The sequence below is a fragment of the Helicoverpa zea genome, chromosome 19, assembly GCF_022581195.2.
Source record: "Helicoverpa zea isolate HzStark_Cry1AcR chromosome 19, ilHelZeax1.1, whole genome shotgun sequence".
NCBI lineage: Eukaryota > Metazoa > Arthropoda > Insecta > Lepidoptera > Noctuidae > Helicoverpa > Helicoverpa zea.
The window spans coordinates 9,893,682-9,957,234 of NC_061470.1; the positions used below are offsets into that span (position 1 = coordinate 9,893,682).

General features: G+C 37.8%; 5 protein-coding genes across 5 annotated transcripts in view; 4 read left to right on the top strand and 1 right to left on the bottom strand.

The window, feature by feature from the left end:
* Positions 1-6,330: 6,330 nt before the first annotated feature.
* Positions 6,331-9,438, bottom strand: LOC124639772 (cytochrome P450 6B5-like). Its single transcript, XM_047177239.1, has 2 exons — positions 7,989-9,438; positions 6,331-6,936 (listed from the first exon to the last, which is right to left on the bottom strand). The coding sequence occupies exons 1-2, from the start codon at positions 9,436-9,438 to the stop codon at positions 6,737-6,739; spliced, it is 1,650 nt and encodes a 549-aa protein (XP_047033195.1). The 3' UTR covers positions 6,331-6,736.
* A 28,562-nt stretch (positions 9,439-38,000) lies between these two features.
* LOC124639851 (cytochrome P450 6B5-like) lies at positions 38,001-40,529 on the top strand. The gene is made up of 2 exons (XM_047177356.1): positions 38,001-39,378; positions 39,789-40,529. The coding sequence occupies exons 1-2, from the start codon at positions 38,004-38,006 to the stop codon at positions 39,983-39,985; spliced, it is 1,572 nt and encodes a 523-aa protein (XP_047033312.1). The 5' UTR covers positions 38,001-38,003; the 3' UTR covers positions 39,986-40,529.
* Positions 40,530-45,462: 4,933 nt separating this feature from the next.
* On the top strand, positions 45,463-47,649 carry LOC124639664 (cytochrome P450 6B5-like). Its single transcript, XM_047177106.1, has 2 exons — positions 45,463-46,870; positions 47,270-47,649. Exons 1-2 carry the CDS (start codon positions 45,496-45,498, stop codon positions 47,464-47,466), a joined length of 1,572 nt encoding a protein of 523 aa, XP_047033062.1. The 5' UTR covers positions 45,463-45,495; the 3' UTR covers positions 47,467-47,649.
* Positions 47,650-57,498: 9,849 nt separating this feature from the next.
* Positions 57,499-59,623, top strand: LOC124639277 (cytochrome P450 6B5-like). Its single transcript, XM_047176543.1, has 2 exons — positions 57,499-58,900; positions 59,107-59,623. The coding sequence occupies exon 1, from the start codon at positions 57,529-57,531 to the stop codon at positions 58,840-58,842; it is 1,314 nt and encodes a 437-aa protein (XP_047032499.1). The 5' UTR covers positions 57,499-57,528; the 3' UTR covers positions 58,843-58,900; positions 59,107-59,623.
* Positions 59,624-62,207: 2,584 nt separating this feature from the next.
* LOC124639275 (cytochrome P450 6B5-like) overlaps positions 62,208-63,553 on the top strand; it is a 2,880-nt gene continuing 1,534 nt past the window's right edge. Inside the window, exon 1 of the mRNA XM_047176540.1 lies at positions 62,208-63,553. This exon is cut by the window's right edge and continues 49 nt beyond it. Coding sequence (XP_047032496.1) covers positions 62,231-63,553 — 1,323 coding nt within the window. The 5' untranslated portion in view covers positions 62,208-62,230.

Below are 63,553 nucleotides of genomic sequence, written 5' to 3' on the forward strand. Positions count from 1 at the left end.
TAATGTTTTTTTACGTAATATTTTTGCCACACACAACTTAAATGCGGACTAATTAGAATCACTACTTTTATCCCTATGGTCACGTCTATTGCGACTATTCAGATCTTTGATTTTGCTGACCCCGTAGTCGCTGGCATAAGGGACAGGATCCGCGTACGAAGTCGCGGGCAGAAGCTAGTTTATAATATAAGTAGGATAATTGAAATTCTTGTTATAAATAGACCTAATAAAATCACAAAAACCTAATTAAAACAAATAAATAATATATAAAATATAATAAAATAGTTCCTAAACTTAGATAAAAAATCTAGGTATGTGATAATCAATTCCATTTCATGCAATTTTTTTTTATTATTCAAATTTTGTAATGCCGTGTTTTGTTGTGTCTTAACGGGGTCAATAATTGTACCTAGTTACCTACCTCTTCAACATCTATTGTAACCGAATAGAGGTATATCGCTGATTGTAACATTATGGAATGCAAATCACTACATAGTATAAAAGTGGTAAAATTTGTAAGTTGTCATTTGTAATTTGTAAGAAGTCTGAACACTACCTATCAGTGAAAGAATTTTGGAAATGCGAAAATTGCCCCCTATAAGTATATAGTAAGTATATATGTATAAGTATATAGGGGGCAATCTTCGCATTTCCAAAATTCTTTCACTGATAGGTAGTGTTCAGACTTCTTGGTCATCTCCTCATTTCTATCTTTTTTATTTTTCCTGCCATGACGGGCTTCGCTTTTGTTTTTTTTCCACTTCGGTCTGTCAAAATATTGGTATCGCCCGCGGTTCGTCGCGTGATCAAAACCGATCAAAAAACTAATGAAAACCCCTTGCTAGAAGTGCTGACCGTTAGTGCCTGTATCACCCGGACTCGTGGAAAGACATTACTAAAGCAAGGGCGGAGGAGGTTTCCCGCTCGCCGGCTGGCATCGAGTGCCCCGTAGGCTATATTTTATCCCAGTTCGGGCAGTAGATTCCATGGGACGCGAGTGACACCGCCAGAAAACGGATAGTTATTTATATTTTAGCTCTTGTACCGTCGGAACTATATGATACTAAGTAGCTGTCCCTCAATGAATGGGCTTCATGACAATAAAATAACTTTTCAAATCAGACCAACAGTTCTCGAGAATCTTTAAATAGACAAATACGAACCCTATTTAACAGGTTATTTTAAATTAGTATATTATCTACACTAATAAGCCTTCCATAACTAATTCTTTGGTTAAAATATCTCATGAAACAAACCTCTCCAGGTAGACTGTATTGAGAGTTCCAGATCTCCTGTTAACAACCTCTCGGGAATCTTTTGATCATTTTAAAGAGTCATCGGTTCACACTTCGAACTGACAGGTTTCAGAAAGTTCTGGTGTTTGGTGTTCCCACTAACATGTAATATTGTGAGAATATTTTTGTGTCCTGCCAATAGGTATGATGACAAATTTTTAAATTCCTTTGTATGATGTAGGTATACGTCTATTTTATATGAAAAATTATTAATTTTAAGAAAATGCGAAGTTTTTTTTATCAAATAATTGCATTTTTCTCTGTCCACTTTGAATCCGGCGCGAAAACGCTTGTCAGTGTCATGTCGTCACTTGTTGTCACGACTGAAATTACAAGACGCAAGTAAACAACGCTCGTGCAATAATTAAGTTTTTTGTGTTATTAAATATGAATTCGAAAGGGCATAGGTGTTGTGGGGCCCCCAGTGTATGAACACATCCAAAACAACTCCTGATAAGTTATTTGTGTACGTTCCTCACAATAAAAAAATACGAAACAAGTGGCTTAAACTTGCAAGGCGAGATTCAAAAGCAATATTGCCCAGGGTATAACTTTATTTTTGTGAAGATCACTTTGATGTAAGTTATTACATAGTTCTCTTGATTCTAGCATAGTTAATAATGTAAATAACTATTTCGAGGTTAGGTTTCATCTCTCATTGTTTTTTAATTAAACTAGTATACTTACATGGAAGTTTTAACATTTCTAAATTCAGCTGAACAAAAATCTTTATTTGATGCCAAAAACTTTCCCAGCATTATGATATCAATTCTAGGCAAATTAGCGCTGTTTGCCTTGATAAATCCGGGCTCCATAACTCGTGTTATAAACAATTAATTGATTAAAAACAAAGATCGCAGTGGAAGTTCACAATAACGAAATGTGACGTTCGCGCGCTTTCGCGCGAGTTGTTTTGAGAGATGACGTCACGAGCTCTGATTGGTGTTCAAGATATCATAGCGGATTGCCTTATTTCGTAATTTTATTTTATAAAAATACATATTAATCACATTATTGATAAAGAAAACAATGCGCGTTTTATATTCCAAGCTTCAAGTTTAATTTAATAAATATATTATTTTAATGATTTTTGATTACTGTCATCATGCCTATTATTTTTCTTGTAACTTTACCGTAACAATATTATAAAGATAACCCTCTTTAAATGAGTGAGTGAAGTTGTAAGGCGGTGGCTGTTCTGAACTAATTTTGTGTGTTGAAGTTGTGTGTGTATGTGTGCAATTTTGTTTGTTTCTTTGACACGCGCGAACGGCTGACCGTTTGCTTAAACTTGGCCATCTGACAGAAAAAAAAAAGAAATATTAATAATAATAATAATAACCCCCCTAAGGGGCCACCTTGACGTGGTGGGGGGGGGGGGCATGCGGGAAGGCATGAACACAATAAGATAGTCACTAAGATCACGACGACCCTGTACCCGTGGGTAACCAGGAGATACTAAAAATGATTTCATTTGTCTTTACACCTTGACATAACCCTTCTCAACTAACGGTCCTAAATTCCTAAATTTCCTTACTTCCTTCTTTACCCCTTTCCCTTACCCTAGATTTACCCTTCACCTGCACTTCGGTGTTTTCTTCCGTCTTTTAGAAACCTTCCTAGGTTCTTCATATTACATGAAATGCGACTACGTAATAGAGTTTTACCCCAGGCGGGTACCGAAGCGAATCGCGACGGAGAATCCCGCCCCATGGCTTCCAGCCTGGGCTGCCCTTCGTATTCTGGGGGGGGCACCGTACCGCAACCAACTGCTCAGTCCCAGACTGCTGCAGAACCACATGACGATGAGTCGTCATGTTCTTCATCACTTTTTCCATCAATCGCGTCATCATCACAATCTTTCTGCATCTCACCATCACCATCTTTATCATCAGCTAGCATACAGTCGGTGGATGTTGTACAGGAGACAAATTCTGTCAGAGACCCTGTACCCAACACTAGCACTGCCGTAATTCGCAGGAAATGGAGCGCTGAAATGAACGAATTCATCCTGCGTAATTATCTCCAACTCACTAACCTAGAAACAGACACTAAAGCATACCTTCCCACTCTCCATACAAAATTCTTAGATAAATACCCCGACATGCAAGTAAGCAGGCAAAGGATAGGAGACCAACGTAGAGCGATAGTACAAAAGAAACTACTACCCGACATAACACTACACGACAAAACTAATAATACGGTTTATTTAATAGATATAGCCATACCTAACTCACACAACATACAAACAACAATATCTGAAAAGCTTAGCAAATATAGAGACCTTGCAATAGAAATTAAAACACAATGGAAAGCGCAAACTGTCCACATTGTCCCTATTGTTCTTTCAACAACTGGTATCATTCCAAAATCCCTTCAACAAAGCCTCAACACTCTCCACATGCCTGCTTACACACTCCACATGCTCCAAAAAGCAACCATCTTAAACACCTGTCGGATCACCCGAAAGTTTTTAACATCCACAACTCTCTCATCCACATTTTCAGTTTCTTCGTAATTTTTGGTAGTAATAAATTCATGAATTAATTTTCTACATTTATTATAAGTATTCATATGTATCGGAAGAAATTTATTAATTTTATTGTATAAGAAAGGACCTAGGTAATAAAAGAAGCGTTTAGTGAAAGTAAAATGAGGAGCGGGGCCGTTACAAATTTTATTCTGCCTTCTGTGTGTGGGTTGAATTGGTGGTGTTATTTTATGTTGGTGGAGAATAATATTTAAAATGAAAAGTTGTCTCACTGTAAGCACATTGCACTCTTTATATAATTCTGATGTGGGGAAAAGTATTGGCTTAAAAGTGGATACCTTAAGAACGGCTCTTTGGGCTATTTCTAATTGTTTGAGGTGAGTTTTTGCAGCACCACCCCAGGTGGTGATGCAGTAAGATATAATAGACTGACACAAGGCAAAATATACAGTGCGTATTATAGTGGCATTAGCGACGTGTCTTAAGGTCTTGAACACATAAATAAGCTTGCGAATTCTTCCAGTAAGATGTTGGATGTGTGGATTGAAGGTTAGATGCTTATCTACAGTAATGCCTAGGTATTTAATGGTGTCAGTAGAAGATATGTGGGGACATTGACAATATTGAGTACTGTTCGGACAGGTGTGAGCTTTTAATTCAATCTGGTCATTTTGATGGGATAGGGATCGCATCGAGAAGGTCATAAATTTTGTTTTGGAGGTGTTAAGAGTGAGTCCATTGCAAATGAGCCAATCGTAAATCCGGTTAAATCCAGCTTGAGCTGTGGTTTGAAGGTTGAGCCGATTGGTGTCTGTAAAAGTGATTGCCGTGTCATCGGCAAAAGAGGTAATGTTACCATTAGGTAAAGCAAGATCACAGAGCTCATTTATAAACACCAGAAAAAGTGTGGGCCCCAACACGCTGCCTTGAGGCACACCGTATGAGATTGGGAGCTCATCACTCAACACGTTAAGTATTTTTACTTGTTGGGAACGGCCAGTGAGGTAAGAACGAAACAATTGCAGCTGTGTATCTCTAACGCCCAGTAATTCAAGTTTTGAGGACAGGTGATGGGGAGGGACGGTATCGAATGCCTTAGCCAGATCTAAAAAGATTGTAAGGACTTTTTTGCGGTTATTGAGATGTTCAGCTATTTTATTGACGAGAGTTAAAGTTGCTTGAGAGGTAGATTTATTCTTTCTGAAGCCAAATTGATTGGTAGATAAGAGATTGTTGGTTTCTAAGTAGTTAATTAGTCTTTTATTAATCAATCGTTCGAGGATTTTGGATAAAGATGTAAGCACAGCAATTGGACGATAATTATTAACAGACGTTGCATCACCCCCCTTGAAAATGGGGTGGATAATAGCCTTTTTAAAAGAAGTTGGAAAAATGCCAGTACGGAAACAAAGATTAAAAATGTGGCATAAAGCGGGCGTCAGAGTGTTACAGTACCTTTTTAAAAATGTGGTAGAAATGCCATCGTGTCCTACTGCAGCATTTGGTTTGAGGGAGCGAATAGCACAAGCAATTTCGTCTGTGTCTGTGTCAAGAAGGACGAAAGATTTTGAATATGTATTGTGATTTTGTGTATGTTGGGTAATAGGGAAACGTGTATTTTGTATTTCAATATTTCTTTCTGCCAGCGTATTACCAATACTTACAAAAAAGTCATTTACTTCATTCACCGTTTGGGTCAAAGGTACTTTAGAAGAAACTAAACCACAGGGAGAGTTTAATGTTTTGGATGTATTAGTTACTCTTTTGACTGTACTCCATATCAATTTAGAATTACTGCCAGCTTTCCTTAACTCTTCGGAATCAAACTGTCTCTTAACTTTCTTGAGAATTTTAGTGCAAAAATTTCTGTACCTTGAGTACGTTACTCGTAAGACTAAATTATCAGGGGTCTGTTTTATTTTTTTGTGCATGCGGTCTCTGTTTCTCATACACTTAAGTAGTCCTGGAGTAATCCAGGGCTTCAAAATGCTTTTCCGTTTAGGAATTTTTTTAACCACAGTGTTATTTTTAATTGCATGAGATAGTGAATTTACAAGGTAATCAGTAGCGATATTGGGGTCAGTGAATGTAAAAATTGGTGATAAGTCGATGTCTCGCATGTGCTGGTCTAAGGAATCAAAGTCCGTTTTGGTTATTGTAGTTACGACATGCTTGACTTGGGGAGGCTTTAAAGTTAGGCATAGGAGGATCGCCGAATGATCCGTAATAGTCGTATCAAAAATAAAGGAGAGGGAAGTAAGTTTAGTTTTTAATATAAGATGATCTAAACAATTGTTACCTCTTGTTGGACTGGTGTGAGCGGGAAGGTAACCGTGGAATGCAAGAACATTAAGATATTCTTGGGAACGAGGATCAAGGAAAGAGTTTTCGTTTTCTATGTTAATATTAATATCACCTGTGATGATAACTGTTTTATAAGAAGACAGGGAGAGCAAAGTGTTATTTAGACTGCTTAAGAATATATCAGGGTTACTGGAGGGGGACCTGTAGACGCAAAGAATAGCTAAATCTCAAAATAAAATATTTGCTAGTAAATCAATCATTTATTAAAAATTAAGTAAGGAATCAGACAATTTTCATTGGGCTTGTCGATAACCGTCAATTCATGAACTTAGCACTAACCTTGCAATATAGAATGTGTAATCTTGGCAGGAAGAAATGAGCCATTATAAAATCGGTAACTCACAGAAAGCTGTTTACATCAAAAGGTTCGTGCTAAGTCCCTTAAAAGCAACAGATTTCTATAATGTATCGATCCGTTGTTTTGCGAGAGATAGACATAATTTATATGATGGAGCCATGTGGAGCTTACGTTAAAATTCAATCTCTAATCGCAAATTAAGGGATGGATAAATTATAGAAACCACCGTAAATCACACTCGAGTCTTTTAACAAAATAATTTAGCTATTCATCGGCTGTCTTCTTAGTTCACGCTCGTACATATTTTCTACTTTCCCATCCTTCTCTTTCAATGAACCTAAGATCAATACCCTGGTCTTTGGGCTGCGTGAGTAAGGTCCTGGCATCGAAGATCAAGTTTCTGGGCATGGTGTCTGATAGCTCCATCCTGTATTTCTTCAGGACGGTGACGAGACCCGCGATCACTTGCATTTTCGCGAACCTCAGTCCTGGAGACAAAAGATTTTATGGTGTTATAAAATATGTAAATTAATAGGTCAAGATAAAAGTAATGGGTAGTGATACTTTATAACAATTGGCATAAACATCTGGTGACAAATGAAAATAATTACACTTTATGTTCAATATGTGTTTATCTGGGTACGCACAAGTTTCCACGGCTAGTTTTGCTTTTGATTTTAGGGTGCGTCCACATCTGGCGAATGTGCCGCGAATGCGCAGCACGCGAGCCGATTGCGAGCTGTCTGCGAGCTGCGCGCGTGCAGTCACTGCAATAGTTTGGTGTGCCTCTTTAGCGCAACTCATGCAAGGCTCGTATAGAGCGCGCGAGCGGCGCGCGATCTGCGCGCACTCAGCTCTCGCCCTTACAGTTCCGTATACTGGCTCAGTACTATCGAAGATGTCAGACGTCGCGCGCCGCCTGCGCGCTGATCGCGTACGGCGCTTAGGTGGCGCGCGAACTGCGCGCGGGCGGCGCAGAAGCGGCGCACGAACAAAAATGCAAGCGCGCAGCTCGCGGGCAGGTCGCAAACGGCTCGCGAGCTGCACATTTGCGGCCTATTCGCCAGATGTGGACGCACCCTTTCAATGTATGTAGCAATTAATTACATTGGAGGATACCTTTTATCAACAGTAACATTATGTTAGATTAGCCATTATTGACTCCTAAATAACATCGGTTGAGTTCATTTGCTCGTGGTTACAAACAAAAATAACGTGATCTAACAGAAAATACTCCGATTAGACTAAAAAAAAACTATTTTGACTCTAAACTAATCAAATATCATTTGGACAAAAACCTTCAGTGAAGTTAACATGATTATAGTGAAGATTAGGGCGGCTTCTTTCACAATTATGTAGACGCTGATACAAAATATTATGTAAACTTGAAGGTAATTACAGTTTTTTTTTATATGCTAAAAGAAAATTATCATTTTTTAAGAAAATGCTTGTAAAACGACTGACAAGGCAAGTCAAAGTTGAGACCGATTCTAATGAAACAAACTGGGAAGATAAGTTTCTTGATTTAAATAAAACTTACCTAGACATAACCTAGGGCCCGCACCGAAGGGGAAGAATGTGTTTGGCTTGATTTTATCCTTATTCTCTGGTAAGAACCTCTCAGGTTGGAACGAGAATGGGTCTGGGAAGTACTCCGGATTGTGATGAAGGTGGTATACTGGCACGTGGATCCTCACTCCTTTGTCCAGCTGTACCCCTGAAGGTAACACGTAATTGTCCATCACTTCACGTGTCAAGTTGCCTAGGACCGGGTACATGCGAAGAACTTCGTAAACACAAGCTTCAAGGAAAGGCAATTCGTGCACAATATCGTAGTTAATTTTGTTGTTATGACGACGAAGGAAAGCGTCAACTTCATCAGCAGCTCGCTTCTGAGCTTCAGGATTTTTTGCCAGTTCATATAAAGTGTAGCTCGTTGTACCCGCGGATGTTTCGTAACCCGCAGCAAAGAACATAATGCACTGAGACAATAATAATTCATCGTCAACCTTCATTGTGATTTTCTTGCTCTCACCAGTCTTCATGCTGGTTATACTATCACCAGTTATGACATCCTGTTTCTTAAAACCCAGAATCAAGTCAATAAAATCGTTCCTACTCGATGGCTCGTAGTTGCGACTTTCTAACACTCCTTTCAATAGTTTGCCAAAGAATTGGTCTACTGCTGGCGGGAAAAGTTGGTATCCCAGACCGTAGAAAATAGATGGCCAGATAGCTTTGAAGACAATTTTGAATCCCCTTGCGTAGGAAATCTCAAATATTTGATTGCCCATGAATCTGAAGGGGTTGGTGTCGTCTCCGTGGATCGGTGCCATGGTGTTTGCTTCCACTCCGAAGGCACAAGAACATATGCAGTCCATGGTAAATCTAGCACTGAATCGCCTTGCTTCAATTGTTTTGGACATACCAGTTTCGTAGTCAATCATGTCTTCGAACACGTGAGTGCACTTTTCTATCAAGTGGAACATGTTCCTCATCTTTGCAGACGTGAAGAGTGGAGTCAGGTTCTGTCGCACAATCTTCCATTTGTCTCCTGCATTGAAGAACACGTTGTGTGTCGTAACTTCTCTTCCGCAGTAGTCTGACGACTCCCTTCCGTTCACGTAGTAAAAGTCCTTCGTCAGAACTTGTTTGAGAACATCAGGACTTGTGATCACAAGTGCAGGTTCTGTGCCATAGTAAGTTCCGAAATATGGTTGATCCTTGAATTTATGACAAAGTTTCTGTATCGTATGTCCCGGGTATTCTAATTGCAGAATATACTTTGCATAGTTACCCAAAAGTGGCCAAGGTTTGTGGTACGGCACATTTCTCTTTTTCCAATAGTCAAACTTTCGGGTTGTAAGTACGTACAATAAATAAATAATAACGGTCACTAGAACCGCGAGAACGAGTAGGGCGTTCATTTTGGTAACCGCGTTGGATACAACTGGCGTTTGTGGGCCAAAGCAGTATCTTTTGTAGATCATTGGTACCACGCACACATGGTTACAACATTGTGCGTACACACGCATACAGAGACACAGATTACTTAAGAAGGTGTTAGTATCGAAAAGTCTAGCCCCTTTATCTGCGCGACTGATAGGCGGAAATATGATTCTTATGTGTTACTGTCATAAGTCGAGTTTACCAGCGTACTTTGTAACTTAAATACAAGTCATCATTAGGTATATAAAAATATGTTTTTTTGATGGTCATTACGGTTAATTAATTGCGATTAAGTAAGTATTTAAAGTTGCAGGAAAAATAGAAATTTTATCCTGAAGTAAATCAAGGAAAACTAAGTAGGTACTTTTAATTCTGCAATATTGATATAATTTCCTGCCTACCTGTAGTGTTCGCCCTACCTGTGTCTCTGTAATTACCATCCGATAATTAGGATATCGGCTCGCTTGCCCACATAACGTCTTACTCCCGTGCCACACACTCTCCCGGTTTCCCGCCAACTGGCCATAGAGTATAGTGTGCACTCTCCGCGTCTATGCGACAACGAGACGACAGATATCGGTGATAATACAGTACACTACATCCCTTCCTTTGTTTAGTAAAAACAAATTAAACTCCGTCACTTTGCCGACATCAATAACCAGTCTGGTGATCAGTCGATGGACACCGATATCCCGCCTGTTAGTCCATGTGGAATCAAACAGTCTCAAATATTGCTGCACGTTCAGCCAACGAGCACTCATCTTGCACTAGCGGCAAAATCAAAATGAATATAAAAATAGATAAAACCAAACTGTACCTGCCTATTAATGGAATATAATAAATCTTCATACTCCCAGTGGTTTCCTCACATTTTACTCTAGCTACCTACTCCTTTCCCTTTTCCTTCAAATGACCAAGTATTGCCTTTGCCCTTGTCGGGCTTTGACTGAATAATTTTACTTCACTTACTTGTAAAACAGTTTCAGAATGCATTGTCCCAATGTAAGAATTTTATTTCTAGCTTCAGAGTTGAAACAATAATGATGAAATGAAGTTTTTCCTGACGCTTCGTACTTGCGATTAAAGCCCCGTAATGACTTTTACGTGCATTTTACTAGCGTAGCGTTTGCTAGTGTTTTATAAACAACCGGACAACTTTGAAATGTCACTACAGTCGAATCGTTTTACACTGACGATTTATGGAAATTATTACCTTTACCTTTTACTCACACATTACCTTACCATTACCACTTTCAATAACCTTACCAACAAGTTACCGCCGCGTCGTTTAAAGCAACCTTTGAGTGTTACTCAAGGACTCCACGACAGTGGAACGTGACTTTCAAGTCCATGCCAGGCCCTGCCATTTTATACTTGCACACAACATATACGAATCCTCGCGAACCTTGCTGTTCGCACCTCGTAAAGCTGTACAAGACTTGCACACAACATATACGAATCCTCGCGAACCTTGCTGTTCACACCTCGTAAAGCTGTACAAGACTTGCACACAACATATACGAATCCTCGTGAACCTTGCTGTTCGCACCTCGTAAAGCTGTACAAGACTTGCACACAACATATACGAATCCTCGCGAACCTTGCTGTTCGCACCTCGTAAAGCTGTACAAGACTTGCACACAACATATACGAATCCTCGCGAACCTTGCTGTTCACACCTCGTAAAGCTGTACAAGACTTGCACACAACATATACGAATCCTCGCGAACCTTGCTGGTCGCACCTCGTAAAGCTGTACAAGTTCTCGCCTCTCAGGCATATAGGTACATATGATAGTTTTACTATCTAATACTTTCGCGCAACCTTACGATTTCTCACGGACCTTACTGTTAGCAACAGTGGAACGTGCCTCGCAAAGCTTTACGAATATAAATATAATAGTTCTACTATTTAATACTTTCGCGCAACTTTACGATTTCTCACGGACCTTACTGTTAGCAACAGTGGAACGTGCCTCGCAAAGCTTTACGAATACAAATATAATAGTTCTACTATTTAGTACTGCCGTACGATCTCTAGTTTTTCAAACATGTACATAAATACATAGTAATTATGATCACACAAACGTACGTACCCGGTTGACTTCCGCAGTGGGCCCGTGAACTAGCAGATTTCTGCCAGTACCTACACATACATAATGACTAAAAGTAGAATTATAGTTCAGAAGTTTTTTTTATTGATAACAACATAACACAATAATTTATACGGTTGTACCTAAGTGGTAAATTGTGTCTACAAATGAAATACCTTTGTATTTCCAATCTGCTTTTCAACGTGTCTAGGTGCCAGTATACCTATTATACCTAGATTGCCTTACTACAAAAACTTTAACCCCTGTTTTACACTTGTCTAATAAAATTTTGGCTGCAAAATGAACCATATGTCAACGTCATAATTTGACATTTTTTTAGACAAGGCATAAACTGACGTTTAAAACTTTTTGTGGTAAGACCATAAGACGGACAATGTTTAAAACTTAAACGGTCGAAACGCAGCTCTCCTGACGGAAAAGATATCTCGTTTACTCATGTTGTATCGTTAACTATTCTAAAAATTGTACTACTAGGGGAATTACATTTAATCTCGATGACAACAGAGCACTAACAGTTTAGTGCACTACTAATGTGTTAAGGTAGGTATTCCTATCAGTAGTTACAGATCGCTTAGACCAGCCACCGTTCACATCTAATTTGACACCCCATTGCAAAATTATTTAAATTATTACAAATGAAATTAATAGCAAATGCTTAAAGCATAATATGAATCAAACTCAACTAATTTTGGTAACAGTTTCCTTTTATTAATTGAGAGTGGAATATTTCAAAGCTTTATTCCTTATCTCAGCATTGCAACAAGTAATCTGGTTTTCAACCGTATGGATCAGCGCTGGCACTTGCATGCTTCTGCAGATACACTCTCTAAAAGAATTCTGATATACCTAAGCTTCGAGCGTTCATGAGTGTCCAGGGGCGCAATTCTACAAATTTAACTTTAGTGCTATGTGTACGTTACGATTATAACGTAGGCACCTATAAAGCCGTTGCTTTATAGTTACGTTCAACTTATCAGATTTTAGGATTTTAGTTAACAACTACGTCGTGCAACGAAACGCGCTTTGACAGGTGTCATCAGCTTTGTAATCTGTAGCTGTGACATTCAGTGAAACGACAAAACACAAACAAACACCTTAATAGACATGGGCAAAATGTGTCATTGAAAAGAAAAGATAGATATGCATCTTTCAATCACTGGGATATGAATCACTCTTTCATATCTTTATATCAGTAGTTCAGTATAACTCAGTAGCTCGTTTAAACTCGCAACTCGTGTGCGGCTCACTCATTCAAATAGATCATTCAGATATAGTGATAGGTTGGTTGTTGTTTGCATCTTTCTGATATATTGAGCGGTTGCGATTGAACAACTTTTTTCTAATTAAAAAAAATACTATTCTTATGACTGTAGGTACAACCTACTTCTTTTATGTTAATTAGTTCAATGAATAGTCAATCGCAATCTAGTATTGAGTATAAGCATTAGTTTAGTAAGTATTAGAAAATAAAAATAGAAATAGCCTTCTGATTTCCTTTCATACTTTACACAGGCTTAGGACTGTCTACCTACGAAATTATTTACGTGAAAATTAAATTTTAGTTCAAAATGTGTATTTCGAGTCAAAACATGTTTGTTCGGTAGGCGGTAAGTTTTCAATACATTTGACAAGATTATAATACCGAAATATTCACTAAGGACAAACAATTATAAGCCTTATGCGTGAGCAATAGAGTTAACAACTTATTATTGGGTGTCAACTTATTGTGGTCAAAGTAACGACATTCGTAATCGTATGGGTGCGAGCGAGACGGCTCGCTTGACGTTCAACCAATGGCGCGCGACGAAGCTATCCGACGCCACAGATTAGTTAGTACCCGACGCGATGACCGACGAGTGAGTGAGGTGTAAAGAAAGATATACTGAGCTACTGACACATTCGGATATTATATGTAAAGATATGAAGAGTGATTGATTCAAATGGAATGATTCATATCATTTGTATCTATCACTCCTGAGTTACCCATCTCTACACCTTAACATAGAATAGAATCCATCAATAGAGACTCTCAACTACTGTTCCTCCTCCTTTCATCAAAGTGAACAGCAACTCACAAACAGCGCTCCCGTCGATGCACAATTCCCCCTGTAGAAACGATCGCCGACCCCTCTACAACGTCCGTCCACCTATAGATTGGCCGCAGGATTCCCAATTCATGCGCCCACCAACGCCGAATAGAAACCTAGAACCTATGAAGTAGGTACCTACTTAGTGAACAACCAAGCGCCGCAGATAAAATGCAGGTGCCACAGGACCCAGGCAGCTCGGTGCCGCTGCTTTGAAAATTTCAAGAAACTGTTCGGTCAGCAGGCATCTCCAGGTTTCACAAGTGGGTGGCAAAGCAACAACAACAATCAGTATGCCAAGAACATTTGTAGCCAACAACTGAGAAGGCTACACATTGTACCTACTTCAAAAGATAGATGTATTAATCTCAAATCAATAAATGGATTCTATTTCATGTCTTGGTTATGTTATTCTCCCAACAACTTTCTATGTAAGTTTATTTAGTTTACACTTATAATTCTTGTTGGGCACTGCAATACTGTAAAGTATAATTTACAAATAAATAGCAATATTACAATGAGGGCTACTCTGTTAAACTGCACCAATGTCAGTCAATTGTGATACCAATTAAAATCCACTCGAGCCTGAATCTTGAAGGTTATATTTTAGAAGCACAAGCAATCACCAAATTATGAAATCTAAATCATTAGACAGTACCCAGAGTAAGTATCTATATTGAAACTCCTTCCATGTTTCATTCTTATAAGATTTTGTCACAGATGTGAAACCCCAGTTAGGTAAATAAAGCAGCATTGTCCCAACAAATCTTAATGGGAATTAATTAAAGTACAAAAATGCTCCATTGCTTAGTTCCTTAAACTTTTGGTCTAAGAGTTTCATATTCACCTAAAATACTCAAATTAGGATTATGAGTTAGGATGTTTACCAAAGATTCTATCTATTGAATACTAATGGCCTTACTACAAAAACTTAAACCCCTGTTTTACACTTGTCTAAAAAAATTTTGGCTGCAAAATGAACCGTATGTCAACGTCATAATTTGACATTTTTTTAGACAAGGCATAAACTGACGTTTAAAAGTTTTTGTGGTAAGACGGTATAAGTTTTGATCCACATTTTCCATCTAATATTGCTGTTTGGTACTGTTTTCCTGTTCTGCATCTTCTGAGATATCTCTGTTGTAACATAACAACCTCTTTAATACTGCAAAACAAACTAAATTAAAAGGATTAGAATTATATTCAGGGTGACTGAGCAACCGTTATAATTAACATTAACTAGATAGGCAACCCACTGGAAGCGTTGACGGGTTGGAATGTTGTACATATGTGCATACATACCAGTACAACTGGGTAAGTACTTCAACATGCATAGTCCAACTTACAATGGTCCTTCAATGTGCTATTTGTTTAACTAAATACCTAGCACATGTTTGTCATTTATAGAACAGTTGACTAAAGGTACAAAACCACCAGTTTGTTCTTGTAATATCCACTATATTTTTTTTTTTTTTTTTTTTTTTTTTTTTTTTTTTTTTTTTTCTGCTTTTCCCCGCTCATAAGAACAGCAGGATCTTATTATTCTAGAGTCTCATGCATACCAGTTCTCGCATATATTCCTCTCGCACTTTCAAGCCGCATACGTTACTCATTCATTCGTCATCTTTTATTCCTTGCCGGGTGGGATTCCCGCTAATCTCTACTATTTATTTTATTCGGGGATTAATATTTGGGTTCTGGCTTTTATTTCAAATAAAGATATTGACACTATATTATTATGTTCTTACAGTTTTCTAATTTTACATTTTTTATCCTTATTCTATTTACTTTCAACAGTATTTTATGAAACTTTTTTACAATTGCATCTTAACATCTATTTTTTCTTACATAAACTTTTACTCTAATTTTTATCTCTTGACAACAGTTTGTCATTTCACATCCTTATGTTCTTAGTTTTACTAGTTATCTTAATTATACGACATTTGCAACTTATTTTGTATTTTTATATTGCTTACAGATGGTTTTACACTGTACTTTTAGCTTATGATAACATAACAATAGTTTGGATACTTACTTTCTATTTTTCTTAATTTAACATTTTTGTTCTTACAATCTAGGTACTACTTGGTTACATTAAGCTATTTGACACTTTACTTGTTATCTTATTTACACATTTGAAATATAATTTCTAGCGTGTGATGATATGACAACTTTTACATTGCTGTTACAAAAATTAGGTATTCCTGGGCGCGCTTCCTGTCGCAGTGACAAGGAGGTGGTTTTGGGCGCTTTATGTTTTAGTAGGTGGGTGGGTACTTAATTTTTTATTCATTAGTATACTCTAGTTATATGATGGTATTCTTATTTCTTTCTTATTCTACTTACAATTTTAATTTTAAATTTTTCGTAGAAAAAGTTTTAATTTTGCATTTCTTTTAAGTTTCGTTACCTAATATTTCATATTTTTGTAGTGTTTTTGTGTTTATACCTTACATAGTTTTAATTTTTCATACGTAGCTATAATTGGATGCAACCCTAAGTTATGGACTTGTATTCTTTTGTAGTTTGCTCACATAATATGTATTTACTTATATGTTTACTTGCTCTGTTTATTTGTATTAATAATATATATATAAACTCATTTTATATATATTTATTCACTTTTCTTTAGCTGTTATTATTTTTTGAAGCTTTTTTATCTTTGTTGGGGTATGTGTTAGGTGTTTCTGTGTGTTTTGATATGTGTGTATATATTCACTATATATTTTTCATATCGTGTTTTAATTGTTTTTTGTTTGTCCGGTTTCCATGTCTCTGTTTTAACCACTATTTTGTTCCAGTGTTTTTTGTACTCCCGGTTTGTGTAATTGTATGTGGTTTGTGTGTTTATGTGTGTAATTGTGTGGGTGATGTGTGGTGAGTCAAACGTACATTGTTGTTGCACGAGCCAGGTAGTCCCATTTTTTGCGAACGGGGCAATCAGCACTGAAGGCATTGTGCTCAGTGTTCTGCAGCCTAGAGTGCGAGCAGTTGCAGCACCGCGGTTCGTTGCCTGCCATAAAATCTGCGCATTTCTCGCGCAGATGCGGGCCGCCGCAGTGACTGCACCTGTCCGCACCTTCCGTGCAAAATTTCCGGCCGTGCCCGAATGCCAAGCATTTCGTGCATTGGATGAGCGGAGACTGGTCCTCCACTCTGACCCTTTGCAGGTCCAGGTAGAGGGCTCCAGCCTCCGTCATCCTCCGCCATACCACGGGACCAACCTGGATAATGACGTGCGCGGTTTTAGGGTTTCTTGTCCGTTTTTTAAATTTAATCGTTGTTTCCCTGTCTTCTTGAGAGAGATCTCTGAATATCTCCTCATTCTGAATATGAAGCGCCCTGATTATGTCCTCGTCGTCGCTGGGCAGGAAGACGTCCTTTAGAATGACGAGCGGATTTTTATTTTTCATATTAGATACAATCAAACCTTCACCCTGACTTTCAATTCTTTGTTTCACCTTGTTTAATTCTTCTCTTGTGTCGCACCCTAAGATGACGGTTTGATTTTTTGCTTTTCTCACCTTATTAATTTTTAGGCCAGTACCCCGGGCATCGACCGCCTTCTTCACTCGCTCGAGCACCTCGTCGGCAGTCTCCTGATTGCCTTCGAGAGTGACCGCCATCGAGTGAAGTGCCGGCCGGTACCCGGGTTTGGCTGCTGCGACGCTCGCGTACGACCTAGGCTCGGATGGCTGCTTTTCTTGCTTCGCGACTTCAGACAGCGTTGCTTTGGCAGCCGCGACATCACCGGCAATACCGTCGAGCTTCTCGTCGAGGGTTATCTGAGTGCGGCTCACCACCATGACGCCTTGCGTCGTCTGGTTGATGGCCGCCTTAGCCTCGTCGATTTTATCGACGATCTTGTCGATGATGTCGGATCCGCCGTCGTCTCGAAGGGCTGTCTGTTGGTCGAAGCACAGCACCATCTTCTCTTCGAGCTTATTCAGCCGCGTTTGCAGCTCAGTCTCGACATCCTCCAGCCTTTCAATGATGCGAACGTCTTTATCTTGCAGTCCGGCTGTACTAGGCGCCCGCGTCCTGGTTGCCGCTGTTTCCAAGCTTGTTACCCGCTTGCTCAGCTCAAACAGGACGCGGAGGCCCCTGTCAGACTGTACCTCCAGGAAGGTCTTGATATCTTTCCTCATTTGAGGATATTCTTTCACCTTTGAGGGAATGTCCTCAAAGGTTTTCATGACTTCCTGAAGGAGTGTGTTCGTGCTTTTTGTTGCGTAATCCTCTGTTTGCGTCTGGTATACCGCCATATTATCCAGTGATCTCCGTTTCCGGTCTGGTCTCCGGATGAAGGTTCTGGCGGCATCCTGTGCTGGTACTGACGCAGTGGTAGTTGCAGAGGGGCTGGGGGTAGCTGGTTTTGTGGCGGCGCCGGAGGTCGTCGGTGTGCGGTACATAGTGTTGCGTGTGTAATGTGTATTTGTTGTTATGCGGATTGTGTGTGTATGTATAGTGTATGTGTGCGGTAGGCCTAGCGAGTGAGACGGGGAACGTTGTCAATATGTTTGGTCTGACCCTGTATAGAGGGGTCAGAGTCAATATGTGTATATATGTAAAAATAAGAAGTCAGTGTAATGTTAATAAATGTAGATTTCTACTTTATCAACATTTTTTAGGACTTTTCTTAGGCCTTAGCTCGGTTCTAGGGTTTAACAACAAGATAATCACAAAAGTAAAATAAAATAATAAGTAAATTTTTACGGGGGGGGGGGGGGTCAAATATATGGGGGGGGGGGGTTCCTCTTATAGGACTTCTGCCGTGGTGTCTTCGACACCACAAAGGCAGGATTTGAGGTCGAAATCGAGCTATCTCCCTTAGTTTCCGAGATATCGGATTTTGTAAGATGTTATTTCAGGGTGTGCGGGGGAGGGGGTCCAAACAAGGGGGGATGGACGTTTTATACCCAACTTTAACCGTGGTGTCTTCGACACCACAAAGGCCGGATTTGAAGTCAAAAATCGTCTATCTCCCCTGGTTTATGAGATATGCTATTATAAAAAGCATAACCTCCCTTTTAGTCACCACCTGATATGTCGGGTAAATTTAAAAATGTGTAAACAAAAACAGCTCGATTTCTCCTGGACCGATTTTGACGTGGGTGGGCTTGTTTTAAAGCTCTCGTCGAGACGCTTATGGTACACCTTGAATGCGCCCAAAATTATTCACCCCTTAATAACTACCCTTAGATTAGTTATAAGAATTTGGGTTTTTTGGGTGTGGATTAGGCTGGCGTGTGGTGAGGTCGGTTCAAGGGTACTAAAATAACCTATAAAGGTGCCCCATTCAATATTAACTAGTTAGTTTTTAAATTTCTACCCCTAGGGCGAAGTTAATTTTTTGTTATTTACAAAAGTTTTTGTTAATTTTATTCCCTGTTCCAGGGGATTTTTTGAGTGTTTGAAAACGTAGGGGGTGGTTTTTAACCACGTCCTATCGTATCCCGGTGTCAAAATTGCAAATTTTTTGATATTAACAAAGTCGATTTTCGGATCGCGATCTCGTTCTTAACGTTGTTATGCGGTTTAGACCGTTTGTTTACAAACACGTTAACAAGCACCACGACCCGAATTTCGCTTGGAAAATTATGATTCAAACACTAACTTATTTGCTAAGGCCTAAGCTAACTATTTGTCTAAGTTTCGTCTGCGCGCAGGGATGTTTTCACCCTCTTCTGAGGGGTTTTCTTGGTGACACTTTCCCAGTCTGACCGCAAAGGTCCTTGTTTTAATATTAAATTTAAATTAAGGTGGGTTTTGACGATCGTGAACGATAAGGTCACTATCAGGCTGTGATAAATGTACAAGAAATTATAAGATTTTTAATAATTTTGGGGGTTAATTGAACAATTGATAAGTTTTGATTCTACACTGTATTTTAAAAAGAAAATTTTGAAAAAACTACTTCGCGAAAAAATCTAAAAATGTGGAATAATAAAGTGAAGGTGTTGTTTTATCTAGGCAAATTTAAAAAATGGGGGGTTGTCGATTTACTTTTTTGGAAAAATGTCACCAAAGAAAACCACAATTTTGCCGACCTTTGAAGGGCTGCAGCTCCGTCCAGGGTTGTCCGATCTTCCTGGTCGAGGAATATCCACTATATTGTAAGCAAGTCTCTTGAAGTAAGTTGGTACCAGAACAATGTAGCAAGTAAGTAGTTAACTAGACTCTGGGAGGGAAGCTAGGTTTGGAAACTTATATTATCCAAACCACCAGCACAGAAAATCTGAAATTAATCAAGATTTAAAGAAGGTACTCGTCCAGATTAACTTTCAAATACTTAAAATTACTCAATTCAAAACAGATTATTTAGTAGAAATAACTACTTAATTATTGTAGTAGGGAGTCGCTTACAAACTCAAGGTACTTATAATATTATGCACTCAGTTCACCAAATATTTCACTATATTACAAGTTACAAATTAATTTGAAACTTTCAGTCATAATTGCATTCCCAGTTATTATTTCTTTTGCTTTATATAACTTGGTTTGTTTAATTTATTAACTTCTTAAAATAGTTTGTATAATAATTTTCTCTTATAACTTCCTAGTTCAACTTGCATTGTATAACTTTCTCAAAGTCAACCCAAAAAATATTGTAAACATTTCTTTTTCATGTTATTATCGTATGTATCAATACATACAAATTGTAACACCTATTATGTTTTTAAAAAGAGTAACCATGGAGTTTCTTGCCCGTTCTTCTCCATAGGAAGCTACTTTTGGAATGGGCAACTAGAAGCAAACTTATTTATAATTTTGATGTTCATAAGTGCTTGTAAAGGCCTACATGAAATAAATGATTTGATTACTTTTCACACTTTTATAGTCAATGGGAACCAAAGATTATTTACTTTATGATAGGAACTAGGAACACAATGTAATTTATCTTTCATAAAGGAAATTACTCCCACGACAGATGTTTGGCTGTATGCTGTAATCATAGCCATCATGTAGCATCACAGCATTAAAACGATTTACTGATTCGCACCAATCTTAAAACAAATGAATGTTCTATGTTCAATTGGTGAAAAATACATGAATTTCATACGCAATGTGATATTATGATACAGGCTTTCTGGAAAACCCTTATGTGATGAATATACAGTACAATTACTAACGTACAACTTACTTATATGCTTCAAAGAACACACAATTAAACTTTCCAAGTAAAACCTAGACATGAGCACTGGTGTGAGATTCTTTAAAGTCTCATACAATAATTTATAGTCGAGTCGGTGACTGGATACCATACTAGCATCCTTACTAGAAACTTTAACTTGCACGTTCTTTGGACAGACGGCCAATTTGTTCAGATTTCGGCTGTTTAGGGGGACTTCTAATCCGCAAACTGAACTTACCATACCTGCCCCTTCCTTTCTTTTCAATTCAAAAGAAATAATGTTCGCTACTTACAGACACGCCGCCAATATCATATTTTCACTCGTCGCCAAATGTAGTGTTCGCCCTACCTGTGTCTCTGTAATTACCATCCGATAATTAGGATATCGGCTCGCTTGCCCACATAACGTCTTACTCCCGTGCCACACACTCTCCCGGTTTCCCGCCAACTGGCCATAGAGTATAGTGTGCACTCTCCGCGTCTATGCGACAACGAGACGACAGATATCGGTGATAATACAGTACACTACACTACCCAACCTATTTCTGCTCTCTCTTGGCTTCGTGGTTTCATGGCTGGCACCGTCAAATATTTTAATAATACCTAGGTAATAAAATATTTTTGGTGATTAATAATTGCATTTGGGGAAACAAACTACATGAATAGTAGCTGTTCAGGGAGAGTTTATTTCCGATCTCGTAAATACGTACAAAAATATATAGTTCCACAATTTTCCGCGGGACTTCTTTCGTGAAATGGACTTTATGCATAGCGGTTGGGGCGATGCTACTTAGACGGTGCAAGTAGCTTGCGCATATTGATGCACTTGCGACTTGCGCGTACTACTAGGGGCCCAGGTCTTTACTTGTTCCAGCTACATGCACCGTGTAGAAGCACCCTTATAACAATAGTGGGGCGCGTCATTCAGCTTAGATAGCTTTAGTAGCGGGACATAGTTCTTTGACATTAAATATTTCGTTCGCTATTAACACTTGACGGTTAAGTTATGTTAATAAATTATGTAATCAATAGTGTGTTTACAAATCAATCGTGCCGGCTTTAAACTCCAGTTCAAACATATTTTGTTTTTATTTCTAACTCGTGAAGTTGTGAATCAATACGTAAACGTAAAAAGTATGGTCAGTAAAAAATCTACGTTTTACCTCAATTTTTTTAAGGGGCTGAATGCCGAAATTGGCTTGTCTCAAACAATTTTTTGGCCAAATCAATAAAGTTTTTGACGGCAAAAAATATACAAGGTGTTGATTTGCATTTGTGCCATAGCTCAGGAGGAGGACATACAATACGTAAATAATCGATTGGAATTACAGTAGATGGGAAATAACTAATATGCACTGCTTTTTTTGTCATTGTAATGTCGTGGTATTTCCGAAGTAATCCAATTTTATGAATGAAATTTATGAGTGATCGTTGCGTATGCTTTGTGTTTGCGTTTGTGTGAGGGTGCAGCACGGTTTTAACGCCAGTAACATGCGCGCCAAGTTTAAATAAGGCTAGATGACATTTACGGAATTCCGAAAAAAAATTAAAGAAAAAAAATTACGTACCAATTTTTTTATTGATTTGGGTCGAGAATCATTAGCATAATTACCTCCTTGAATATGGCACGGATGCAAATCAACAGCTTGTATATTAATCTTGAACATATTTTTGAGAACCCTGTTAATTTCAAAACATATTATCGAAAAGTTTTCTCGATACAAAAAAATGTAAACTTCTAAAATGATTTTCCAACAAAAATATCTGTATTATTCAACAACGTACATTGATAAAAATTGTAACATTAACGAGTCCATGTGTAATTACAGAACTTGGTTAATTTAGATTTTTGATTACTCAACTGATTTTAAAGCTATTAATAAATATGTACAGTTATCGGCACGGATATCGAGCCATGACCTTCACCTGCGCAGAAGCGATTTACTGCCTTATTGCCTTATGCGTACGGGTGCGCAAAGCGATCCCCACTCTTCCGCCGAGAGCCCAATATCCGTGCCGGTATCTGTATGTTACGAACGTTACGAACGTCGCGTCAACAGGCTTCTCTCTCTTTCTCTCTCGTGCGTATTTACGTACGCGAGAGAAATACCGTCTTACCGCAAAAACTTTTAAACGTCAGTTTAAGACTTGTCTAAAAAATGACAGATTATGACGTTGACATACCGATGCTTCCGACAACAAAGGTCGTAAACACCAAAATAGCACTTTTGGTAATCAACGAAAAACAAAAAATAATTTCGTTTTTGGCTTATATCTTTTTAATTTTAAAAGTTGTAAAATTGTGTTCTATACAAGAAATACGTAAAATACGTTGGTGTTTCATAATATATTATTGCTATTTATGTCAAAGCCTTATTTTAAAAGTTAGCTTGGACATACACCCCAGAAGATTCAAGAAGTTGGTATTTACGACCACTAACAAATCAATGGAGAACGATTTGTCTAACGGAAGTTAGAAGTATGCACCAGTTTTTAAATACAATAGTTCTGGGTTTGGTTTTAAAAACCATATACTGAAATAAAAATGAGTGTAAACACCACGACCTGATGCGATGGTATGTAACAAACATGGAAATATCTGAAGCAAATAATGAATTTAAGACTGTAAGTTGAGTTTTCATTACTTGTAGTAAAAAAATAAAACACAAATTGACATAATTGTGTCCTCAAACACAGGCACCATGTTTGATGACACCACCTTCAGACTCGCCGTTTGCCTCCGACTAGGTGCTCCATGCTGCTCTCCTCATTGCTGCCACTGCGGGGGGAAGCTGTCAACAGCCTCGGTCACCACGGCCTGTCGTGCAGCCGGAGTGCCGGCCGCATACCACGACATGCCAACATAAACGACGTGATCCGTCGCGCTCTTGTTGCCGTCGGCGTGCCAGCCGTACTCGAACCAAATGGCTTGGCACGCGACGATGGCAAGAGACCAGACGGCATGTCGCTATTTCCGTGGAAGGTGGGTAGGACTTTAGTGTGGGACGCGACATGCGTCGACACTCTTGCGCCATCTCACCTTCCCGGAACTGCATGTTGTGCTGGCTCCGCCGCTGCACAAGCAGGGAACCTCATGCGGCGCAAATATAGTAACCTTATAAGCTTTCTCCCGCGGTTTCACTTGCGTCCCGTAGCCGGATGGTGACAAAAAGTATCCTTAAACTTTCTCCCTGGTCTAAGTTATCTCCCCTCTAATTTTCAGCCAAATCGGTCAAGCCGTTTTCATGTTATGTCGTGACAACGGAAATCGGGTTTCATTTTTATATATATAGATTACATGTTTGAGCCATTTGGGGTTGAAACTCTAGGGCCGTGGGATCCGAGCGCCCACCTTCTTGCCAGGGATATTTCCCAGCGCCTGGTTGACACTTCCCGGGACCCAAAGGCTTCGCACAGAGGTTGAGCATTGCCATCCAACGTGGCAATGCTGCCAGTCTTTTGGGTACATTACCCAGTGACAGCGATGAGGAGCAATTTTTTGATGCACTGTATTAGTTTTAAGTTGTATATATATATAAGTTTTTTTTTTTCAATTAATGTAAATATTTTGTGAATAAACAGTGAATCTGAGGATTGTAGATTCTCCAAGACCAAGTGACATTACGACAACTGTTTCTCAGCAGAGCTTACGTTTTAAAAATGATTGTAGGGTGTATTTACCATTAATTATGTCTTCATGTTTTTACGACCGACAGCTGCTTGTACGTTGTATTATACGACCTGCACGTTTATTCGGTTCTAAGCAATATGAGTTATACATACCCTCTTTTCTAAAACAATTTGATTATACTAGTAAAAATTTTGGATGTAAAAGTATTTTTTTAGACGAATATTTTTTTCACATTTTTAGAACGACGCAGCGCCAAAAATTAAGTACGGCTGCATTCTTAACTCATTTTCGGCAAAATGGCGTTTACGACATTTGTTGCCGGAAGCATCGATTACGGTTCATTTTGCAGACACATTTTTTTTAGACAAGTGTAAAACAGATGCTTAAGTTTTTGTAGTAAGGCCAATAGTGTTTTCTTCTGCCACTACCGTTATTTTAAATATTGAATTGTGATAATAGTTCTGTAGTACCTACAAATTAAGTTGACCGTCATGTGGTACCCTGTAGATTCATGTTTCGACCTGTCTCTTATATAGTTTGGACGATAACAAGTTATTTATTATAGTGTTGTGATTTTGAATCTGTCAAGTCATTTAGTGATTGATTTACTAGCGATGTGTTCCGGGTTTACTGGGGCGCAATTTTTATTTGCTTTTATTAAGATTTGGGTCAGTGGTAAAATTGGGCCTTTATTTATGTAAGGCGTAAATTTTGTGTTCTAAGGTCGACGGAAAAAATGCAAAATGTGGTAATGACCTGTAGTGGTTATGTTAAAGTACCTATATATTATCATAAAAAGCTCAGATCAAAGAGCTTTGATCTGAATTTTGATCTGAGATAAAAAGTATATATTTTTTTAATATTTATTTTGATATTTGCCTCATTATAACCATAAAATTGACATAAAAAACATAAAGATTTAATGGTTTTATTATTAGTTACCTACTAAACTGATCAGCAAACTTTTACGCTTCCGCGTAACCTTGAAAATTAAGTTAAGACATGAATGGTCCATTCATGTTCAGTAGCTGACTGTTCATCTTATTTGTGAAAACTTGTAATTGGCTATATCTTACTTATAATAATTACTATTTTATTACCTAGCAGTAAGTTTTCCTAAAAATTTAAAATAAAATAAAATTTTGAGTTTTTCATGATATACAAACTGACAAAACCTGTCTATTATTTAGCATTAATGTAGGTTATTTCCTCTACAGATAATGCGGAAATAAACCGAAAAAAACCCAAGATAAAGTAATTGGATGACCATTGAAGATCATCACTATCGATAAAAAATCGATAAGAACACATGTATATCATGTATCGATTTGGCGAATTTTTTTGATTGATCAGCTAATTAAATATCCATCAGTCATTCTTTTTCAACATGGACCTTTTTTTAGGTTTTGTCCGCATTTTGAGGAAACTAGGTACTTCCTGCGTATTGAAAACGCCTGTCCTAAACTATGCTAAGCTACTTTGGATACTACGAAGCATCCGAATTGAGAACCTCCTCCTTTTTTTGAAAAGCAGCCTTGTACTTACTACAAACTATGTACTTTCGATCTGGTCGAACAATAAACATACAAAACTTATCGAGGATCGCGTCTCGAGGATGTAACACATCGAAACAGACGTGATAACAGCAAATCTGTCTCCATCCGTGTAAAACTGCACTTATGCGCAGAAGTATATGTATTTTTGTTTGGCACCTATCATGTAGGTATCACAAATTGCCTAAGATGTGGAGGGAACTTAATACCGAAGCTCTGAAACGTCGGCACAAATTGTTTTTAGTACAGAGAGCATACTATACCTAATGTTAAAGAGTTTCTCGATGATCTATTTACATTATTTTCTATTTTGTTAACTCATAATTTTACAATATTTGCATGGCATGACAAGTGCATATCTACTTAATTAAATCTTCAGCTTACATACATGCACCTGCATTTGTATGTATGTATACACATGTTTATGACAAATAAATGATTATCATTCTATTCTATTATACATTTAGAGTACCCGCTTACTGCAGACTAATAAGGCCGACAATTGATCTGATGGTTGTCAATTTATTTTAAGTTGGTAGGTATGTCTTGATTCCAATCGCACTTTTCAGTCGGTCTGATACCGGCTAATTATTATATATACCGGCATATTACTAATTTAACCATCTTCTAAGGATTGTAGCATCAGTTTTATGTAGTTCTGATGACAAAACAATAAAAGGATACTGTCGAACTGATCTGATGATGGAGCCGAAAGATATAAACTGGAACTTCATGATGTAACGTCTTTTCTATCACAGCTGTGTTTGGACTTATTGGAAAAGTCCTGTAAAGAACTTTCACTACGATGTGCGTGCATTTATAACACTTGATTTTCATACTACTTTATTCATGCTGACATGACATGTAGCCGTGTAAGGATTTTGATCAAGTCGAAACTTGTCCGAATTTAGTGCAGAATCATGGTCATATGACTTTGTTTGTTGTCAGTCATATTATGTAGATAGAAGCGATGGCCTGATAGGTCAGTGGAAAAACCCTCAATTTTTTTTATATTAACTAGGGTTGCTTCAACGGTTTGCTCTTTTATTATAAATGCATGCATGTTTTGAAAATAAAAAATGTTTCAGTAAGCATCTGTATTTAAAATCTACATATACCTATGTAGATTCCAAATATTTAGGATTCCTCATGCATGCATTCCTGATGTACCTATGTGATTTTTGGTGGTTTTCGAGTTTTATTTTTGTAATTTTCAAGGATCCAAATAAGATTAAAAGGCGTCCAAGACCGATTTTGGCATCGGCAGCAGTATCATAGGTATAAGGAAATCAGCCGAGTTTACATATCGCACGCAGCTGTCCTATAAGATATTATATTACACGAGGATTTGCACACGCACAGGTGCACTGTCTATTCTTTGACTCAATCTCGTAACCCGATGGGACGGCAATCCGACATGACCGGAGAGATCAGGCGCGATATTTACGTGCTCTCTGATGCATAGGTGTATCAATCACAAACTTCCAGACTAAATACTGTTTTGTGAAAGCTTCTAAAACCCACAGAAGCGATTTCGGTTCGGAATCGTAAACGAGAGCTTGTGCACATAAGTCGCGCGTGTAGTAGGTAAATAACATAGGGATAGGCTGTTTCTCCGGGTGTGGAAAGTAATTTCGAGTTAACTCATAGGCGGATACTAGGTATGAATGTAACATTTCAAATGCTTTAATTTTTGACACACTCCAAAATATTTATGTGGAACATATTAGGTATGTATGAAGAAGAAATCTAAACACTTGATGAGTTAAAAATATAGACTCAATATTTCAACAACGCTTTTTCCCATTCCAGAAAAAAATTCATAGCAAAATAACAATAATAAAATTTCACGTTCACGTTCGTAACGCTTCCATGTTTTATAGCGCAATAAACCATTTTCAAGTACACTCCCGGGACAATACTAGTTTACCAATAAAAACCAGGTTAAAAAATAGACCTTCCTATTTTTTTACTTCTTTTGTACCTATCTGGCATTACATTTATACATCTGTACATATGGTAGAACGAGAGAGAAAATGTATTGTATTTTCAAAGTATTTATTTCACAAAAAAGCTACAGTATATCGTACACTTATGTAGATCTAAAGAGATCTAAAAGAAAAAAAAAGAAACTTTTTTCAGAAATGACGAAAAACTGATTCCTTCTTCTCTGTGCTGGTAGATAGAAGAATTCTATGTATAAAAAAGCTTTTTGTACGCAGCTAGATCATATAAATATTATTATATCTTGTATTTTTAAATCTGTTTTGTTGGTCGATGGGTATTTGTTTAAGGTTGATGGCACACATAACTCAAAAAAATGTTCGCGTGCCACCTATGTGTGCAATATATAAAAGAAAGTTATGTTAGTTACATTACTAATAAATCAAGAATGGCTGCATCGGTTTAGCTGAAAATTAGAGGGGAGCTTAGATCGAGGAGAATAATATAGGATAGGATTTTAGTCCCGCTACAGGAATCAGTTATCTCGGGACGCGAGTGAAACCGCGGGGGGTAATTATGTATTAATAAATCATGTTTTTTTTTCTAAATTGTATCTTAAATAATCCGGATATTGAACATACATTTAGATACATATTATATTTATCAATTGATGAAATCACTTACTTAACTTTGATCTCATTATTTACATTGTCTTTATCGAGTCTTGCAATAGTTGCATGTCATTTTTATGTCCGCAGTCAAATTATTTTAAATACGTAAAGTCATTGTTTGTTATAAATATTTGCACTTCTAGAGAGCGTGAATGACGAATAGAACTAATGCTATCCGCCATTTTTAATGATACCAGGTGTTAAAAAAAATTACACGACGCACAAATCAATATCATTTATTTAATACTTTTTGCACATTGTACAACGGTGGACTTAACGCCTTGGGCGTTTTCTAAAAGTCTACCTACGGGAGGTGGAGAAATAGTAGTGACAGGTGCATAGTTTTTTTTTTTTGATAATTATGGATAACAACACATACATATAATACACATATTATATTTGTCAAGAAAGACAGAAAAAAAAAGAAAATAGTATATAGATGTGGTGATTCTGCTAATTTCCTATGGATGTTGTTGTGATGAACTTTCAATTTGAAGCTATTTAATAAAGTTTTAAGTGTAGTAAACATTTAATGAAGTATGAAGAATATTAATATTTCCATTACATTATGTCCTTATTCTCGTAACTAATAAAAATGACATAACGTTTTAGGAAATTATATTTCTACTTCTAATACACGATGTATGGAAACATAAAAATGGATTTCCTATATCAGGAAGAGGTTTACGTGTAGGCAGAGTGAGAGACTACTCGCCAGCTTGAGACATTTTCCGACTGTGACGACATCAACAAATATTAGTGAAGCTATACTTAAAATTATTTAGAAAAAGCAACAGTTTCCATTTTTAGTGCTTTTTTTTATTTCCATTAAAAACGGTAACTGTTATAAACTGGTAACACTAAGGCGATTCAAAATGGCGGCGTCCACTAGTTCCACATTTCACCGCGCGTCAAATTGTTGATAAACCTCTTTAACATAAACAATGACTTGCTAAACGTAGATAAATATATTTTCCTCTTAGATAATTATTATCTATTTATAGTTCTGGTTCTGCTGAGTAACGGTTACATATGTTATTCACTTATCCAATAAACGTGTGCCGATAACAACAAAATATTACGTATTTGTTTTTTTCATTCATTATTTAATTGCTGCTGAAGGTGCTATATAACTGAAATGACTTTTTGATTTCGTTTCACTCGTTTCAGAGCTCGGTCCGAAAAAAAACTTAGGCAGAAAAAATAAAAATAAATTTTCTTTTCGTGTATCGTGGATTCGTGGAGAAGATAGGTTATAGAAATAAGAAAGTACCTTCTCTAGTAAATAGGTATGAGAATAATGATTACTAACATAATATTATATAAACCACTATATCAATATAAAATAAAGCTTGACTAACTCCATGGACCACACAACTTATTAATTTGGGTATTTCAGATTTGGATTACAAAAACTAATTGTTGTATTGTGGTTTTGTTTAATGATGATATGTCGTTCTTTTAATTCCATGTTAGAGTTCAAAAATTACTTGCCATGCAATTTGGGAAAACCATGGATCAAAATACGGAGCGGATGCGGAGCGGAGATGTCTTAACGGAAAATCTTCTACTTATGTAGCGTTGTCCTATCCGTCTCCGCCCTTACATGCTTTCTACGGAACCGGCCCATATCTCGTAAAGCCAAAAATCGTCGACAGTCGGGACCCGTCAAGGAACCCTAACAACTCATTAAAGCGATCTTTTTGGTCACGCTCAACATTCGTATTTGAATGAAAAAAGAAAAGAAGGCACCATGAGCTGAGCGGTGATGCCATAAGATAGGTAGACCTTAAGACATCTCCGCTCAACTTCTCTTACTCCGTGGGAAAAACTCTTAAACTGGGGTAAACATTTCGCAGCGCATAGATTAGGCGAAGTTGGATATTTTTTTACAATGTCTTCTACACGCCTCATCCATTTTCTGCGCGTCTGTCGCCAATTTCTGACCTTTAGAGTCCTTTCTTTTCGAGTATATCTAAACATTCTCAGTAATTACTTCACTATCTTTATAATACGTCATAATATATCCAAAAAAATAATTTCTTTAACCTTGCAAAATTAAAATTCCTCGACTTATCAAAATTTTAATATTCATAAAAATCATAATGACAAAGCAAATCATAAAAAAAATATTATTATCAGATAGCAAACCGTTTAAATAATGACAAATACCTATGAATATTATCTAACAGTTACCTACTGTCTACCAGTTACTATCTTAGAATTAAGATTACGGTTATACATATCGAGATTAAATAACTAATTATAGGTAACAAATATCATGCAATGAGTAACATATGAACCGTTATCTCGACGGAACTGATAAAACGTAAGTATATTGTATTGAAAAGTTTGTCTTTCTTCTGAAAAACAACATTGAGACCATACTGAGACCTTTAGACATTTAAAGACGAGAGTTTTAATTTCCATTTACAACCGATTAAAAAAAAGAGGAGGTATAATTAGAACATATAGAACGTAGATTTAAGTTTTTATTATTAACAAATTTTGTATATAACGTATGTAAGCTAGTTCTGAAGGTATTTATCTATGGGCGATTGATGCCTTAAATAAAGTTTTAAATAAATAAAAAATAGTTATTAATATTCCCCTAAAGCCGGCTCTAACCCTATTTCATCAGCAATTCAACAGTGTAGATGTTTCTTTTTAACGTCTGAGCAGCATCAACGCATTTGCCACCTAAAATGGCGTCGCTTAATTACGTTGCATTTGCACAGCGTCAACGCTACGCAAACATTGTAGAAGCCTTCCTTGCTCTATGGACACAGAACCCTCAAAACGGCTTTCAAAGCAACCAATTCTAGATTATTGTCCCTCAACAGTTAATAAACCATGAATCTTATCGGTCATTCACCTTTAACCATTAAAAGAAACAGGTACATAAAGTCACACCTTAACTTTCCTATCACCTTGAATTAGAATACGACGCATTTAACGTGCCTGTCAACAAACAAAAATGATAACTGTTATCTAAGCGATTACAAATGTTAAAGTCATGCTCACGAGTTGTTTTGCGTTTGATATCGAAATTAGTGATAAAAACCTATCATTTTGCCGCATACCTATCAATATTCGTCAATGAGATAGTTAGGTTTGCAGGTATTTACAATTTTGATTTGAAATGTGATTTAAATACTTCAATTTCCAAGCTTTGTATAAAATTTCTTTGTAATTGTGCTACTTTTTTTTAAAGATTAAGTCTAATTTTGATCTTATATTTTTTTGGCATGTTTATTAGTTTTTTTCTATTGCCATTCAACGTGGCAATGCAGCCAGTCTTCTGGGCACGTTTCCGGAGGACAGCGATGCGGAGGAGTACTTCGACGCCTAACCCTCAGCTGGTTTTTGGTTTTGTTTTTCTATTTTTTATACCCTTTTTTATTTTCAATCTTATTAAATTACTGTTAAGGAATGTTATTTTACTAAGTACTGAAATGTATTTTTTTCTATTGTTAAGGTTGAATCTGTTTTTTTTTTTTATATCGGGTGTGTCGTTCACAATCACATTAAATCATATCGCATATACTTTATGATATTCTATGGCGAATTGTAAAAAAAATAACCTAATCCATTCAGTGGTTTAACCACAGGAGTCATTTTTCGTTTTTATAATTTACAACATCATGTGTAAAGCAGAGATAAAGTTAGGAGTATCGTATGTTTTGATCAGTTGACAGCTGTCAGTTTTCAAGGGAGAATTTCAGTTGTTTGTAATGACCATAGACATAATATTAGTAAACAGGACTGCGCATATAAACCCAAAAAACGAGCCGAGTGAAACAGTTAGTACGGAGGCTGTCTGTCCCTTTCTAATAGGGTGACTATGAGATTAAGCTATGTGAGACAAATCCGAATTTGCTAAGATTATTAAACACAGATTAGTATTGAAGTTTTAACTTACGCAGTTTGTGACCTTAAGATACTAATAAAGGCTTTTAATAATTAGCGGAAATTAGCAGTATAAAAGCAGGAGGATTCGAAGTGAAGACTGTTTTTTTTTGTATTTCTACTTCATATATAGACTGCTGAGCCATTTATGTCGCCTTTCTTCATTTTTTGGGAAGCTATAACAATAGTACAACAGTTTTAAAATCCATCACCCATATTTTGACTCGTTACAAGAATTCATGGGCACCCTAGTTGTTTGGTTTACGAAAATGTTATTATTAGCTAACCTGTGGAACGATATATTGCAACCACCATAGGATTCACTTTTGCAAGTAGAAACGCAACACTTTTCACCATTATAATAGTTTAAATTGATTTAATACAAAAAAATATAAACAAAATTTTAAATGCTGATAACGCGCCAAGAATGTTCAGAGTTACCGCTAGAAAAAAAAAAAGAAAAAAAAAAATTATGTTGTTTATGTTTTAATAATAAATACGAATAAATTAATGCGATTGTTATTAATTTGTTGACTTACAATTGTTAAAATAAGATAAAAATATAAGTGATTCAATTGTTTTTTGGGAAGACAAAACTTTTGATCACAACATTTTTTATGCTGGCAAGGTGTTAGAAAGAGACAAACAGCCTCCGTTCGAACTATCCCTCTCGGCTCGGATTTGCCTCTGTGTATTATGCAACCAATTTAGTACCTTATTGCGTTACAATAGAGTTCATTTTCGTAAATATATATTTTGAGCGTGCGCAATCTTGTTTAGTAATATTATATCTATGGTAATGACTGACTTTTATATGGTGTTCTAATTTTTGCACATTTTTATTCCATTTACTTTGTTTGAAAAAATCATTTTTTTATTTTTAGGTATTTTTCTTTTATCTTTGTGTTAATCGACATATATTAACCAGTATATTAACGCATTTCATTTAATGTGATTATGAACGACACACCCGATATATATTTAAAGTTTATTTCGGGTTATATATAGTTTTATCACTCAATTTAAGTAGATTTATCTAGTTTAAGTTACCACAAATATGTTCGTGAATGTTGGTTCACCTGTTATAATAATTGGAAACTGTGTAAGCCATCCTTAAAACTTCCTATATTTGTTAATTTGTACACAGAAGCTGTTGGTGATCCTTTGGTAATAAATAAATAAAACGTGCTTTCAAAGGCTCGCTAAAGCTCTTAAACTTAACTAAATTCAACAGCTCCTACTCATAACATTTTATCATTTATACAAATATTATCGATAGGATCTGTAAATACATGCTCGTATGTACATATATAAGATTATTATTATCTTTAAATATTTTTATTTGTTTTTAATTCTGTGTTATCCGATAGCTACATTTAAGACACGTGTAGAGATAAAGTTTGTGACTTTTTAATACTTCGAGTACATCATCACCTTTTGCATAGCCTTACCCTGCTATGTTGGGATCAACTTCTAGGCTAAAAGCTAACTACCTACTCGTACTCTACAAGAAGCGACTGCATATCTCTCCTTTTAAACCCAGTTACTGGCAGTTAGGCTTTCTTACTTCTGGCTATAATTACCTGAATGGGTATAAAAAATTCTCAATTCAACATGCTTTCGATTGCCATATCATAAAGTAGAGATACCTATACCTCAGAATTTCTTCACTACTTAATTTGTATACTACTAGACGTTTTCCCGAGGTTTCACGCAAGTCCCATGGGAACTACTGACTGTATAGGGATAAAATGTAGCCTATAATATGGTAATTGGGAAGAGCGTAACTTTTCAAAGGTGAAGGAATTTTTGAAATTGGTTCAGTAACTTCGTAGCCTTTAAAATAAAAACAAACAAAAACATGTTTGCTCTTTATTGTATTAGTAAGTATAGATAACAGACTAAAATCATAAAAAGTGCCATAACTAAAAAAATATTGACATAAGCAAAAACTATTTGACCACGATGAGAGTCCAGTTTTTCGGTTAACACTCAGCATGACTGTTCACATATTTTAGTTGACCCCAGTTCAACTAGATGATAAGAGAAAAGTAAATTATTAAGGTCTTTGATTCCACTGTTTATCTTTTGAACATGCTTTTATTAGGTCGAACTGTATGTAACTATGTTATAGAGACGAAGGTAATGGAAACTAGTGTTAAGTGTGAATTTGGATAGATGGAAAAGCAGAGGTAGGAAAATGGATGGACAGTGAGTGAAAGATGACAATAATAAGAAAGGAGTGGATGCTAGTGAGTCGGCTGATTGAGAGGAATAGAAGCGGGAACCTTATTACGCTGGATCCAAATAACTTGGAAACGAGGCAAAAAGAAGAAGAACGTTTCTAAGTAAGAGCCGGGTGGTCCGTGGATGGCTGACCAGATAGCAAATCAGCGCTGAGGCTTTTGTCCCGTATAGGGTCTCAGCATTTTGCTGAGCGAGGGCCGTTTCACGTGGGGTGTGACACATATTTCCCATTTAACTGTATTTTAATTGTAATTCGTCATTTTCTTATTTTTAACGACTGTAATTTTTATTTATTTTTTGTAAGGCAGTGTCACACGCGTGCGTGAATAAACGTTTTTTCTTTCTTACAAATTCCTGCATATTTTCCAAAAGCACGTTTTACTCGGCTTTTCTAAGGAGGTTTCCCCATAACCTAGTAACGAGAGCCTAAAGCAGTCATTTTGGAAAGGGCAGGGATGATGACGACACTATGGTATCGCTGCGAAAACTGTCCCAAGACAGGAATTATACTACGCCAATGGGAATTTATATGTTTGGTAATAACCCCTATCTTTTGTAAAGATAAGATACAGATGAATATTAAAGATACCTACTGAATAGATAACGGGATCAAAGTACCATAATTGTCATGATGATTTTTAAAATTTCAGTGAGCTGAAAAATATAATTATTTTTATTTTTTTCCTGTTACCTTTTACCAATGATAAGATTTTTTATAGCTGCGAAGGACCTCAGTAATAATTACGCAATCCTAAGACAAAGGGTCTATAAAGGCATATTAATAATCCCATGCCCAATTCCACATACAAGTAAATACCGACCAAATAAATAATAAATCTGGCCTTACGGATTTTACTCTACTGGCTATCATCATAATCATCTCCCGAGTCTTTTCCCAACTATGTTAGCGTCGGCTTCCAGTTTAAACTGCCTACCTGACCTCAACCAGTTACCCGGGCAATAGGGTTTACTACACTTGGCTAAATTCAGTCGTTTAAATGATTCCAGATTCTGTCACTAAATTCAGACAAATGTAATGTGTGTTGCATTTAGGAAGGTAGGTTCCATTAAATCATTTTGAAACCTAATTAGACAAACCTAATTAAGCTACTGAATTTAATAAAGTGTAATAAAGCCCTAAACTGCTACCCCTTTGTAATACTGGCTTGACATTCCATTGCCAAAGATATTCAAGTAACAGGCTTCCGAAACATAGAAGAAAACATTGGGTCAAGGAAAGACCGACCGCGCCAAGCTTTGCTTATCGAGAGACGTAGCTTTGACTTAGCCACGTGCTCTATGTAGACGCGTAAAATAATCTAATAGTATAGTAACATCCATATGGATTGATAGATAATAGGACGCAACGCTTGGCGCTCTGTCGGTCCGTAGATAAGTCATGACATATTCCTACGCATTTTGGAAGGCGGGTTTTTATGGGTCACGACTGTCTTTTCACTATCTTTGGCAGTAGTTACGGGTATTCAGAAGCCAGAAAGTCTGACAACCAGTCTCATAAAAGAAATAAGGTTGCCCAGGTAACTAGGGTTGACTAGGTCAGATAGGCAGTCGCTTCATGAAAAACACTGGTACTCAACTTTATTCGTCAGGCTGGAAACTGACCCCAAAATACACTCCCGAGCAAAAAAGTGGAATCGCACCCTTGCGCTATACAATTACAACGATTACCAATGATACAATATTTACAGTTAAATATTTATGGTCTCGTTTGAAAGTATATACTTTTAGCTCATAAATTAGCTCATAATTAATTCGCCTGATTTTCGTTGCTGTCTTAAATAAAGATGATTAGCTCCTGAAATACGGAAATGATTTATTTGGTTCTACCCTTAAAGCTAAAAGTATAGGCTTTCAAACGAGACCATAATAAACATTTAACTGTAAATATTGTATCATTGGCAATCGTTTTATTTGTATAGCGCACGGGGGTATTCCATTTTTGTGCTCGCGAGTGTAGTTGGGAAAAGGCTTGGTTTCTAAGTTTAGGATCTACAGAACGTGGATTTAATGTTTGAGAAAGATTTGCTTTTAATTCATGATTCAAAGTTTATCAGCCTGGAGTTCAATTAGGTACCTAAAATGATTAGGCCAATTAATCGCTTTGTAAATACCAGTGTTATCGCTTATCAATATTACATAAAATACAATAATATTATGCAAATATTAAGATTGAAAGTAAAACAAACAACCACGTGAAAGTAGGTAGTCTGTCTAACTTTTATACCAGAACTACTGAACCGATTAGACAGTGTAGATCCCAAGAAAGGACATAGACCATATTTTATCCTGGTGCGGGAAGCAGATACATTGGCAGGCCTGCCGGGGCTGCGGGATTGTTCGAAAGAGTTACCGCGGCCCTGGTGCATAAAAGGCCTACGAAGCAACACGATGGGTTTTAGTCAGTAAAAGTCTGACACTCCCTCACCGCTGCTAACCCACAGCGGGAGGGGTAATTTGATGATTTTTAACATCTTTAAAAAAAATAGCCCACCGGGGCTTCTTCCATGTATATTGCAAAACAATTAACCAAGTTGTGCAAGTCTATTCTGCTCTCGAGGACTAGAGAGTGACTCAACTAGGACAAAAGACACTGATAATTATGATAATTGATTAGATATTAAATTAACTGATGCCCACCTGTAAGATTAACCAAAATAATAAGTGACCACACTTTCTGAAATGGGTATTCAAGAAAACAGTAAAACTACTGACAAAAACAAAGTGTACACTGTTTCAACAGGTTGAAAAAAGAGTTCATTAGGTTTCGAGAACTTTTCATAATAATTAATTTTGTTCCTTTCTTTCTCTCCTTTGTAGGTTTGATATTGAGAAAGAAAGAAATAAATTTAATTTCTATTTCGAATTCCACTATCTTCATGTATCTTTAAACAGTAAAACAATAACTTCAGTATCATTACATTGATTCAAAAATAATAAAACGTAAAAATTATTGTCCTTGGGTACATTTCTATAATGTAAGTACAGGGATAATAGTTGGTTATGTGCCAAGACTCCATTAAAGTTGTCTCAAAAGGGCTTCAGCGTGTTGGCTTCGACCCCAAAAATCACCTCCCAAAAATCCGGGACTTTATAGTCCCTTGGTCTAGTAGAAGCATAAAAATAATAAAACGTAAAAATTATGTACGATAAGTAAATAAATAATGTAAAAAAAATGTCCCAATGATATACAAACGCATGGTCATATCGAGAAATAAACCTGGAAATTATATCAGTAAAGATATATAAAGAGAAACACACTGAACGAATCAATCAGATGTAACAAAAACGTTGAAACATGATCACCACAATACTGTTGTTCGGGTTATCATTATTAATAACCGCGTTATATTTAGTGTTCAAGAGAAAGTTTCAATATTGGGAGAAAAGGAATGTGCCACATTTACCCCCGGTTCTTTTTCTGGGAAACTTTTCAAAGTATATTTTGCAGAAGGAATATTTTGGACGGACTGCACAGGAAATATGTTTGAAATTCCCGAACGAACCTGTCGTGGGTGCCTACTACGCCACAGAACCAGCTCTGATCATCCAGGATCCTGAATTCATCAAGCTCGTGATCACCAAGGACTTTTATTTCTTCAATGGCCGCGAAATATCTGAATTCGGCCATAGGGAAAGGTTGGCCAAGAACCTTTTCTCTAACTCTGGAGACAGGTGGAAGGTGTTGCGACAGAATTTGACTCCAATTTTCACTTCATCCAAGATGAAGAACATGTTTCATTTGATCGAGAAGTGTTCCCACGAGTTTGAGGATTTGCTCGACAGGGAAGCAGAGAAGGCAAAAGAAGTTGAAATGAGATCATTAATATCGAGATTCACTATGGACTGCATTGGGAACTGTGCGTTTGGTGTTCACACGAAGACGATGGAACAAGCGGAAAATAATCCATTCATGATAGTTGGCAACTCCTTCTTTTTCCATAATTGGTTTAGAAGTTTTACATTAGTTTTGAGAACTGTTTACCCTTCAATTTTCTACGCTTTGGGATGCAAATTCGTACCAACAGAAGCCGAAGATTTCTTTACTCATATGTTGACTGGAATTTTTAAAGCACGCGATTATAAGCCAACCAGCAGAAATGACTTCGTTGATCTCATGTTGAAATTGAAGGCAAATAAGACCATAGTTGGAGACAGTTTACAGAATATGAAGACGGATGGCGGGAAAAAAGTGGAACTAGAAGTGGATGATGATTTGCTGATTGCTCAGTGTGGTTTGTTTTTCACAGCAGGTTACGAAACATCGGCCACCACTTTGAGTTTCACCTTGTTTGAGTTGGCGAAAAATCCTGAAGCTCAGAAGAGAGCTATAGCCGAGGTGGACGATTATCTGCGGCGACATAACAATGAGCTGAAGTACGAGTGCCTTTCGGAGATGCCATTTGTAGAAGCATGCTTTGATGAGACTCTTCGTTTGTACCCGGTTATAGGTATGCTAACTCGAGAAGTAATGGAAGATTACACTTTCCCTTCTGGATTGAAGGTAGAGAAAGGTCTCCGTATTTTCCTGCCACTGTATCACTTGCACCATCACCCGGAGTTCTTCCCGGATCCCGAGGAGTATCGGCCGGAGCGGTTCCTGCCTGAGAACAAGCATAACATCAGACCGTACACCTACATGCCTTTTGGAGACGGCCCTAGAATTTGTATTGGTAAGTCATTAATGAACTGTATCGTTCGTCTCGTCTAGTAGTCGCATAGACCTATTCTGTACACAGGACGATTATAACTTACTTTCACAAAGGTATCAAAACACTTTCCATGTACCAAAAGTTTTAAATAAAGTGCTCAAATACGCCTGTTATAGCCAAAGCTCAGATGCCACTGAGAACACTATCAAAAGTCATGATAATTGTCAGCTTTTGTTTAGCTCAACGCTTCTTAGCGATGTATGTGGTGTATGATTTGGTTATACTATTATTTAGTTCCACCACTTCTACCAGACATATTTTTATTTTATAAAGTACGTATTCTTTTGCCTAACCCTTAAGTAAAATATGGTTCACTCTTAATACATTTACATAAACTTATGTGAAAACTTATTAGACATATTCGTCCTCAGGTATGAGATTCGCGAAAATGCAGATGACGGCCGGAATAATTACTGTGCTGAAGAAATATCGCTTGGAACTAGCTCCAGGGATGAAGACGACCGTAGACTTCACGGCGAAGACTATTGTCACACAAGCCATAGGCGGGATCAAACTGAATATGATAGAAAGAGAAGGATGGGAACAGAGGGTACTGAAGAACCTATAAGATGTATGAAATTCTTTCCTATGAATGTCTCCATGGGGAAAAAAATGTTTACCTATTCAAACTTCTTTTTCTTCTTCTTGGCGTTTATCTCATCTGCTCATCCGTGATGGGTCCGCTTTCCGTATCTTCTTATTCCACTTCGCTCTGTCCAGAACGTCTTCTTCTTCGAGTTCGCAGATTTTAATATCTACCTATACGACACTCTTATACCGCAGTTTTGGCCTGCCTCTGCGTCTTTTACCTGTTCAGACTGAAGTAATTTAAGTATTATACTCTGAACCTGGTTGTCGTCATGCAAAAATATATTAGCAGTAAAAAATCATTATTGCAACCTTCCTAATCCCATAGTCAACTTATAAATTGCTGGAGAACATATAAAATCGCTTTGCGAAATATTGCCTAGTAGGTTTTTGCTACCTCGTTGTATTCTTAAGTAAAAAAATGTATTATTGCACTTAGTGACAAAACGCTTATTAATTACTATGCTTTTAATGTTATTATGTACCTTTTTATGTAAAATAAATGATTGAATTATGTAACTTCAGCCATTATCTTCATTCTTTCGAACAATCCCGCAACCCTGACAGGCTTAAGCCCTGGTGGACGCCACTAAGTATGCGATTTGTCTGGGACACAGTACTACGCACCTGTGGAATTTCCCCCCTAATAAACAAACATTCCTAAGTCTAGTGTTTTGTAACAGTTTAGGTAAGATCAAAAATTCATCATCAGCCTATCGCAGTCCACTGCTGGACATAGGCCTCTCCAAGTGCACGCCACTGAGATCGATTTTCGGCTTCTCGCATCCTGCTCCTGCCAGCCGTCTTGCGCAAGTCATCACTCCACCGTGCCTGAGGACGTCCTACACTACGTTTGCCGAGGCGTGGTCTCCACTCTAGAACTCGTTTACCCCAACGGTTATCGGTTCTTCGGCTAATATGGCCAGCCCACTGCCACTTCAGCTTGCTGATTCGGTGGGCTATGTCGATGACCTTGGTTCTCTGACGGATTACCTCATTTCTGATGCGATCCCTCAGAGAAATGCCGAGCATAGCCCTTTCCATAGCCCGCTGAGCGACTTTAAACTTGTGGACCAGCCGTACCGACAGTGTCCACGTTTCGGCTCCGTAAGTCATGACAGGTAGGACGCACTGATTGAAGACTTTTGTCTTTAGGCACTGTGGGATCGACGATGTTAGGACTCGACGTAGCTTCCCAAATGCAGCCCAACCCAACTGAATTCTCCTATTCACCTCGTCCTCAAAGTTGTTTCTACCTATAGTTCGGCCATTCAGAGAATGCGTTCCTGACACGTCGCGATTGAACTGACGACGTAACTTTGCAATGGCGTTGCAGTTACGATAAAAATATTTTTGCTGGTTGTTTACCGTTTTAACAATTGAGGAGCATTAAAACAACATTATTATATCAATAATCAATGAATGTTATTACGTCGTCAGTTCAATCGCGACGTGTCAGGAACGCATTCTCTGAATGGCCGAACTATAACTGCCATGATGACGATATCGTCAAATCGCAAGTGAGAGATGTGTTCGCCATTGATGTTGATGCCGCGTCCTTTCCAGTTCAGCGTCTTGAACATATCCTCCATTGCATTAGTGAACAGTTTCGGGGAAATAACATCCCCTTGTCTCACTCCTCGATGCAACGGTATGGGCCTTGTTTGCTGATTCTGTACTTGGACGGACATTGTAGCGGCTTCGTAGAGACATCTCATCACTTGGATGTATCGCCAATCTACTTGACAATCTACTTGAAACCCAGCCTGCTCCGGTGGTTGGAATTCGTCGAGTCTTCGCGCAAGTCGGTTCGTGCGTGATCACTCTTGAGAACAGCTTATAGACGTGGCTTAGGAGGGAAATGGGTCGATAGTTCTTCAGCTGGGTTTTGTCTCCCTTTTTGAAGAACAGGACGACAACACTCCTACTCCACGCCTCTGGAGTTCTCCCTTCAAACAGGACGGCATTAAAAAGCTTCTGGAGCTCCCCCAGTAAGGGGTTACCTCCTGCTTTTAATAGTTCTGTTGTAATGCCATACTCGCCAGGGGCGTTTCCATTTTTGAGCTGTCTCAGAGCGATCTCGATTTCGCCACTGCTGACTTCTGGCAGGTCTTCGGTGAAATGGCGTGTTAATGTGGCTCTAGAATCCTCATTTCCGGTATCAGGTCGAGATGCATGCGATGCGTATAACCGGCCATAGAAATTTTCCACTTCCGAAAGGACTGCCAGCACCGAAGAAACGACTTCTCCACTTGTTGTGGTCAGCTTCGTCAAGTGGCTTCTTCCAAGAGATTGTACGAACACCTTTGACCCCCGATTCAGCTCAATTTCTCTTTCAATGGCAAGAGTATTGGAGCGCCGGAGGTCGCGTCGTACGTGCTTGTTGATCTCTACGTTTAGAGCCCGCTTAGCTGACGAAGTGACAGGCGGGTTTTCACGTCGTTTCTTCATAAGCCCTAATGTCTCTTCCGAAAGCTTTGATTTCTTGCCCTTACGCTGCATGTCACGAACCTTAAACCTTAATCTCGAACCTTCCTCCCTGAGGATCCGAACCACATATTCATGGTTCTGGTTAACGTCTGTTGTGGTTTCCACAGCGGCAAATCGGTTCTCCAGATTTGACTGGAACGTTTCAGATCCTGTCATGGTTTGGAGCAGTGTTGGTCGGAGCCTGGCCTTCATCAGACGGAAACGTTCGGCCTTGAAGTTGATATTCAGAGAGCCTCGGACAAGTCGGTGATCGCTCCCGGTATTAAACCTATTGATCACGGAGACGTCTCTGAATATGTGCTTCTTGTTCGTCATGATGAAGTCAATCTCATTTTTAGTCATAGTGTCGGGGCTTTGCCACGTCCACTTCCTTTGGGGCTGCTTTTTGAAAAAGGAGTTCATCAAAAAGAGCCCCTCGCGTTCGAGGAAGTTGACGAGCATTTGCCCCCTATGATTCCTGCTTCCAAATCCATGGGATCCTACTGCCGATTCGCCGCAAATCTGTACTCCCACTTTAGCGTTAAAGTCCCCCATGACAACGGTGTAATGAGTCTTTGAAGTGGAGGGCCCTTGATATATCATCAAACATATCCTCCACTTCATCGTCTGAATGTGTCGGTGCGTACACTTGCACTACCTTGAGGCTATACCTGTCGGTGAGCTTTATGATAAGGTACACTACCCTGTTCGACACACTAGACACCTCCACAACGTTATCAGCTAGGGACTTATTAACCGGAAACCCAACGCCACCTTGGGATTGTTGGTCTCCCTCTCGGAAGTACATTAGGTGACCTGATTCGAGGGTTATGGTGTCCTCCCCCTCCCTTCAAACTTCACATAACCCTAATATGTGCCACCTAATCTTCCCAAGTTCCACTTCGAGTTGCGCCAGATGCGAGTCAAGCCGTAGCGTGCGGCCGTTGTACGTCGCAAGAGTCAGTTGTGTTTGGTGGCCTCCCGTAACCCGGAGATTCTTCGCACCCCCTGTCCCACCGTAACCACGGTCGCCACCGTGACCGGGAATAGCGGGACTGCCGGGAACTAGGGGCCGTGGCTTTTTTGTGCTGCTCATAGAGGTATTTAGCCTACTGCTATCACGCTGGCCAGACGGGTTGATAGAGGGTTTTTTTTTCGAGTTTTCCTTCTCTCGCACTGGTGTTCGGTGCATTTTTGACTCCATTAGTCGACTTCTACGACACCCACTGGAAGAAGGGGTAGCGACATATGTATTCTTAAGCCGTCGCTACACGGCAGATCAAAAATTATCAGATGTATTATATTATTAGGTAATCATCAATCAAAACATTATTGACACAATGATTTCAGTTTTATCGAACTAATGACACCAAATATTACTTAATTTTTAGGACAAAGACGTGAAGATAAAACTTATTACTAATTCAAATGTCTTGTGGCTAAACAATAGCTATTTCTCTCGGCTTCACCCGCATTCTGGAAAAGCGGTTTCCAGCGCGTTTTGTTTTACCATTGTTTTATAACTGTGAGGTTTCACTGGTGATCGATAAAATCTGTCAGATAAAGGCTGCTTATAATTTCTGCTACGTATTGCAAACCGGAGCTGTGAAACCAAAAGTTATAATTTTGGTTGGCTACTAGACACTCGACCAGTGAACAGTGAAAATGGCCATTACTCTCATGGCCAAGTAACAGCAGTTGTGCCGAGGATGGAGCAAATTGGCGAACCTCAGGGAGGCCTATGTCCAACAGTGGACATCTTTCGGCGACTCGACGACTCAGCTGCATCCTGTTAGACTGGAAGCGGACCCCAACATAATTGAGAAGAGGCGAGTGATTACTGTATAAAACATCTATACGAAACGTTCACAGTTATAATATAGGTATGAATTTTAAGCAGTGCAAAAAATACTGGTGATCTAAAACAGTACATATCTGCAGCATCAGTAAAAAAATATTTTCATTTTTTTATCCGCCCTAAAATCAGCAAAATATGGATACTAACTATTCTTACGCGCTTGGAGCAGAGCTCGCGTCAGTAAACCGGTTTCGCGTTGCCGCCCTCGCCGTGCCTACTAAGACGACTGTGACCGTACAATCCTTTACAAAATAAACATCTTTCGCTATCAATAACTACTCTTTTTTGTTTTAAAATTGCACTGAATAAAATTCATTCCTGTATAATTGGTTGAGCTTTAGATTCTTTCCTAAATTGTACATTATTAACTTCTTTAAGGTAAGACCAGGGTGTCCAAATAAAAATTAACCATGTCCGGGAAAATGATAAATATATTGATATAGTTAAAAGAAATAACTATCTATCGAGAACTCGAGACTGACGCAAGTAGGACACAACCGAAGACAATAGACAGTAATAATTATGATAATTGATTAGATATGAAATTAAACGATGCACACCTTATAGATTAATAATCAAGTGACAATACTTTTTGAAACGGATATTCAAGAAAACTGTTATATTAAGGATTACTTACTAAGTACATATATAAACAACATTTATAGGGTTTGTTTGGCCCGAGGACATAGTTGTATTTTTGTATAAACGATCATAAACACACGTTGTGCTATTGACGTTCATAATATTAATTTCTTAAATTGTCAAAACAAAAAAGGTTTTAAAACAAAATTGGACTTATTTACTATAGATATTTTTATTATTATAAGTTATATATAATCATTTCAACATATTCGCTTTTCTAAAACAACATCTTAATATATTGAACGCGTTAATGTTGTAACCTTTACATAATATATTGAATGATACCCAAACACTTACATAACAATCAGATCAAATAAAATTCTGTGACTGTCAGAAAAGTACATTTTTTACTTAGGTACAATATGTTCAATCAATAACGATAAACAATATAAAAAATATCCTAAAGATTTACAAACGCATGGTTACATGGAAAAACAAACCTTGAACTTTTGCTATCAGTAAAGATATATAAAGGCAAACACACTTAACGAGTCAAACACATTTAATAACAACTTCGAAACATGATCACCACAATATTGTTGTTTGGGTTATCATTATTAATAACCGCGTTATATTTAGTGTTCAAGAGAAAGTTTCAATATTGGGAGAAAAGGAAAGTGCCACATTTACCTCCGGTTCCTCTCCTAGGAAACTTTGCGAAGTATATTCTGCAGAAGGAATTTCTTGGACATACTGCACAGGAAATATGTTTGAAATTCCCGAACGAACCCGTCGTGGGTGCCTACTACGCCACAGAACCAGCTCTGATCATCCAGGATCCTGAACTCATCAAGCTCGTCATCACCAAGGACTTCTATTTCTTCAATGGCCGCGAAATATCTGAATTCGGCCATAGGGAAAGGTTGGCCAAGAACCTTTTCTCTAACTCTGGAGACAGGTGGAAGGTGTTGCGACAGAATTTGACTCCAATTTTCACTTCATCCAAGATGAAGAACATGTTTCATTTGATCGAGAAGTGTTCCCACGAGTTTGAGGATTTGCTCGACAGGGAAGCAGAGAAGGCAAAAGAAGTTGAAATGAGATCATTAATATCGAGATTCACTATGGACTGCATTGGGAACTGTGCGTTTGGTGTTCACACGAATACGATGGAGCAAGCGGAAAAAAATCCATTCATGATAGTTGGCAGCTCCTTCTTTTTCCATAATTGGTTTAGAAGTTTTACATTAGTTTTGAGAACTGTTTACCCTTCAATTTTCTACGCTTTGGGATACAAATTCGTACCAACAGAAGCTGAAGATTTCTTTACTCATATGTTGACTGGAATTTTTAAAGCACGCGATTATAAGCCAACCAGCAGAAATGACTTCGTTGATCTCATGTTGAAACTGAAGGCAAATAAGACCATAGTTGGAGACAGTTTACAGAATATGAAGACGGATGGCGGGAAAAAAGTGGAACTAGAAGTGGATGATGATTTGCTGATTGCTCAGTGTGGTTTGTTTTTCACAGCAGGTTACGAAACATCGGCCACCACTTTGAGTTTCACCTTGTTTGAGTTGGCGAAAAATCCTGAAGCTCAGAAGAGAGCTATAGCCGAGGTGGACGATTATCTGCGGCGACATAACAATGAGCTGAAGTACGAGTGCCTTTCGGAGATGCCATTTGTAGAAGCATGCTTTGATGAGACTCTTCGTTTGTACCCGGTTATAGGTATGCTAACTCGAGAAGTAATGGAAGATTACACTTTCCCTTCTGGATTGAAGGTAGAGAAAGGTCTCCGTATTTTCCTGCCACTGTATCACTTGCACCATAACCCGGAGTTCTTCCCGGATCCGGAGGAGTATCGGCCGGAGCGGTTCATGCCTGAGAGCAAGCATAACATCAGACCGTACACCTACATGCCATTCGGTGACGGCCCCAGAATTTGTATTGGTAAGTCATTCATGAACTGTCCCGATGGTCTAGTAGTCGCATAGTCTGATCCTTAGTATGTTCAGATATATTTTTATTGTAAAGTGTTATAAATTACGTATTCTTTTGCCTGATCTTAAGAGTCAGGCAAAAGAATACGTCCTTTATAAAAAACATTTTTTTATCTTAAGCTGTGTTCGAACTAAACTGACTGTCTGCGGCCAAATGTGAGCGGACGTTACGCAGTTTCTTGTATTTCCATACATATTCACGTTTTCGTTCACATCTAACCGACCATACGTTATGCGTAATATCAGTAGACGCTGACATTCGGCGGCTGGCAGTCGGTTTTGTTTGACTGCAGCATTAATCCATATACCTAAAGTTATGTGAAAACTCATTAGACAATTTTTTTCTCAGGTTTGCGATTTGCGAAAATGCAGATGACAGCCGGAATAATTACAGTGCTGAAGAAATACCGCTTGGAACTGGCTCCAGGGATGAAAACAAAAGTGGAGTTCACGCCAAAATCTACTGTCACACAAGCTATAGGGGGGATCAAACTAAACATGATAGAAAGAGAAGGATGGGAGCAAAGGCTACTGAAGAACCTATAAGATGTGTGAAATTCTAATGTCTACATGGATGTACTTAAGTATTACGACGGCTAGTTGATATGTTTCCCGAAAACTGTTTCCTATTCAGACTGAAATATTTTTTTATCAATCTTGGGATAAATTAATTCTAATCAATATTACTAAATATATTATTCTACTAAATATATTAAAATAAGAATCATACTGAGGTATTTTCTTTTTTATTATTTTCCTAGCTGATACCTAGATGGCGCTGATTTTGGAACGTTAATGCAAGTGTATGGAGTGTCATGTCTTATCAATGTCATATAGCTAAATGTCATCCTGTCTACCTACCTACTTGTCATCAACATTTAAAAAAAATGTAAAGAGGGAATGAAAATGGAATAACAGAAGAAAATAAGTCAGTCTGATTATTATCCGAGTGTCCGAAAACAATTTGTCCAGAAAGTGACTTTATTGAACCGAGCCACATATAGGGCTTGACGCTAGTTTTTCATTTTGGTTATAGCCCAGTAACGTAGTAGGTACAACGCCATCTATCATTCTCTTGGGAAATAATTCTTTTTGATTCTCCAAAAGAAAACCAAATCTTGTCTCTTACTATAGTCCGCGCGGAAATAGTTGGACGCGCCTTAGGTATGTGGCCGGTAGGGCGGAGAGGCGAGGGCACTTTACTCAGTTAGGCGCCGTACTTCGTAACGGCAACATGCGTTGACCTTTCCGGCTAGTTGACACAAAACGCACATAAGATTGCAATAGCGAGATGAGTCCGCCGATAAAAAGACAATCGAAGGAAATGATATTTAAAGTGCATACGTTTCTTTTTAATAAAAACGAACAGCCGATGTGAATGCTTCAGAACACAAACAATTTCATAAGTTATTAAAATATGACAAAATAATTTCATAATAAATGTATGCAATTATTGTTTTTGGTTTATTTTACTATTAATTACACAATAATTAGATAGGTATAGTAAACACTTCTAAGAGTTTAATTGTTCTTTATTTATTATTTTCATTTATTGACCGCGATATCTCGAGATTGGTCACCACTGTCTAATCTCATATGCGTTGCAAACAGATGTCAATCCTCCCCTCACCCCTGTCGCCAACTTTTTTTTTTTAACGACGTCAAAAATCATCAAATGACCCCTCCCGCTATGGGTTAGCAGCGGTGAGGGAGTGTCAGACTCTTACCCTCTTATTATAAAACGCGGTATCAAATAAGTATCGCCTTTTGTACTACCTTTAATCCAGCTTTAAGTACGACCTTGAAAAAACATTATTACAAAACGCAGTTTATCGCAAGTCCTATTACTATCTGTAGTACAAAAGATAAACCATCGAGCCCCCTAGTTTAACTGCAGTACTTAGTCGACAAACGTCAAATTCCGACATTATTTACTTTTGAGGTTATTTGTTTTGTGATGAAAAAAACGAAAGTGGATATAAATATGTGTGATTTGGAATACTTGGATGTGTTAGAATACTATTGAGAGTGTCCGGAGACCCAACAGAGTGCGTCATCGAGAAAATCTCTTCAAATTACCTGACGACAATTTTCGATATAAATATCGATTTACGTTTTTCGAAATAATACGAACAAGATTCGGATCAAGATTGTGTGAGGTCATACACAAACGTATGTTCAGGTACTATAATTCAGAAAAGAAATACTGTAAATGACCATTTGTTTCAGAAAACGTTCAAAAACTAAACCTGTTATTAAAAAAGTAGACGCAAATATTAAAATATTGTATACATTTTATATCTTTGCCTAAATTTGAGTTATAATGTCCCCTTCTGTGGACTGTTCAGATCAGTTACTGTTATATTTAAAGAAGCCATGCTTAGTTTAAATAGGCAAAACTTGTGATAACGTTGAAGTGTTTATTGTACTTTATCATGGCGTATATTATTTTATAAGTTTTAAAATTTTAAGCGCAATATATATTTCAAAATTTCAAATAAATATTCGGTTATACGGGTTCGCATCTTTTCTGTGGACCTAAAAATTCAGGCTATTTTTATTCGTACGATAACTACCACAAAACGTATATTCTTTATAATGGCAACATTTAATATCTGTCACTTGCCTGCGTCGACTGAGTGGAGGTTACATACGGCACCCGATTTAATTATATTTTTAACATTTTTTTATTAGTTTTGTCATAGATCAGTGCTACTTTCCTGTTCCCTGTATTGCTTGGTAAGTACACTATAATAAATTTATAAAAGATTCATCCTTAATACCTTCCGAGGAGTATTTTCTAAATCCATTTTTACTTGTATTCTAACCTCAAAAATAAAAATACCATTGTTCAGTTGTTCTTGTCAATCCCTTCTGTGGACATCTATTCTGTGGTTTAATATGTCCACAGGAGAGACACATGTCCACAGGAGAGATTATTTTTGACTGCACCATCACATTAAAATACTTTTTGGGGTTTATTCATTATTAAAAGAAATGGTTCTTTTTTTAGGCTGAGCTTTACAGTCCATTCGTCAAAGTCATAGACAAAATTCAGAAGTTTATATAGCGATAATTAGCATTAAACGTTTGCTTCAGGTAAAATGCCTCGATCAAGTAGGTCTAGGACAAATCTGAGCGATGAAGAGAAGAAGAAACGTCGACGAGAACAAAAAAAAATGAGCATGCGTAGGGCTCGAGCTAAGTTAGACGCTGCTGCTTTGGAAGAGCGACGTAGAAAAGATAGAGAGCGATATCAGCGTAAAAAACAAGACGGATTGATTAAAACTATAAAAGACTTTACGCCAAGACAACAGCGCCAAATCAGAAAAATGTGGCGCGAAAAAGCAAAGATCAGACGAGAGAAAGAGAAAATCAGAAAACGAACTGAGATAATACTCAATGATACACCACCCTCAAGCCCAAGTTCAAGGTTTTCAAGAATTTCATGTGGAAGAGCAGTGAGCGCACGAAATAGGCGACGATTGAAGGCGAAAACAGAATTTTTGACTCTTAGATTGCAACTTTTGGAAAAAAAATTAGCTAAATATAGAATGCAAATCTTGAGACTGAAAAAACGTAAAGAGCAAAAAAGGACTGATCAAGATAGCCTAAAAGAAAAGATACACAATTTTTTACTTGACGATGAGAACAGTAGACTGACTGCCGGTAGAAAAGAAACGATCACGCGACGAAAGGTGAAAAAACAAATACGGCTTTTAAACGATACGTTACTTAATCTTCATAAGACTTTTATCAACAGGTCTGGGCTCAATATTTCATATGAGACCTTCCGGCGTCATCGTCCTTTTTGGGTAATATTCCCCACAGCAGCATCAAGAAATACCTGCTTATGTTCCATATGTACCAACAATAATTACATTGTTTTTGCACTACACCAATCAAAAATTTTGCCTTATTCTAAGGCTTCTCAGCTTGCCAAGTCCCTTTGTTGCAATTCTGAGCTTAATGTTGCTTGTTTAGAACGCAGATGTGCACACTGTTCTGATAAAAACGTGAATTTCAATATCGTAAACGGGGGTGACACAATCGTTTACGAAAGATGGGTTACTAAAAATGTTAATGTTATTATTAAAGGCCAGGAAAAACAAGTAAAGAAAACTATTAAGGAAAAGGTGAAAACGTCTCAACTATTGCTTACCAATATTTTAAAATTAAATTTACCTATTTATATGCAACACCTCGCAAATCATTATAATCAGCTTAGAGCTATTAATTTCATAAAGCAAAATCTTACATCCTCTGATGGCCTATTACACATTGATTTTTCTGAAAATTATGGATGTAAGTATGGAACTGAAATTCAATCTGCTCATTTCGGCGGGTCTAAGGGACAGTTGTCTTTACATACTTGTGTTTATTATTCTAAAAATAAACAACAGTCCCAAAGTTCAATAAAGACTACATGTATCTGCACAGTTTCTCAAGATTTAAGACATGATCCCGTACTCATTTGCGCTCATTTAAAACCAGTGTTGGAACAAATTAAATTACTTACCCCAGATTTGAAAGATCTACATATTTTAAGCGATGGACCTACAACCCAATACCGGAACAAAACTATGTTCCAAATGATAGTGAACTATATTGGTACTGTTTCTGGTGCTGAAACAATAACGTGGCATTTTTCTGAAAGAGGTCACGGGAAAGGCGCACCCGATGGCGTTGGCGGCTGTCTCAAGAGAACCTGTGACAAAGCTGTTGCAAACGGAAGAGACATAATTGATCTCGATACTTTCATTGACTGCTCGAAAATCAATTGCAAAGGCATTATGGTAATTCCAATTGACGATTCACATGTGCCTGAGATACAAAATATAGCAGATGCAATTAATGTTTACCCGTTTAAAGGAACTTTTAAAATCCACCAAATTACCTGGAGCATCAGTGAGCCAAACATACTCCACGCTAGAAGACTGAGCTGTATCGTATGTGCTGCCGACACAAAATGTCCTCATTTTGAAATGGGCCTAATACCAGTGCAGTCTATCCACTTACCTGGAAGTACATCTAGTTCAACATCAACTGGTATACCAAGTCCAGTAGCTCCTTCTCCAGGAACTGCATCAGCATCGACTGTTACTGGACCTGGAACACCGATACCTTTTATGGAGACTCCATCTCCAGACCTATTTTTAAATGTACCTCAGCCACTGACCCCAAAGAAAAGATTTAACTCAGATGATTCCGTTTCTATGTCACCAGGCAAGATATTAAGACCAGTTAACTTAGACGATAGTGATGAAAAGTCACCTCCTAAGAGAAGCGAACCACATCTTGGAATCTTTGATAATAGTGACGATGAAAACTCACCACCTACGAAGCCTCAAAAACGTTTAGCCTTCTTCGGCGATGGTGATGAAGAAAACTCGCCTCCTAAAATATGTAGACAACCAGCTGTGGCCTCTAGTGATAGCGATGAAGACATTTTTTAAACGTATTTTGTCTTCTGTGGTACATAAAGTCCAAAGAAGTTTATCTTCTGTGGACTTCATATTCCACATTTCTTTAAAGACTTTATGTTATGTGACATAGTCATTATTTTGTTAAATTTTAATCGTTTTAGCTTTAAACTATAATTTGTGTTTGAAATATAAGGCTGATTATATCGTAATTAAGAGTGATTTTCAATTTTAAGACTGATTTTGATCTCTTCTGTGGCATACCTGTCACTTCTGTGAACAATAAAAAAAAATAAAGTTCCATAATTATTATAATTCGCAAAAACGATCTTGTTTCTTATTTTCATGATAATATATTTGTTGATATCTAATAAATAAACGTAATTTTATATCATTTCACGACCTTTTTATTTTTTATTTTTTCATACTGCGTTTTGTGTATGACCCGATTGTGTTTCCAACATGTATCAGTGCGTTTGACTGTATAAATAGACATCGGAATAAAAGATAGTTTTCTACTTTTATGTTGTTTCCTTTTTTTGGTAATTTATTGCACGCGATATACTGTGTACTTATAAGTTATTGTGCATTTAATTTTGAAGAGGTTCTAATGAGATGCACAACGTCTTATTTAATCATTTAAATCGGGATGAAAGTATTCCAAGTTATTCCTAAAAGTTATTCCTAACCTAAAAACAAAACATAACAAACTGACGTTCCGTTATACGCGCAAACTCGATAGTTGTTTAAAAGAGAATAATTGGATCGTGTATATCGTTAAAAGATACTAGAAATATAAAATTACCTTTAAATAATAAAAAGTAATATTTTCAACCGCATAGATATTTGTTTTATAATCATAGTTATTTATTTTTCATCAAAATGCACTTAATAAAGTAATGTAAAAAGGAACGGCGCATAGAATTCGGAACGATTGAACGAATGATTTAAATATTTGTTGCTTATAATCTGTGGATATTATTTGAACCACAGACAAATCGAAGTACCAAACAGTCTTCTCTTAGCCTACGTTTTGTAATAAGGATGTAAAGACTATCGTAAGTACCGTAACAAACCAAGACGTCTTCAGTCTGGTTTAAACTACTACTTGCGGCAGTTTTTATAATAAGAGGGTTAATGACTAAAAACCGTCGTGTTCCGTCGTAGGCCTTTTTATGTGCTAGGGCCGCGGTATCTCTTTCGAACAACCCGCAGCCCCGGCAGGCCTTGGCCCCATTGGGCCCCGCTGGGGTTGCTGACATCTCTTTGAGGAGCGCGTGGAACAACGCGCGCCGCAGACACGGGTCTGTTGTCTAAAAATAGATATGAGCGATGAGCCACCCGAACTCACCGCCCACAGACCCATGCCTACGTGGAGTCGTCTCGCGACACCCGGCGCCCGTGGTGTCTACCTGCTCCAGCGCGGCGGCCAGGATGAGAGGTGCGAACTCTCTGGCGTTCCGCCTCCTCCTTCTCGAGCATGACTGCTTCGCAGAAGGAGGCGACGGCATCCCATTCCCTCTCGCCCCGGACCATGGCCTGAACCAGGGCCGGACGCGAGAGGTCGCCGCTGCCTAAAGCCTCGACGAGGACACGGCGGTTGGCGGTTGGCGGTGGGGCTATCCCCACAGTGGTGACACCCGGGCGCCTCCTCACGATCGATTCGATTCAGGTACCTCCCGAAACAACCGTGTCCGGTGAGGACCTGACCCCTGTCGCCACCTAAGGCGCGGCCAACTACTTCCGCGCGCACTACGCTTTTAATTAGCAATGCTGTCCGAATACCCGCGATAGATTTTAAAGTGATTAAAAAATGTATTATTGGATTTAATGAAATAACGTTTTTGTAAGTATACCTTTTTATGTAAAATAAATCATTGAATTATATTTTATGTCATTTTTACTTTACTTATAGTATTGTTATAATACGACGGCTAGCGGAACTATAAAGCTCTATATTTATAAGCATGTGTGTGGAGATTTGTTACTTCTGCGCGCTCAAACGCCTGAACAAATGTTATAGAATTTGTTGTGCAGAAAACACACAGTAAAAAAAAAACAGGCAGTCAGAACCCAGTACATCTGACACCAGTCTCACCAAGGGGGTTGCCCGGGCAACTGGGTTAAGGAGGTCAGATAGGCAGTCGCTCCTCAAAAAAGACTGGTACCCAGCTGCGTCTAGTTAGACTGGAAGCCAACATCTAGTTGGGATGATAGTGTGCAGAAAACAGATAGGTACCCTCAATTTACACATAGGTGAGACAGCAGAGCAGGTGAAACTGCAGGTAGAAGCGAGTTTAGATCATGTAGGTATTGTTACCATCTACTATGTATATCCCCGTCTAATTAATATCAATTTAGTTTTTGTAACTGCGTAATCATTAAATGATGCTGCAGTAACAAAAACTAAATGCTAAGCTGATGTAATCGTAATCAAAAATATGTGATCGTTTCATCACCTGGCAACGGGCAGTGATTCATAAATCAAAGTAGTGTCATTGGACCATATTTAGCATGTTGTATGCCTGTGCGCAGATATACGCGAGATACAGTTGATTTTATATGGTCTTATAACTGGCATACAAGAGGTTAATAGAGTTATAAGAGGTAATCTGACGAGCTCGGTTGCTTAGTGACGTATTTTTCATCCTTGATCTGTACTTGCTAGGTGTACCATATTTTAATGTCATTAAAGTACTTAATGATGCAATGTAATCAAAACTAATCTCATTTCAACACTTGGCTATGTATATTATTTCATAATTTCACTCAAACTAAGGAAGGGAACGACTAAAGAAACGATGGATGGGTTGTGTGAAAGTCTACGTGACTAGAAATAATGTTACTTGTGAGATTACGGCATACAGAAGATAATGGAAAAATAGGCTTAAGGCTAGGTGGATACTGTTTCGGACTAGGATTTCATAAAATTCCCTGTTTACATCATCTATTATAAACATTAGCGTATTTCATGTTCTCGAACACAGCTCATCACGAATATACTGTTACCTTTGTATATCTGTATTGCATAATTTTTTCTTTGTTTACGTCAGCATCTGACGTATGCAAAAATACAAACATTACGATTGGGGGGTGTGTGCGCTGACGTCACATTGGGAAACAGCTGACTCGCGCGCAGTGATGCCACGCCCACCTTGTGACGTCACTACCCCCCCCCTCTCTTACCCCGCACCTCTGAAAGTCTGACTATCAAATGAGTACAATTGCAGTCAAGGTCAACTCAAAGACAACGTTGAATCATTCGCCAGTGTGACAACCAATTTTAGATTCGGAGATAAGTCTGCGAAATTATTTGAAAAGTTAGCCACGAATCTGTGGAACTTTTTTGATGGTTTTCTATTTTTATGAAAGTTGTTAGAAGGTGTTTCACAAGAGAGTTGGTTGGAAGATTATGCCCCTGGAAGACTACGGCTACTAAGAAAAAAATGGGGTGTTCCCTAGCAGAACCAATGAGCCCTTTACATAAAAAGAAATCACGAACCGCCCTTGTTTATGGAATCATTTCATTCTTATATAGCGAACATTTATCCAGCTGAAAAGTCGAAAGAAGAGACTACTAAAGAAAGGTTTGATGGATTGTGTGAAAGACGACCTTATGGCTAGAAAGTCACCTAGAGGTGACATCATACCTATATAGAAAAAGACAAGTATAAAAATAGGTAAATGGGCAGGAGGATGATGGTATATGTATGATATATCATGTATTTTTTGTTTCGAGATATACCTCTTTTTCTGGGCATTCCCCTCATTAAATCTCGTCAGCAACAAAAACCAATAAGAACATAACTGTTGGTAGCTGATGTAATAAAAGTTCTCAATCTGAAAGCATTTCATTGAATTTCATCAGCTAGGAACAAAACTTATCGACTCGATTCATATCAGTTTTGAACCTAAATTTAGCCAAATCATAACGGATGAGATATGAAATTATCAGTCAGATACTAAGTAGCTAAAAATATCATTTTTATCAACAATGATGTAAAAATGCTATTTGTAGTATCAAGCTTAGCATGTTATCTTGTTGGGTTACCATGCTTCTAAATTCATTGCAAAGTTGATCATCATCATTATTCATCATTCTTCCCCTGCCTTTTTATTCTTTGCGGTCAGTCATCTCTACTAATATTATAGAGAGGAAAACTTTGTTTGATTGTTTGTTTGGTTGTAATGGATAAACTCAAAAACTACTGGACCGATTTTAAATATTCTTTCACCATTAGAAAGCTATATTATTTGCAAGTAACATAGGCTATATTTTTTCCTGGTGCGGGCAGTAGCTCCCACGGGACGCGGGTGAAACCGCGGGAAAACAGCTAGTATCCTATATCCGACATCATCCCACAAGCAATATTATTTCAAGCCACATTGCCTTCCACAAAATCTACCCATCATTTCTTTGGTCATCTTCTTCCTCTCTGTCTATTAACCCAACATCTTCCTGAGACGCAATCCTCTATCTCATTTCTAAACGCAATGCCCAGCATAGACATCCTTTAAAATATTGGCCCAGACAATCCAACCAAGGTCAAAGTTTTTTTGAAAATTCCAGCAATAGTGATTTTGGATTTGCCTACGACGTTATAACTTTGTGATATCAGATTCTTTTTATAGCATAAATAATAATATCTTATCACGGTCCGACATACTTGTCAAAAATACGTACATACCTACCTACACGTAAAACGGTGACCACAATTTTGTGGGCATTCCAGTAATGTGTGTGACCGGAGACTGTTAGGACAGCGTAATTCTTGTGCCTGCTGTAATAAAAATACTACTTTATATTTGGTTTAAAATGGATTGATGTATCAAGTATTAATATTGATGGTATCTACAATTAGTTTATTTGAACCATGACCTTACATAAGCCCAATAAAACTCATATCGACTCAATGCTCAGCGAATTACAATCATGAAAAAAAGTCACTTTTTTATTGGGTAATTTTTGTATGACATGTAAAATTTGAAAAATAAAAGTAGATAATACAACATGTACGGTTATCATGACGATCATTTTTCAACAATTGACAAATTACTAATGAACATTCCTAAATAACTACAAAAGCGTGGACACAGCACGATACGTAATACATGAATTTATCTTTCGAAGTATATAAACACGGTCACACCTCCCACGTTATGCAGTAACTACAAGTTGTGAATCATGATCACTTTACTTCTGTTGTTCGCGGTATTTTCGATAATATCCGCGATTTACCTCTTATCAAAGAAAAAGTTTCAATATTGGGAGAAAAAGAAAGTGCCACACCCATCTCCGGTTGCTCTTCTAGGAAATTTTGGGAATTATATTTTGCAGAGGCAATTTCTCGGAGATATTGTACAGGAAATATGTGACAAATTCCCGAACGCACCGTACATCGGTGCTTACTACGCCACAGAACCGGCTCTGATCGTTAAAGACCCTGAACTCATCAAGCTCGTCATCACCAAGGACTTCTACTTCTTCAGTAACCGTGAAGTAGCGGAGTTCAGTAACCGGGAAAAGTTAACACAGAACCTCTTCGCCACTTCTGGAAATCAATGGAAGGTGTTACGTCAGAACCTGACTCCTGTGTTTACCTCCGCGAAGATGAAGAACATGTTTCATTTGATCGAAAAGTGTTCTCACGTATTTGAGGATTTTCTTGACAAGGAAGCCAAAAGCGACGAGGTCGAAATGAGGGCTCTTATAGCGAGATACACGATGGATTGCATTGGAACCTGTGCATTTGGCGTTGACACGAGAACAATGGACAAAACGGAGAATAATCCGTTTACAGCAGTTGGCAACAGTATTTTTATACTGGACTGGTTCCAATCATTCAAGTTCACGCTGAGAAGTATCTATCCCTCAATTTTCTATGCCCTGAGATATACAACACTTCCACCAATGGTCGAAGCATTCTTCACCAACTTAATGACTGGAGTCTTTAAGGGGCGCAACTATACGCCCACATCTCGGAATGACTTCGTAGATTTCGTACTAAAATGGAAACACGATAAAACAATCACAGGGGACAGTCTAGAAAACTTGAAATCTAATTCACAGAAGAAAGTGAGTTTAGAAGTCGATGATGATCTCTTAGTGGCGCAGTGCTTCATATTTTTCGCTGCTGGATATGAAACTTCAGCCACTACTTTGAGTTTCACTTTGTATGAGTTAGCGAAAAATCCTGAAGCTCAGAAGAGAGCTATAGCCGAGGTGGACGATTATCTGCGGCGTCATAACAATGAGCTGAAGTACGAGTGCCTTTCGGAATTGCCATTTGTAGAAGCGTGCTTTGACGAGACCCTTCGTAAATATCCAGTTCTGAGTGTGCTAGCTCGTGAAGTGGCAGAAGATTATACTTTCCCTTCTGGATTGAAGGTAGAGAAAGGGCTGCGTATATTACTGCCTCTCTATCACTTGCACCATAACCCGGAGTACTTCCCGGATCCGGAGGAGTATCGGCCGGAGCGGTTCCTGCCTGAGAACTAGCATAACATCAGGCCGTACACTTACATGCCCTTCGGTGACGGCCCAAGGCTCTGTATCGGTAAGTTTTAAACGTATGTAGGTTTCATTTAATTTCTGGCATCATAATTTGCCACGATGCTATGACGTAGTAACAGTAGTGCTTTAAGAATATATTTTTAGCTTGCGTAAAGTTTCAACTTGTGCTCAATTTACTATGATTTATGTTTTTTTTTTGTCAATATAAAAACTTTGCTTCAAAAATAACCATTATAATTTTGTCCCCAGGCATGAGGTTCGCTAAAATGCAGATGACAGCGGGAATAATAACCTTGCTGAAGAAGTACCGTTTGGAACTGGCTCCAGGGATGAAGACGAAGGTGGAATTCCAGCCCAAGTCAATGGTCACGCAGGTCATTGGAGGAATCAAGCTGAAAATGATTGAAAGGGAGGGATGGGAAGAACGATTGCTAAAGAAACTCTAATATTCGTCTGACAAAATCACTGACTTCATGACTGACCGATGTTGACTCCTGATCAGATTGAAGAGTGTGATTGGCATTTTTATAATAAGCTTAATTGTCAGTGATGTTAGAAAATTACAATTTTGTTAGCAAAATCAGTGAACATAGAACCAAGAATTTGTTTACTAGTATATAACCTCCTCCTTTTTGGGAAGTCGGTTAATTAAATAAAGTAGGCAATAGTTTATTTTCTTTTCTTTGATTTCGTGAAGAGAAAGATTTAGATGCTGCTTTCTTTTTTTGTATTATTTTTTAAATAAAGCATTATAAAGCAATTCTTACCCTACTTATTTTCTTCAAGCCATTCTTTTGTTTGTGACGGGAGAACTATGTCGCCATTTTGTTTTTTTTTGCTGACGCGGAATGATTCAGTGATTGCTGATTCCGTGTCAAGTAAAAGTATTTCAAAACGATTAGCGATGGTCGGAACGTGTAAATTCGTTTATGCTCACTATGGTTTGTGAACTTCTCAAAACTAAATTCAAACATAATATTCTCCTTAAATTATTTCAATTATACCTACATACATACAAAGATATAACAATGAGTACAGTGAGATTTAAGGTTTACACAGTTATCTATGTTAATATTATAGAGAGATTTTTTATTTGGTTTGCTATTTGTACACTCTCACTGTTGGGAAGCCACACTATTCCTGTGCTACATAGGCCTCTTTAGTCCGGGTACTGAAATTCCAGAGACGAGGGTGAAACCAAGGACAGCAGCTATTAATTATATGTTAAGGTACCCAACACTGTTCAAACCTGCACTTAACAATAGTTTTTATATCATAAGGTAAGTACGAACAAACCGGTATTAGCACCTTCCGTATAAATCCATGTACAAATAAAATCAAGGTTATTTGAGTACATAAGTACCTATGTGTTGGTCGTTTTTGTTAAATTATTCAAAGTTTAGCTATGCTCGATGATGTAATCTAAACAAAACACTAGAAATATTTGCATATGTATGTATGTAGTTGTATGCTATGTTGTAGATTTATTGTATGTCAGACTTCTACTGAGTAAAGCCCATTTAATGTAGCAGCGTGAGGGAGTGTCAGACTCTTACTGACTGAAACCCGTCATGTTCCTTATGAGGCCCTTTGTGTACGACGCGACAGCCGCGGTAATTCTTTCAAACAATCCCGCAGACCACCTTGTTCCTTATGCTGTCCTTTATGATCCGAGTCAAGATGGCTGTTTGAAAAGTCATCACAGATGCTGGTGTAACATAAGCGGCCATTGTTTTATGTAGTTAAAACTAAGTAGCAGTTCTCAGCGCGCAGTAGTCGCTAATATCCTTATTACTTAATTTTGCTTGATTTAAGCAATAAATATTTTCTGTGGGATATATTCTAGGGGAGTAGTAGCTAGAAGTAAAACACCCACATATACAGACTTTCACGTAATTAAAGCTTTTATTTAAAATAAAATATGATCCGCTACGAACTCGCGAGTCTTACTACACTGATTTTCGTACGTCTTTACAAATGTATACTTAATGTGGAAAGTTTCACTGAAAGAGCAAATCATCACGAAGCCGATAACAGTAACTAGGCTAGTTGCAAAATACCAGATCTATTTGCGTAACAGATGAAACGATTCAACAATTACTGGTCTAATCTTATAAATAAATTAGATAAAGTAAATTAGACAAAGAATACAACATAAACTAGTCATATTATAAAAAATATATTCTAGTACGATTTAACTATACAATGACAATCCTTAGCCCAGCTAATGGTTACACTGCTGCGGGATTGATCAAAAGAGTTACCACGGCCCTGGTACACAAAGGGCTCTAGAAGGATCATAGGTAGTTTTAGTCAGTAAGAGTCTTACATTCCATTACGTACCAGTCACAGTTCACTGACAACATAAGCGTCAGTTTTCTTCAAACAACTGTTTATCTACTATTATATTTCATGTTAACTTTTCAAAGTAAACAGTAGATTCAAGAAAACCAGAGACAGCATAAAAAAAGGAATAGTAAAATACCTACTTCCAAACAATACAGGTTACAGCTTTGTCTTTCCATAGCTGAAAAATCTGTTACTATGGATACTTTACTGATAGTAAATTCCATTATTTATCACGATTGTATCTAAGACAAAACAATAATAATAATACCTACTTGTTTTCCTTAAATGACAATCATTTTGTTATATACCTACATAATCTTATCATAGTCTGCGTTTGTTTTACATCGAGTACACGCGCTCGAAAAACGCCAATCGTCGCGTGACAACAATTCATGTAAATCTGAGGACATTCCAAACAAAAAACAACTAGTTTTAGATAAACAAGTTTTTTCTTTATCATATTCTATTAACTACAATATTCTATAGTAATAAAAAAAATCACCTTCTTTAAGTATTAATGTATAAACTAAATACTAACAACGTAGTATGTACGTGTATAATAAATGCCACTAATAATGTATATGAAATAATACAATACAAACATTTATTCTCAATACAATTATTGATTTCTGACACTAACTACAAAACTACTTTTACGGATTTTATCGTGGTTATATTAATATAATTAAATCCCGACCATAGGTAAAATCCGTAAATGTATTTTTATTTAAACGATATCATTTTTTTTAAATAAGTTTTCAATAATCGCTCCGTGGTTTAGTTTTTCTTTCTTTCATCAAAGATCAAAAACATTAGAAATACTTAATCATAAAAATAATAACATTATATTTACTAAACAATACAAAAATAGACCACATTTCAATAACAAGATAAGTCCGTAGGTATTAGAACGCATGGTCACGTCAACGGACATACCACCGAAATCATTATCATTAAAGCTTCGACAAAACTATATAAAGCCAAACACGGCACCTGCGACATACAGTTACAACGAAGCTTCACCATGATCACTTCATTGCTACTAACGGCAGTTTTTGTGATAATCTTCACAATCTACCTCGTGTCCAAGAAAAAGTTCCAATATTGGGAGAAAAGGAAAGTACCACATTTACCTCCGGTTCCTCTCCTGGGAAATTTCGGGAAATTTATTCTGCAGAGGCAATTTCTTGGCTACACATTACAATACATATGCGAAAAGTTCCCCAAAGCACCATACGTGGGTGCTTACTTTGGCACAGAACCCGCCCTACTCATTCAAGATCCTGAACTCATCAAACTCGTCATCACTAAGGACTTCTACTTCTTCAGTGGCCGTGAGGTATCTGAATATGTCGACAAGGAAAGGTTTACTCAGAACCTCTTCTCCACTTCCGGAAACAAATGGAAGGTGTTACGTCAGAACCTGACTCCAGTGTTTACCTCCGCGAAGATGAAGAACATGTTTCATTTGATCGAAAAGTGTTCTCACGTGTTTGAAGATTTTCTTGACAAGGAAGCCAAAAGCAACGATGTCGAAATGAGGGCTCTTATAGCGAGATACACGATGGACTGCATAGGAACCTGTGCATTTGGCGTTGAAACAAAAACCATGAACGAGACGGAAAATAATCCGTTCACAGCAGTCGGTAACAGTATTTTCGCACTTAGCTGGTTCCAAGGATTTAAATTTGTTCTGAGAAGTATCTATCCTGCACTTTTTTACGCGTTGGGATTCAAAAGTCTTCCACCAGAAGTTGATGCATTCTTCTCCAATTTAATGACTGGAGTTTTTAAGGGACGCAACTATACGCCCACATCTCGGAATGACTTTGTCGATTTTGTCATCAAGTTTAAACAAAATAAAACTATGACAGGGGACAGTCTGGCTAACATGAAATCTGATTCACAGAAGAAAGTGAGTTTAGAAGTCGATGATGATCTCTTAGTGGCGCAGTGCTTCATATTTTTCGCTGCTGGATATGAAACTTCAGCCACTACTTTGAGTTTCACTTTGTATGAGTTAGCGAAAAATCCCGAAGCTCAGAAGAGAGCTATAGCCGAGGTGGACGATTATTTGCGGCGACACAACAATGAGCTGAAGTACGAGTGCCTTTCGGAGATGCCATTTATTGAAGCCTGCATTGACGAAACCCTTCGTATATACCCAGTTTTAAGTCTGTTAACTCGCGAAGTGGTAGAGGATTACACTTTCCCCACTGGATTGAAGGTGGAGAAAGGTCTGCGTATATTCTTGCCATTGTATCACTTGCATCATAACCCGGACTTCTTCCCGGATCCGGAGGAGTATCGGCCGGAACGGTTCTTGGCTGAGAACAAGGATAATATA

Coding starts and splice junctions, on each gene's coding strand:
- LOC124639851 (XM_047177356.1), top strand. CDS start 38,004: ATGATCACCACAATACTGTTGTTCGGGTTATCATTATTAATAACCGCG. Junction 39,379..39,788: donor CGGCCCTAGAATTTGTATTG/GTAAGTCATTAA, acceptor ATTCGTCCTCAG/GTATGAGATTCGCGAAAATG.
- LOC124639277 (XM_047176543.1), top strand. CDS start 57,529: ATGATCACTTTACTTCTGTTGTTCGCGGTATTTTCGATAATATCCGCG.
- LOC124639664 (XM_047177106.1), top strand. CDS start 45,496: ATGATCACCACAATATTGTTGTTTGGGTTATCATTATTAATAACCGCG. Junction 46,871..47,269: donor CGGCCCCAGAATTTGTATTG/GTAAGTCATTCA, acceptor TTTTTTTCTCAG/GTTTGCGATTTGCGAAAATG.
- LOC124639772 (XM_047177239.1), bottom strand. CDS start 9,438: ATGATCTACAAAAGATACTGCTTTGGCCCACAAACGCCAGTTGTATCC. Junction 6,937..7,988: donor GGGCCCTAGGTTATGTCTAG/GTAAGTTTTATT, acceptor TTTTGTCTCCAG/GACTGAGGTTCGCGAAAATG.